Genomic DNA, 72,089 nt, shown 5'->3' with positions numbered 1-72,089 from the left:
ACATGAGAAATATTTATTTGCAATTGCTAAATTTCCTAAAATGAATTCATGTTGAACAATTTAAAATTGTATTAATGGCTCTATAGAATTACACAATCTCTTGGTGGTTTTCCCTAAACGAGAATTGTAATTATTAGCATTTGCTCTATATATAAATAGGAATCTGTTTATGCTTGAAAAATGTAGTTATTAGCATTTGCTATTTTTCCCCAAAATGATTTGACGAAAAGAAGTGATTGAACAACGAATTTTTTATGCTAATTTGGTATCTGGGCCCACACCAAAGTTAAGGTAAATGACATTAGTTATTCACAATTATGCATACTATTGGCAATTAAAAAAGGAAACCGATTTTCACACCTCATTATTATTATTTTTTTTGGGTAAAGAAGAGTGGCCCCTAAGCCAGCTTGCGTGCACTCCATTTTTTGGCTTGATTCATGTACAATTATAAAATTACATTTCATACATTTTTTTCTTCACACATAAAAATGATAGTTATGTAATTTTACATCATTACAAACAAAAATTGAAATGTAATTGGACAAAAGGAGGGTGTGAAAATCGATTCCCTTAAAAAAAAGGTCATAAGAAACTCAAAACTTGTGAGTGAATCCACAAATATATATCTATATGGGACCCAGTCAAAAGCTCTTCATTGTTTTTGTGCTATTTTGTGAGGCACATTATCTGTAACTGGGCATGGGGTGGGTTACGTAACTGCCGAAACTCAGGTTTGAGTTATTGAGCAATGCCGTGGGTACATCGCCCTGCAAGGCACATTTGGACCATTGCAAGGCGCATCCAGATCATCCATCTTGGCAATCAATATTTCCGGTTGAAAACAAAATCTTCTAGAAAAGAGTTAGAGAAAAGCCGACTTTTTCTGAAAGAATTCGTTTTTAATCCGGACCGCTGAAAACATTTTTGGACAATCCGGATCGATGCGCCCTATAGCGCTCTACCGGGAGCTGCTTAGCGGCATTCCCGGATCCTGGCTAACCATCACAAACTCACAGCAATATAATAGCCAATGCTTGTTAGTACTAGTTTAATATGCACCCAACAAAGAACAAAAACAGAGTTGAAACAAATTACGAAACAGACAATACCATGGAGCTATGAGCATTACTCAATTTGGCGTTAGATTACTCGGTACAGACTACAGATTTATATGGCAACATACAGAGCTCGGAAAGGAACGGACACCAGGTTTTGGCCGTTCTAAACCACATGCGGCTAAGATGGAGTGCGTTGAAAGTCTTGCAATTTCCTTAAATGCATCCACTAGTATAGTCCTGCACAATCACGAATTCGCTTGCTTAATATGACTGATGCATAGAACTGGACACAATCAAGGTTGTTTAAAACTTGTATTTTCCTTGAATTAGCATCAAGATCCAGTAACTCTTTTAAGACAACTCGCCCTTGTAGGAGACAAACAAAATACGATTTTGTCAATATGTGTGTTATCCATTTTATTTCCGTGGTAAAACTTTTTGAAAGCAGACACTTTGTACATATATTGTTAAACTACCGAGAGTTGCAAGAAGTAAACCTACTTTTAGCTACTTTTGCAGCAAGTTTGCTCATAAATTTGGACTTCCCATTCGTTTCACCGGACATGGTTTCTGCAGTATTTTGGTGATAGCAAGTTTTGAATACCGAACTGGACATGGTACCATTTTTGTTACCGGTACACTACATATTGGTACCGGTGTAATACCGGGTACGTATTACGATTCTTCATCACTAGTAAATATGTATTACAAAAATTAAATGTCTAGCTATAAAATTAACAGGATCCCAATATGCAATCCTGATCTTCCCCTTTGTGCAAATGTCCATTGGAGCCGGTGGGATTAGATCGTGTTCCTTAGCTTTTGGAGCAGATCAATTGGACCAAAGAAACAATCCCAACAAGAAACAAGTGTTGTATCACTTTTTGTTTGCATTCAGGTTATCGTTTATATTCAAGATCACTCCGGATGGAAAGCAGGGTTTCTAGTTCCAGTGATCGTCGTCCGCTCTTCTGTTTTTCATCGCCTTTTCGTATTTTATAAAGCAGGAATCACTGAAAACTGTAAAACAAGCATCTTGGGGGGAAGATGGAATATACAACAATATGGCATTTGCAGAAGAACTCGGAGGAAAATAAAATGTGACCTTACTTACACTCGTTCAAACTATAGGCTTTTACAGCAATTTGCTTACACTGATTCACACTATACTGGGCATCTGTTTATACACCATTGAGGGATCAACTTAACACCAAAAGACTGGCTCTCTTTTTTTACAAACATCTTCACAACTTGGAACATCAAGTAAACGTACGTTTGCGTAGACACATGATGATTTCTTCCACCGTTTTGACAATTTCTTTCTTCGTTTTGTGAAAGACCAAGGTACGCCTTGATTCGGACATAGAGGATACTGCCTGCTGCATCATCCTCCTATTTTGGATCTGCTGAAGCTGAAGATCTACTTCTTCCCTCAAGTTGCTGTAGAAACAACACAAGGCTGATTTCTCCAATATGCAATTGTACGGAACGTATCGTAGCGAATTAAAATGGGTAGCAACTAAGATATAATTGTTTTCTTCATTGATGCTTCTTTCTAAAGTGGTGGAAATGATACTCAAAGACAATGAAACAAATTTTTATTTGAATGGCTAAGAAAATTTCATGAATCATAAATGATCAAAAGATGATAACAATGCAGTAGAAAAAGAAAATTGAGTTGTTTGGGCTTACGTTAAATTTTTGCAAGTACCAGCAGTGGAAGAGTTTTTTTTACAAGTTAATGATGAGAAAACCCATGATCTATGAAAAGTTATTGGCTGCACTTGGTGCCCTCAACGTGGTGCTCTGTCGAGGGATGTTGGGCACCACTTTGTAATAAATATTTGAGCCGTGCGGTTTAAATTCAATGAGTTGAAACATCGTGTTTCATATTTGGGAATTTAACTTGTAGTTAATAGTACATGACTTGATCACGTCATTTAACAACTCGTCTCCAGCTAGTTGCCTCAATCTATATATCAACTGGGCTCGTGAGATCTTTCCTTTCTGTTAGAACATAAATTGAGTTCTTATGATCTGTTTTTTTTTTTTTATTGCATATAACAAGAAGGATAAACAAAAGAAATAAATGAAAATCTTAACGTCCATGCGGGGTTAAGAACATGTGGTGTTACCTCGAGATAGCAATTTCTTAACGTCCATGCGAGTAAGACTCGGGGATGTATACGAATCCACCTATACATGAGAAATATTTATTTGCAATTGCTAAATTTCCTAAAATGAATTCAGATTTAGCAATTTGAAATTGTATTAATGGCTCTGTACGTAGGATTACACATCATCTTTACGTGGATAATATTGAATCATTATTTGTTTGGTTCCACCAAATGACAGTGATAATAAACAAATAATGCCAACTCGAGAAATTAACTTCTAATGTACAAAAAATATCCAAATCCACTTGTATTTGGAAAGATATTTATTCACATTTGTTAAACTCCCTTAAAATATGTGGGGCTCGAGACAGTAATATCTTAACATTCATGCGAGTAAGGCTCGGGGATGTATACGAATCTACCTGTACATGAGAAATATTTATTTGCATTTGCTAAATTTTCTAAAATGAATTTGGGCTGAGCAATTTGAAATTGTATTAATGGCTCTGTAAGATTACACGATCTCTTGATAGCTTTCCCCAAACGAGAATTGTAATAAACTGAAGCAAATAGATATGGCAAACCTCCACACATTAATTTTGACACTAATTTGGTATCTGGGTCCACACCAAAGTTAAGGTAAATTAATGACATTAATGATTCACAATTATGCATGTTATTGGCAATTAAAAAAGGAAATTGATTTTCACACTCTCATTTTGTCCAAGCACATTTCATTTTTTGTCTTCATTCATATATAATTACAAATCTATCTTTCATACATTTTTTCCTTCACACATAAAATGGGTAGTCATGTAATTTCACATCACTACAAAACAAAAAATAGAGTGCACTTGGACAAAAGGAAGTGTGAAAATCAATTTCCTTAAAACAATAGCCATAGGAAACTCAAAACTTGTGAGTGAATCCAAAAATATATATGGGACCAAGTCAAAAGCTCTACATTGTTTTTGTGCAATTTTGTGAGGCACATTAGCTATAACTAGGCGCAGGGTGGGTTGCGTCACTACCCAAACTCAAGTTTGAGTAGGGGTGAGCAAAAAATCCGTCAAACCGCGAATCCAATCCAGACCAATCCAAACCGAAAGGTTTTGTTTGGTTTTTTAGAAGTATGGTTTGGTCATGGTTTAAAAAAATTAAAAACCGCATTATATGGTTTGGTTTGTGGATTCACGTTCACGGTTATGGTTTCAAACCGATCCGAACCGTATAATACACACACATATATATATTTATAGTGTTATATATATATAATTTAATTATGATTGACCAAATAAATATGAGAGCCTTAGTCAACTACTTTTCTAATTTATTGATCCTATTAAATTCACCGGAATATATAGTTTTCCTTCCCTTCCAAGATAATTTGGACTAAACTTCTATATATCACAACAAGTTGGTTGCTGTCATGTTGCTGCTGCTACCCTTTTGCTGCCTCATTTCAATTCAATAGTTTAAGAATTTGCTTTGGCCTTTTTTTTTGGCTAAATTATCTTAAGATGTGTTTAGTAGTTGGTATTTTTAGTTGGTTCATTTTAGTAACTTACCATTATTCATTTTTTTTAGTTAAGACTTGAGGCAATGGTTGGTATTCTACCCTTAATTAGTTGGTTGATATTAGTAATTTAGTATGTTTTGATAATTTGTTAGTGTGTTTTGGTAATTTGAATAGAATTGGTTTTAATATGACGTTTTCTTTAGTTTATCTTCATAATTTTAAGTACTTAAATATTTTTTTTGAAGATAATAGATTAGTTCAAAGTAAACCGTGGTTTAAAACCGAAACCGAACCGTATTTAATGGTTTGGATTGGTTTGGTTCTATACTTTTTGTGGGTTGGTTTGGTTCTCCAAATTCATGATCCGTAGGTATTGGTTTGGTTTGTGGTTTACTATAAAACCGAACCAATCCGGACCATGCTCACCCGTAGGTTTGAGTTATTGAGCAATGCCATGGGTACATCGCCTTGCAAGGCTCATCTCATCTGGACCGTCGCAAGGCATACTTTTGGTTTATTTCAATTCATTAATGTGTAAATTGCGTGTTGTAAAATTTAAGGGGGGGGTTTTTCATCGGTCCTTGGCCTAACGGCTTGTGAGGTGACAGCGGGAGTCGGTGGTTCTCTATTGTCATCGGGTTTTCTGATGGTGGTGGTGGATTTGGGATGGCCTCTTCGTGGTGTTGGTTGGCAGTGCTAGGGTGTTTTTTGGACTATGCTGTTGTTGTTAGAGTTAGGTGTTTTTTGGGCTTTATTTGTTGGACTTGTCCCATTCTATTTGGGTTTTCAGGTCTGTTAGAAGCTTTGGGCTACGTCCCATTGTTAATTGATTCATCTGGGCCAATCTAAGGATTGGGTCTCAGACTAGGCATTTTGGTGCCTTTCTCTTTGCTCCTGTTGATCTTTGTAATTTTTCGAAGATTAATAAAAAAATTTGCCGTTCTAAAAAAAAAAAATTAACAAACCATCTTCAAACATAGTATAAAACAAGATGAGAATAATACAGGACTTGATCGATTGGGGAAAATATTTTCAAAACATTCTCTCTACTAAATTTCTTGGTCCGTCATTGGTCAAGCCACGCTTAACATGAACCTTTAAATAAAAAGTAAGGATTGGTAGAGCAGTATCATTTCATGAGTTGAGTCAGTTTTAATTTTAAGGAGTTCAGTTGCATTGAAGATGAATTTTGTTTCCCGCAAAATTAACTGTCGATTTTTTTCCCCTTGTTGACTTCCCATTTTTTATGGGCGTGACGGTTCTTTATAAGGCCCGTGGTCCATGACCTTAATGTGCAACCTACACTGCATGCACTTGGCAATTCATCACATGTAAATGATGCATGAGTTTTGTTTCTTTTAAGTGTATCGGCACACGAACATTGAGTTTAACACAATCACAAACAGGATACGGACTGCACATATTTTGCTTAATTAAATGGTGAGAACTGCAGATTGCAAGCTAACCAAGTAAAAATCATAGAAAGAGATGCCATTGTTTTCCATCGGTAGGTCCACGAAAAGTTTCGAGATATGTATCTCCAGGCTTATAGTTGGTTACAACAAATAGAGGCTCTCATCGTTTTAGTAAGCGAGCTATATATGGTGCTCCCTTTGTTGGGGGTGCTTAGTTAGATTTTGAAGTAACTTAGACAAGAGAGTGGAATTTTGTAAAGAAAGATTGGGTGAGAGATGTTACAAGAACAAGTTGTGAAAGGCTTGGATTTTTTCATTACACAAAATGAGTACAAGAAAGCTCTATTTATAGAGGACATCCAATTCTCTAGAATTTTCTAGCTAGAGATAAGCACATGTGCATTACAAAGATCTCCTAACTTCTAAATTTTTCTAGTTTTAATCCATGTGCTTAATTACAAACATCTTTCAAGCTTCTTCTAGAACTATCTAGTCCTACCCATACAAATATCTTTTAATAATTATTACTTTTACACACTTCTAATTATTTTAAACTTAAATATTTAAATACTCATTCTACATTATTCTAGAAGATTACAAATTACTTATTCTAACACCCTTTACCTTAGCGAGTAAATATGCACACCAACAATAGAAAGTACTAACAAAGTTCTTCTTGATTTGATACCATTTTCTCCACTTTGACCAATTTAAAATTTAACTAAAAAGTAGTAACTAGAATCACTGTAAACTGTAAAACAAGCAACTTGGGGCGAAGATGGAATATACAACAATATGGCACTGCAGAAGAACTCAGGAGGAAAATAAAATGTGACCTTACACTCGTTCAAACTATAGGGCTTTTACAGCTTTTCTTACACTGATTCACGTACACTAGCTATCTTGGGCATCTGTTTGTACATAATTGAGGGATCAACTTAACAACGAAAGACTGGCGCTTTTTTTACGAACATCTTCACAACTGCAGTACCCAAGCTTCACAAATTCTTACAGGTAAAGAAACTATACATTCCACTACTGCCTAATCCTCAACCAGACAACAGATATTTTTGTCACAGACCAAGAGCTAAGGCAAGCTCTTACATCCCTCATGTTATGCAGCACCAGTACCATCGGACTCCCTCGTTTTGATCACATCATTTAATAGCTCGTCTCCAGCTAGTTGCCTCAATCTATGGATCAATTGGGCTCGTGAGATCTTTTTTCTCTGTTAGCACAGCACAATCAATTTCTTATGATCTCTTTTTCGGTTACATATGTAACATAAATGAAAAACAAAAGAAAGCCGACTTAGACGGCCAAAGTTGCTCATACTACAATTTCCATACAGGGTGGACAAGAAAAAAAATACTTAAGGGAAAGAGAGAAAAGATGAACTTACCCGGAACTCGCTTTGATATTGACAGATCAACGCCATTTTTGAAGGAGGTAAGACGTTTGCCAACTTGGGAATCAGAACAGAAAATTCTACACATTGTGTAGTGGGCTTGTATACAGGAGTTTGATCCCTTCCAAAACCTTGTCAAATACCATCAAAATCCAAATGAATGAAGCTAGCTTGAAAACACACAAGAGGAAAATCCCAAATGAATTTACGTATTTTTTATCAACAAAACAAATCTACGTAACAATGATATATATTGAAAAAAGGAACACTAATTTGGCCCTTTACCTAGGACATGCGCCCTGAAACTGACAACGTAACTGGGAAAAATTCGGGAGTTCATGTAAGCCTCCCAAATTACCATCCTGGTTGGTTTTGAAAGATCATCGACTCCGGAATCAAATTTGTTCGAACTTGGTTTGAACTGTTTTGAACTAGGCCGAACTACTTCCGTTTTTCCCAATATCACATTACACAGCAATAGATGCCGGAGCCCATATTCATCCTCAGCTGATGTCAATAACCTGCACAGTATTCAGAAAGAAAATAATCAAGCCGTGTCAAATGAATTATGCCCCAAGTGGGAAAAAAAAAAAGTGAGAAAATGGTTAATTACATTTGATTTACATTTCACTCCCTGGGTTTGACATTTGAGAATTGGGTCAAATCTTTTCGGATTGCCGATCTGTATTTGACGTGAAAAATCTCAAAAGTTGATTTTTCTTACCAAAACTAACAAAAACTTGATTAGACACATGCGAATTTGTAGGTTTAATTTTTTTAGATTTAGTCAGCATCTTTTGACTGATCTCTAAAATTTCTGAGAAAAAGAAAGGAAGAATTGAAAGATCATTTTGTCCAAATTCTAGTAGCAGTGGTTGTTTCATGCTTACCCATCCATGACAAAATCCAGTGGATACAAATGTACCCCAAAACCATCTTCACCATGGTCCGACTGCCTACATCTTCGGAATCCATGGGATATGATTCCACAGATTTCGTCCCTAGATCCGCCATACCACGCATGCTTTATGTTACCATTCCCTCCACATTTCTTCACCATCTCAGCCAAGGAAATGCGGAAAGCTTCCAATCGCCCGTTGGGACCCAACCATGGAATTTTATGGACGGCAGCAACATTTTTGTCCTTTCCCATACCCTGAGCAACGCATCCATTGATGACTTTGTAACATGTGTTTCTTTCTTCTACTCTAGTCAATCCATTGCCTTTGAAAATCCCAAATTCCTCGAAAACCGAAGAAGAAAATGAATCATCTTCAGAATCTGGAATTGGGATTTCATTTTCGTCGATGCTGATGGAGACTTGTTCCTCTAGTTCACCAAAATGCTCCATCTATTCATCCACCAAACAATTCAACTGAGTTAGAATCAAAATCATTTGAAGTTGATGAAAAAGTTGAAATGAGAGTGCCGGTAATAGAACTTACTTTCTCGACTAGATATACGAAAGACAGAAAAACAAAAAGATGAAACAGAGAGAAAAGGCCTTACCTCTTGAAATATTTCTACCGAATTCTCGAGAGCAAAGAGGGAGACAAATGGAGTTGCAAGAATTCTCAAGAGCAAAGAGGGAGACAGATGGAGTTGGAAGAATGCTTCTAGTGGAAGGTGAGCACCCCGGTATACATATATATACTGGTGACCGGAATATTTTGTCCCCAGAATCTCCAACCCCCACCGTGCTCTTTTCTCGCCGCATGCCGTCGCGCATTTCCATGTTTTGCAACAAGCAAATGTCATTGAATAGGAAACTAAACTCTGTTTCTCATCTATTTGGGGTCCACTACGTGAATCTATTATCAAACTCTTTGTCCTAACTATTTTATCTAGCTTTCTAGTTTGTACGGTGACAAGTGAAAACACAAGCGATGACATTGCAGTATCACAAACAAATATGCAAGAAAAAGAAGAGAAAACAATTGACGATAATGTTTTAATCGTCTTTCACGACCTGACAGCCTATCTTCACTCGGCATAAAATTCTAAGATTGCAAAAGAAAACGGGCTATTTATACTTTTGCTGCTAGAGGATCCAAACTAGTATTTTGGTAATTTTTAGTGCAATACGACATGTGGGGTCCATTATATACGTCCTAGGGCATAGAAATCATCACAATTATTTTCCATAAGGGCTTCTAGAAAAATCTTCAAATGTTCTTTAAATGCTTATTTCTTTTTATCATGTATCACGAAAATTGTGCTCAATGTTAGTGTAAAGAGAATTTTTGGAGGTGTATTTAATTTAGAAGCACCATTTCCTTTAATTTGGCTTCAGGTTGAGCAATTTAAAACTATGTAACGCCCCGGTGTGATTCTCTGTCTCTTTTAATTTTACCAGTGTTAGCTTTCCGAACAGGGTAGTGATAATGCCAAAACTGTTTTTGTTGGTGCCAAAAACTCCTTTAGCGCATAAAAGTCTTGTACACTGCACATGGTACAAACATTTTCTACACTAGAGTTTTTGGCACCAACAAAAACAGTTTTGGCATTATCAATTGACAAACATAATCAACATACAAATAATGATTTTGGCAATCAAATTTTTTATGATGAAACTCTAAAATTTGTCTTTTAGTGTACCTTACTATGTATAATTTTCACACGAAAAGACAAGTTTTAGAGTGCCATCATAAAAAATTGGAGTGCCAAAATCTATGACTAGACAATGATAGTGTAACGTTCATGTGCCTTAGGCCCCGTTCCGCTTTCTCCAAAAACCTTCTTTTTCAAAAAAAATGTAATTTTAAACTCAAATATAACGAAAATAAAAAATAAATTTTTCATTTTTTTTTTGCACCGTTTAAAAGATCTCAATGAGATCTATCAAATATAATCCATATTGATAGGAAAATTATTTGCGTAAATACATAATTTTTGACCTTGAAATTAAAAGTCAAACTTTGAAAAAAGTGGAACGACCCCTAATACTCTTGTCACTTGTGTGTATATACGAATCCACTTGTACATGAGAAATCTTTATTTGCAATTGCTAAATTTCCTAAAATGAATTTGGGTTGAGCAATTTGAAATTGTATTAATGGCTCTGTAAGATTACACATCATCTTTACGTGGATAATATTGAATCATTATTTATTTGGTTCCACCAAATGATAGTGATAATAAACTGATAATGCCAACTCAAGAAATTAACTTTAATGTCCAAAAAATGTCCAAATCCACTTGTATTTAGAAAGATATTTATTCGTATTTGTTAATCTCTCTTAAAAATATGTGGGCCTAACTCGAGACAGCAATTTCTTAATGTTCATGTGAGTAAGACTTGGGGATATATACGAATCCACATCTACATGAGAAATGTTTATTTGCATTTGCTAAATTTCCTAAAATGAATTTGGGTTGAGCAATTTGAAATTGTATTAATGGCTCTGTAGGATTACACATCATCTTTACGTGGATAATTTTGAATCATTATTTGTTTGGTTCCACAAAATGATAGTAATAATAAACATATAATGCCAACTCGAGAAATTAACTTTTAATGTCCAAAAAATGTCCAAATCCACCTGTATTTGCAAAGATATTTATTTGCATTTGTTAATCTCCCTTTAAAATATGTGAGCCTAACTCGTGACAGCAATTTCTTAACATCCATGTGACTCGAGGATGTATACGAAACTACCTGAACATGAGTAATATTTATTTGTAATTGCTAAATTTCCTAAAATGAATTTGTGTTTAGCAATTTGAAATTGTATTAATGGCTCTGTAAGATTACACAATCTCTTGGTAGCTTTACCAAAACGAGAATTGTAGTAATAAATAGAAGCAAATAGATATGACAAACTCCACACATTAATTTTGCACCTATAAGGTCCACACCAAAGTTAAGGTAAATGACATTAATGATTCACAATTATGCATACTATTGGCAATTAAAAAGAAAATTTATTTTCACACTCCCATTTTGTTCAAGTACACTTCATTTTTTGTCTTTATTCATGTATAATTATAAAACTACCTTTCATATTTTTTTTCCTTCACACAAAAAAAGGGTAGTCATGTAATTTTACATCATTACAAAACAAAAAATAGAGTGCACTTAGACAAAAGGAGGTGTGAAAATCAATTCCCTTAAAAAAAAAGTCATAAGAAACTCAAAAATTGTGAGTGAATCCACAAATATATATGGGACCCAATCAAAAGCTCTTCATTGTTGTGCAATTTTGTGAGGCACATTATCTGTAACAAAAATGCTACTCGCATAATAGAAAGTCTGCACACACAGACAATCTATGCACATATTTTATTGTGGGGTTTAGTACGGATCCCACACATATGATTCGAGCCGTTCATTAAATGTAAAATATTTTTTCAAGGGTTCCTGTAAAAAATAACTCAATCCGATACCTACAGATGCTTGATCGAACCATCTAACTTTTCATTTGGATTTTAGAATAATGAAGCCCCTAAGTTTATTTGCTTCACAGTTTTATTTCTCTAAAAAAATCACCTCTCCTCTTATTTTTTGATTCTACTAGTCAATCTGTTTATATTCTCATATATATTTCATAATTAGATATCCGCCATTTCCCGAATATTCATGTTGAATTTTTTGCTTATATTATGTCCTTTACAGATATGACTTTTGATTCCTAATTTAATCCTGGGATGCTGTTAATGCCACGGGCAAAAAGTTTAATGCCACGCCAAAATATTCCAAATGTCATATTTGCCCTTTATTCTATTCATCTCTCGCACATATTATCCCTTGCATGGCTTCTTAATCACTGCTCACTCTCCTCCTGGTATGAGGAGCAATGGCCTCTCCCGCTCTCTACCTCTCCCTCGTTGTAACCAAATTAATTGCAAATTAAACAAGCTACATCATCGGCTAATGGCAATAAATTACTCGTGGATTTTCTCATAACAACAGTAGATTACTCTTCAATTTTTCCATCCTTTGTTTCTTAATCTTCATTTTTATGATCAAGTAATTAACAACCCAATCCGCTCAATTTTTTTGAAGTTTCGCACACGTCCGTTTAGGAAAATGATCAATTCAAGCCCCTGTTTGTATACTCGTACACTCGTCGGCAGACTCAGCACTACTTTGTTGCCCACAAATATCTTACCTTCAAAGGAGATAAAAGTTGGCACCTGAAATTGGATCGATGGTGATTGCGATAGGTGACTACGAAATTGATTTTTACTTCATCTGAATCTATTTCTCATATCCCAAAGCCTTTTTTCGAAAAAACCTCGTCACAAACTCGAGGAATTTGAGAAAGAAACACCAAGGAGGACTTCGACTCACTTTGGTAGAGATTCAATCCAGTCATTAAGGGCGGGTTGCAAGTGCTTGTTCTGGGTTAGTAAAAGGAGAAGGAGAGAGAGAGAGAGAGAGAGAGAGAGAGAGAGAGTGAGAGAGGGAGAGAGAGAGAGAGAGAGAGAGAGAGAGAGAGAGAGAGAGAGAGAGAAAATAATGGATTGGGAAGAGGGAGAAAGAGAGGCGTCAGGGCATTGGGTCTTCATCTTGGGATCCCGAGTCAAAAAGGGCAAATAAGGCACTTCAAATATTTTTTCGTGGCATTAAACTTTTTGCTCGTGGCATTAACAGCATCCTTAATCCTGGGGTGTTTCATTTCGAATAACAAACCATCTTCAAACATAGGACTTGACTAGATCAGTCACGAGCCACGGTTAATATGAACCTTTAAACAAAAGCAAGGAATGGTAGAGCAGTATCATTTCATGAGTTGAGTCAGTTTTTTAAGGAGTTCAGTTGCATTGAAGATGAACTTAATTTGTTTCCCACAAAATTAACTGTTGATTTTTTTCCCTTGTTGACATCCCATTTTTTATGGGCGTGACGGTTCTTAATTTATAAGGCCTGTGGTCCATGACCTAAATCTGATGCATGAGTTTTGTTTCTTTAATTGTCGGCGCATGAACATTGAGTCTAATGCAATCGCAAACAGGATATGGACTATACATATTTTGCTTAATTAAAAGGTGAGAACTGCAGATTGCTAACCAAGTAATCATAAAAAGAGATGCCATTGTTTCCCATCAGTAGGTCCGCAAAAAGTTTCGAGTTGTATTTCTTCAAGCTTAAAGTTGGTTACAACAAATAGAGGCTTTATTGTTCTAATCGCACTTTGCATGCTGTGTGCGATTGTTAATTTGTTTCTGGTTCTCAATGGTACAAAATATACTTGGATCATCAACAAAGTTACAGAAGATACATAGGTTTTTATCTAGCCAAATTTTGGCTTAAATGTGATCATAAATGTCTCCAAATGCTACATGAAGTGATGGAGGAAAAACATATACAACCAACAAGGGCTTCTATCATCAAGAATAGTTATACAATGTATTAACGGTCCATTTTTACATTTCGCTTTGCGCTCCCGACAAGTGACTAAAAGCAAATCTTGATTCGGATCTGCTGAAGCTGAAGATCTATACTGCCTGCTGCATCCTCCTCCTATTTTGGATCTGCTGAAGCTGAAGATCTACTGCTTCCCTCAAGTTGCTGCAGAAACAACACAAGGCTGATTTCTCCAATATGCAATTGTACAGAACGTATCGTAGCGAATTAAAATGGGTAACAACTAAGATATGCTTGTATTCTTCATTGATGCTTCTTTCTATAGTGGTGGAAATGATACTCTAAGGCAATGAAACAAGTTTTTTTTTTGAATGGCAAAGAAAACTTCATGAATCATAAATGATCAAAAGATGATAACAATGCAATAGGAAAAGAAAATTGAGTTGTTTGGGCTTAGGTTAAATTTTTGCAAGTACCAGCAGCGGAAGAGTTTTTTTTACGAGTTAATGATGAGAAAACCCATGATCTATGAAAAGTTATTGGTTGTACTTGGTGCCCACCACGTGGTGCTCTGTTGAGGGATGCTGGGCACCACTTTGCGATAAATATTTAAGCCGTGAGGTTTAAATTCAATGCGTTGTCAAACATCGTGTTCCATATTTGGTAATTTAACTTGTAAAGACTTCATGAAGCAAGCAAATGCTTTGTGAATTACTAAAACCATTTGGAAGAATTCAAAACTTTGGGAAAAAAGAAAAAAAAAAAAGATTTCATCGAGAAATACTAGTAAGAATAATACGAATAGAGACGACATACTTTGTTAGTAGTACATGACTTGATCACGTCATTTAACAACTCATCTCCAGCTAGTTGCCTCAATCTATATATCAACTGGGCTCGTGAGATCTTTCTTTTCTGTTAGAACATAAAAATCGAGTTCTTATGATCTGTTTTTTTATTGCATATAACAAGAAGGATAAACAAAAGAAATAAATGAAAATCTTTTTTGAGATTAATAAAACTTGTCTTTTTGGTGTTTAAAAAAAGATAAATGAAAAACAAAAGAAAGCCAACTTAGACGAGGAAAATTGCTCATACTACAATTTACATACATCCTATAGGGTGAACAAATTAATACGAAAAAATAATGGTAAGAAAGAAATGATGAACTTACACGGAATTCGCTTTGATATTTACTGATCAACGTCATTTTTGATGGAGGTAAGACTTTTGCCAGATTAGGAATCAGTACAGAAAACTCTACACATTGTGTAGTTGGCTTATACACCGGAGTTCGATCCCTTCCTAAACCTTATCAGAATAAAAAATAATGAAGCTTAAAGACACAATAGGAAAGTCCAAATGAATTTACATTTATTTCATCATCAAAACAAATCAATGCGACAACAAAATATATATATATATATATTCAAAAAAGAAACAGTAATTTGGCTGTCTACATCTGAGATTGAGAGTCCTGAAACTAACGACGTAGCTAGGAAAGATGCGGGAGTTCATGTAAGCCTCCCAAATTATGAACCTCGTTGGTCTCGAAAGATCATCAACTCCGGAATCAAATTCGTTAGAGCTCGGTTCGAATTGTTTCGAACCAGGACGTACTTCCTCCATTTTCCCCAATACTACGTTACACAGCAATATATGCTGGAGCCCACATTCATCCTCAGCTGACGACAATAACCTGCACAGTATTCATAAGGAAAATAATCAAGCCCTGGAAAATAATTTTTTCTCCAAGTGGGGGAAAAAAAGTCAAGTTCAACCAAACTTTCAATTAAAATCAAACAAGCCCAGGAAGGAGCACAAAGAAAAAAGAAGAGTTAAAATTTGATTTTGTCCAAATTCAATAACTAGAGATGTAGACAACTGGAAATGAAAAACAATGGTTATTTTATGCTTACCCATCCATTACGAACTCCAATGGATGCAAATAAACCCCATAACCATCCTCATTGTTGTCAGATTGTCTGCATCTATGTAAGCCATGGGATATGATTCCACAGAGCTCGTCCCTCGATCCTCCATACCATGCGTGCTTTACATTTCCATTTCCACCCCCGCATTTATTCACCATTTCAGCAGAGGAAGCCCGAAAAGCTTCCAACCGCTCATTGGGACCAGACCATGGTACTTTATGGACAGCCGCAACTTTTTTGTCTTGTCCACTACTGTGAGCAACGCATCCATTGATGATCTTGTAGCATTTACTTCTTTCTTCTATTCTATTAAATCCATTTCTTTTGAAAATTCCAAATTCTTCGAAAACGGGAGAAGAAAATGAATCATCTTCTGAATCGGGAAGTGGGATTTCGTTTTGTCGATGGTAATGGAGGTTTGCTCTTCTTGATGCTCCATCTATCACCCACCCCAATTCAACTGAGTCAGAATTAAAACCCAAATTGATGAAAAAGCTGTAATTAGAGTTCTAAAGGTAATAGAACTTCGTAGATATACAAAAGGCACAGAAAAACAAAAAAGATGAAACATAGAGAAAGGCTTTACCTTTAAAAAATTTTGCTTCTTCCTTGCTAATTGGAGATAGCAGAGAGGGAGACTGGTGGAGGTGGAAGATTGGATTTGTTGGAAGGTGAGCACCCCTGTATACGTATATATACAGGTGACCGAAATATTTTTTGCCCAGAATCTCCATCCCCATCGTGCTCTTTTCCCGCCGCATGCCGTCGTGTGTTTCCATGTTTTACAACAAGAAAATGTCATTGAATAGGAAACTAAACTTTGTTTCTCATCTATTTGGGGTCCGATACGTGAATCTATTTTCAAACTTTTTGTCCTAATTATTTTATCTAGCTTTCTGGTTTCTACGGTGACAACACAAGCGATGGCATTGCGGTATCACAAACAAATGGGCAAGAAAAAGAAAAAGAAAGAGAAAAACAATTGATGATGATCGATGTTCTAATCGCCTTTCACGACGTGACATTCTATCTTCATCCGACATAAAATTCTAAGACTACGAAAGAAAACAGGCTATTTATACTTTAATTTTGCGGCTAGAGGATCCAAACTAGTCTTTTGGTAGTAATTTTTAATGCAATACAACATGTGGGGCCCATTATATACATCCTATGACACATTTAACGGCTTCTAGAAAAATCTTCAAATGTTCTTTAAATGCTTATTCCTTTTTATCATGTATTACAAAATTGCAAGAATCTTTTGTGTGACCAATTTAAAATTACGTAACGCCAAAAATTACATAACGGCCAGGTGTGATTCCCTGTCACTTTTAAGTTTTAACCTGAATAGGACATGATAAAATGTTGTATGACTAGACAACGATTTTGTAACGTTCATGTGATAATAATCTTTTCTAGTTTCAAATCCCCCCAATTAGCAAAAAAAAAAAAAAATTACTATATACAAATCCACCTGTATTATTTTTATTCACATTTATTAATCCCCCGTAAACGAATTTGGATTAATTAAGGACTTGAAATTGCCTGGCCGCCTCTGTGCAAATTTATAACCCTTTTTACTTGGATAATCTTAAATTACTATTTAGCTTTCCCAAAATGATAGTTATAGAATAGAGACAAAATAATGTATATGACAGCCTTTGGATGTATATGTAAGTACAAATCCACCTGTATTTGGAAAGATATTTATTCACATTTTTTAACGTTCACCTATACATGAGAAATATTTATTTGCAATTGCTAAATTTCTTAAAATGAATTTGGGTTGAGCAATTTGAAATTGTATTAATGACTCTGTACATAGGATTACACATCATCTTTACGTGGATAATCAAGAATCATGATAATAAAGAGATGAGGCCAACTCGAAAAATTAACTTTTAATTAATGTCCAAAAAATGTCCATGGGAGCAACACTTGGACAACCTTTAGCAATTTTGTATATGAAAGTACAAATCCACCTGTATTTGGAATGATATTTATTCATATATGTGGGGCTAACTCAAGACATCAATTTTTTAATGTTCATGCGAGAAAAACTCGGGATGTATACGAATCTACCTATACATGAGAAATATTTATTTGCAATTGCTAAAATTTCCTAAAATGAATTCGGGTTGGGCAATTTGAAATTGTATTAACGCATGGCTCTTTACATAGGATTACACATCATCTTTACGTGGATAATCTTGAATCATTATTTGTTAGGTTCCAGCTGTAAATGATAGTGATAATAAACAGATAATGCCAACTCGAGAAATTAAATTTTAATGTCCAAAAAATGTCCATGTGAGTAACACTTGGACAACCCTTTATTGGCATTTGTAAAATTTTCTAAAACGGTCGAATTGAGTGGGACATTAATCTTAAATGATACTCCTATCTTGATAGCTTTCCCCAAACAAGAATTGTAATAAACAGAAGCAGATAGATATGACAAACTCCACGCATTAATTTTGCACCTATAACTATAAGGTGAGTAATTTCCACGTAAATAAAAAATTGAAATTTATTTATATGCTTGAAAAATAGTTATTAGCATTTGTTATTTTTCCCAAAATGAATGACGAAAAGTAATTAAACAACGAATCCTTGACACTAATGCCGTTCAAAAAAAAGAATCCTTGACACTAATTTTGGTGTCTGGGTCCACACCCAATTTAAGGCAAATGATATTAATCATTCAGGAGATGCTAAGTACAAAAAAAATTTATTAGAAAATAACTCGAAATACACTGTAGAGACCCGCAATTTCGTTTAATAAGTTTAAAATGTGTTATGTGGAATAAATGAAGGAATTGGTGGAGGATATTGGTTTTGGGGCTAATGTAGGAAGATTGTTAGTAGAGGGGTGTTAGTGTAATTTACGTGTGTGCTAGCATATATAGGTGTGTGTGAGTGTAGGGGATTAAAAATCCCAAGTCTCACTCTCTCTCATCTCTCCCGACCTCTCATCTCCCTCTCGGCTCTTTCTCTATATCCCTCACTCTCACTCAAACTCCTCCAAACCAACACAAAACCCATATAATACACCTTCCAATCTTCCATCCTTCCGCGTATTTGAGCTCGAATCGCGTTCGTAAGAGCTCGGTGGTTCGTATTCGGCTTGGTTAAGGAGTTTGAAGTTCTAGGGCTAGGGTGATCTTCTGATTTCGGCTTTAACCCTCGAGGTAGGGATTTCTCTCACTCTTTATATGTTCTTGAGTTGGTCTTGTGCATGAAATCGTGCTTTTGATCGTTGTTGTGGTTGTTGATGTGTTTGTTGTTGAAAACCCCATGAAAATCTGCTGAGAATTTGCTCGAACAACAATGTTATCGATACCTTTTGTAATTGTCATCGATACCTTCGTGTTCCAAAGCCCAGAAATCCCATTGTTATCGATATCCATAGCACTGTTATCGATACCTCTGTGTTCCAAAAGCCAGAAAACCATTTGTTATCGATACCTTCAGCCTTTATTATCGATACCCTTGCGTCTGGAAGATTTTTAGTCAAAAGGTATCGATACCTTGTCCCTTGGTATCGATACCTGTTGCTCATCTCCAGCTTTTCCTGTTTGCTATATTTTTACCGTTTGGGTTTTCGATCACTTGTAGCCATTCTAAATGACTTCTAAACATAGTTATTCGCACTCCAATTATTCCTTGGTCATCTTCGTTCGTAGGCTCTCGTTGCGTTGAACACAAGTGTCATATGGAGTGGGTTACCGTCCTAATGCTTTATTGGTGTGCCCGTTTAACTACTAGCTGTATTGTAAGATGTTCAGATAGACGGAGTGAACTCGTTAAAACTAAAGGTGTGTTTTGAAATAGAGTTGATTGTTAGATAGGAGGATGGATAGATCATAAACGCACGCAAGAACTTGACACTTGATGTCGTGTAGTATGAGAAGTGAGTTAAGATAACAAGTTTGGAAACAAAATGGAAATATGAATTGGCATGTGGACTGTCACTTAAAATCAATCTCCCTTTATCTACAGTCGTGAAATCAGAGTATAAGAAACACATATGACGAAAGGTAATATAGATGAGTGGTAATTGGCATACGGGGTCTTGATACCCGGAATTTGAATTGGCATACGGGGTCTTGATACCCGGAACTTGAATTGGCGTACGGGGTCATGAGTACCCGGAATGTAGAACGGATGTACGGGGTCTCAAGCACCCGGAAAGGTATTATGGGTATATGGGGCCCTAAGACCCAGAAGAGTTCTTAAGCTCACTATTCGGTATGTTAATTGAAGAAGAACTACTTGAGCTCATATTGGAAGTCCATAAGAGATGTACGGGGTCCTTAAGACCCGGAATGTAAGCTAATAACCGCAGAAGTGTGCAAAATGAAATTGGTCAATAAGAACACGAAAAAGATGGCTAATAGATCGATGAATGACCAATGAAGTGTCCCTTGAATCCTAAATTCCTTTCATGAAGTTACGTTGGTTGCATTCTCTATCGTAGTCTCCGACTTCATTCTTTTATGTTCAAATCTCCTCATTTGCATATAAAGTGTGTAGAGATTTTCCTACTGGGCATGTGTTTTGCTCAAACCTATCATTCTTTCAGGTACAACTCAAGAGTATTAGCATGGAGTATTTGGCGTGCATATCATCTCATCATTTAGAAAGTGACATCAAGAAAACAACTCAGATATCTTTGTAAACTCTTTTGAGAAGTCATAAATTGTAATTTTCATTTAAATCCTTGGTTTAAAAGTATTGTAATTATTTAACTTATCTTTGTCTAAACTTTGGAACTTTGGGGCCGGAGTGCCATTGTTGTAATCTTTCGAACTGGATCGTACTCAAGAAATGAATATGAAAAAGTCTTTTGGGTTATTATAAGTATACCGCGGTGGTTTTTCTTTTTAAAGTTATTATTATTATGTTAAAAATCGAGGGCGTGACATACACCATTTATGACCGATCATAAATAGTGTATTCCGGGTCATTTTCGGGTGACATTTCTTTGTAAATAGCACATTTGTTCACTATTATGCATACTATTTGCAATTGGAAAAATGTCAATTCAAAGGGCAAAATCCACTTTGACCCCTTGTGGTTTGGATCATATGCGGATAGACCCCTATAGTTCAAAAATGTGCACATAACCCCTGTGATTTAAAAAATATACGAATAGAGATCCTTTGCCGTCATGTTTTTCATCCATACTAACAGACACAACATTAAAAGACCGATATGCCCTCACCCTCTCTCTTGATTCTTCTTCTTTCTTAAATTTAACCAATCCATCCCCTATACCAAAAATTGGATCCGAACCGTTGATATTGTAAAGTTCTATGAGTATTACATCCATGCCAAAATTCAAGTCGATCAAAAAATGAAAACCTCATGGTCGAATCAAAATTTTTATGAAATTCAAATTTCAAATTTGAATTTGTCAAAAATTAGATCACAGGGTTATTGATAGGGGTGTCAAAAGGGCGGGTATGAGCCAAATTGGATAAGTTGTAAGTGGGTTGGGTCGTTAATAAGTCATGACCCATTTAAAACTCAATTAGTTATGAGCCTAATTACCCATACCCAACCCAACCCATTTATTTAACATCAAATCCAACAAGCCAATTAACCCAATTACATATATATAAATAAAATCTAAAATGACTTAACTACCCATGTACACTGAAATGACCATGTTACCCTGTAATGACCAAATTACCCATGTAAACTAAAATTACCAATTAGAGTCCCTGGTTGGCAACCAAATGTCCCTTTTTCCATCACACAAATATCTGCTAAAAATGAAATCGTCGCTGATGGGAAGGTGCTACCAACCGAATCGCAGCATATCTACTGAAATCTAAGCTTTCCATTCATAAATTGAATTTTCTCTCACTAAACCCATTTCGGAGAAAAATTTGGGACTTTGGACTTATTCAAAAGAAGCAAAACTGAGAGCCAGCCGTTTTACGGGAAAAAAATGAACAAAACAGCCCTAGCTTCAATTAAGTTGCTGAGAAAACCTCATTTAATGGTGAGAGAGGGGAGATCGAGAGATGACGAGGAGTTCTCTGTCATCCTTTTTCTTGTTTATGAGGTGGGTTAGTTTATGACTTGTTGGGTCATTTAATTTGGCCCAATTGAGATCCAATTAAAACCCACTAATAAATGGGTTAGGTAGGTTTAGGCTCATTCTAACCCAACTAACAAATGGGTTGGGTTGGGTCAATTTGTTAGTAGATGGGTTTGAGTTGATTAATAGGTTTGGGTTCAATTTGTCACCCCTAGTTATTGATATCTAATTGAGATAATTTTTACAGAGATACTCTATTCTTTATTTAATACATTATGAATAGCTCATATTAGATTCTAGAGATATGTAAGATACACTTCCGTTAATATAAATGGAAAACATGACAATGGGAGATCTATCCGCATATTTTTAAAACAACAGGGAGATATGTGCTGACTTTTGAACCATAGGGGTTGAATTCTCCCAAACCGCAGGGGGTGAAAGTGGACTTTGCCCTAACTCAAACTTGTGAGTGAATCCACAAGTTATCTATGGGATCCAGTCAACAGCTCTTTTGTGCAATTTTGTGAGGCACATATTATCTGTAACTGGGCATAGGCTGGGCTACGTCACTACCCTGAATCGGGCTCGAGTTATTGAGCAAGAGATGCAGCCATGCATGGCCCATGGGAAACCATCACAAAGTCACAGCAATATATAATAGAGCCAATTCTTTCTAGTTTACTATATGCACCCTACACAGAACAAAAGCAGAGTTGAAACAAACAAACAATACCATGGAGCTATGAGCATTGCTCATGAGGGCCTGTTAATTGGGAGCTGGATTGTAGATTCAAATTATGCATATTTTGGGGGTTTTCCTGTTTTGGGAGCCAAGTTTTGAGAATGTATTATCGATCTCACAACACACTCTCAAAACTACACTTTCGAGACACAATTGGGGAATCAGTCTTTGGGGGTGCTTTTCTGAAATTGTGCAGAGTAGCTACAAACTACACGATTAATTATGCAGGAAGGGATAAGTCACAAATCTTTTTTAGTACTGCATTGGTTTATTAGTACCATAAAGGGCTTGAATCTCCTTAAAAAGAATGAGATTTTTGTGCCTTAGCCTGATTAATTTGTCCATTGTAATTTTATTTCTTAGTTTTTGTTGTTGCAATAATGATATCACCAACACTTTGCGATATGTGGTATTGTTTGCTTCTGGTCATTTTTGGAAAAGTCTACAATACACATCTCTTATTTGGGTGTGTATCATATGCATCCCCGAAATGTTATGAATTATAGAGAAAATGTTACGAATCGTATTATTAGAAAGTTACGAATCGTATAAAGATTACGAGATACACCAAAATGTTATGAATCATAATGAAAATATTACGAATCGTACTGCTGAAAGGTTATGAATTCTAGAACAAAAGTTACGAAACACACTAAAATGTTATGAATGAACCATAAAATAGGTGCATATGGTATATCCTTTTAAGGGATGTGTATTGTAGTCTTTTCCATTTTGTAAAGCATACTCTCTCTCTCTCTCTCTCTCTCTCTCTCTCTCTCTCTCTCTCTCTCTCTCTCTCTCTCTCTCTCTCTCTCTCTCTCATACTTTGATCATCAAATAATAAAGTTAAAGAAGATATACGGGATTCTATCAAACAAAATTTTGGCTTAAATGTCATAAAAAGTCTCCAAATGCTACATGAAGTGATGGAGTAAAGACATATACAACCAACAAGGGCTTCTATCGAGATTTTTTTTTTTTTATCTGTTCTATCGAGAAATATTCGATGCTACAAAATATATAAACAGCCCAATTGAATGTGCTTGTTTTACTTGTTTATTTACATCAATATTTCTTGACGTGTTGAATGTGTTGGTGTGCTTGTTTTTACAAATAATGTATTCTTACTCTCTCACGGTATTTCTTGGTTCTGGAGTACTATTTTCTTGTCTCCTCTCTTCTCGGCGTAAATCTGGTGGGTGGTTGTTTTTGATTGTTGAGAGGGATTCTTGTGCTGTACAAAAAAGTGGAGATCTTTGTCGCACTGTCACTAAGACGGCACCGTATCCCTGTTCACGAGCTGCACGCCAGCGAAAACCGTGGCTCCAATCTTCTGCTTTTCCCTATTTTCCTTGTAAATAGTCGCTGTGTTCATGATTTTTTTTTTTTTTTGCAAGGTTTTTTGATTTCACAATTTGTTTTGTATGTAGGTGCTTGAAATTTGAATGAGTGCTTCAGCAGTATGGATCGGCTACTCGAACAAGCAATCCATGAAACAATTTTTGAAGTTGTATGAGTTGGTGAAGCCTTTCCGGTGTTGAACAGGCGACAAGAGCCGAGGGGACCGTATCGGGTGGAAATACAGGGCATTTTGGCTTAGTGGAGGAGGAAGACTATGAGCTGGATTTTGGTTCCCCGCAGCCCGTGTTTGGAGTTGCTGATTTTGGTTCCCCGCAGCCCGTGTTTGGAGTTGCTGACTATTGACATAAACAGTATGTTGGCCCAAGAAAATAAAGCCTAAGTCAAGCCCAAGTCAATAAGTCCTAAATAGAAGATATTTTGGAGTTTCTAAAAGACTTATAGAATATCTAGATTCTAGAAGATGTGTAGAAAAACTTTAAAAAATATCCTAGATATTTGTTGTAATTACTCCATTTCTCACATGGGTAAAATCTAGAACTTAATCATGTATAAAAATATGGATGGATTCTAGTCATTTTCTACTAAGCCAAAAAATTGTGTTCAAGTGTAATACAAAGTGCTTCCTCCCTACTCTAGTCTCAAGCACCCTCCCCTCTTCCCTCTTCTGAAAAAAAAAAAATCTTTCCAACACAAACTCTCAAATAATCCACTTCTTTCCAACAAATTGACCAACCAGGTTCTCCATCACCCGTTCGAGCTCCAAATTCAATAACTAGAAGTCAACTAAAAATGAAAAGTCAATTGACTTGTCTGGCAGATTACGTCCTGAATAAGACATGGAAGACCTGAAAGAACATACGATACAAAAACAATGAATTGCATCTAAAATTTTGCTTACCAGTGATACATCTGACCGAGAGAGTTAAACAGCTGCCACAAGAGCATCCTTCTAAATTGTAACACCATGATCTCTCTCATAAACTTCTTTTTGTCCTCTAAGAATATAAATACTATCCTAATGCTTGGCGGAGCCACATAAACTTGTTGGAATCGCCTCTCAAGAGCAACGTCTTTCTCAATATATTTGTTGTTGTATTCCTTAAGTGTTGTAGCACCAATACATCTATTTTTTTTCCTTGCAAGTATTGGCATGAAGAGGTTGGATGCTTTCATGGCCCCACCTTCAACCCGACCAGCATCAAGGAGGTGTATCACATCAATGAACAGGATAAAACGGCCTCTATCCTTGCTTCAAAATCTCCCCTATACTTGGACCTAGCAACCAACTCACTCTTATGCCGGCGAATCTACTTGGGACATCTCCCTTATAAATTTTCTACTTGAAACCCTCAACAATTGTTGTTTACCCGACCCCAGGCTCTCCAATAAGAACAACATTGTTCTTCGCCTGTAGCGACAAAATCATCATGATGCTGGAAATCTCTTTGTCCCTATCGATAATTGGGTCTAGGTACGGCCCCCTACAAGGTTGCACCTATATGTGTTCAACATGACCAAGTTTATATTCGGCAAACTTGTTCACCTCTTTCTCCACTGATTTCGTACTCAAACAAGCTTCAAGAAGATGACGTCTAACTTGAGCAACCCGTAGGATCACGAGGTCTACGACCAAACGTGCATCGCCTCGGGAATTTTGCAACTTTTTCGCTTGCTCAATCACTTGTACGAGTGCCACACTTGCTCGATACTCGTTTATTGTAAGTGTTCTATATTTCATTGGGAACTTCAAATTGTGGCAGACTCTAAACCTGTGTGGCATGTCAACCTCGGATGGGAGTTCTTCAAAAGCCTGATTGAAGACCCTCCAAATTGCTTGTAGAGCTTCTTTCCCACCATCAGCGTTGACAATTGCTTTCTTGAATAGGTCTTCGTGACTTAAAGCCATGGCACTGTATGCTGTGATTTCTCAGCCAGTTTATAAGCTTTGACAAGGGTTTTGTTGGTTTTGTAGGTGAATTGTTTGGAATCTGTCTCTAAAATAGCAACCAAAAACCTGTAATGAAAGCAAACAGTGAGAGAAAAATGTATGACAGCGGGACAACGTCAAAAAAATACCACTTTCAACATTCAAAAGTAGCACAAAACATCATATACCCAATTCAAATCAGAACCACTAAGGTTGTGCGTACATGGGTTTGTGTACAGAGCAAATAACACCATCAGCAATTCCCTGACTTAATTACCTTTCTTTGGGACTTGGTATACACTGTCCCAGCTCCAAGGGGAAACGGAAGGGGCTGCGCGCCGGGTATTGGACCCTGGCACATGAGCTTGGAGCGTAAGACCTCTACCACGTTAGCTAATCTGCTGCTCTTGACTAGGTTAAAACTTAACATCGACCCACCTCATACAAAGAAATTCTAATATCATGAAGCGCAACTATCCAGACCATGCAAAAATACTAACTTGAAAGTACAAACAACTCAAAATAAAACACGAGCTCTGATATAAAGAAATTACATCCATAGACAAATCATAAGCTGTGTCATTGCATTAAGGGCAATATGAAGGCTATTTGAACCGATCAAATTGAAGAAACAGACAGATTTCAATCAATGAGTACCAAAAATGAAACTGTTTCTAGAAAATTGAAACCTTTCAAGACCTCAAACATCTTAGAGATGATATCACATTTAGTCACGTAGTTGCAGGACACATTAAGGAAAGGTGAAGACCTTTTATCAATTTACCAAAAAAAAGGGACCTTTTATCAGCTTCAATGTGGACAGAAGGTCCAACATACTTAACCCGATCCCTGGAAACATACAATTAGACGACACAGATAAGTAAATGAACCAGAAATTTGCATTCATGGATCCGGGATCAGGAACAAAGAGAAGGTATCGCATTTAGTCATGTAGTTACAGGATACATTAAGGAAAGGTGAAGACCTTTTATCAGCTTCAATGTGGACAGAAGGACCAACTTATTTGACCCGATCCCTAGAAACATACAATTAAACGACACAGATAAATAAATGAACCAGAAATTTGCAGTCATAGACAGGGATCAGCAATTAAAATAATAGACATAATCAACTACATGTAATGCAAATTCGGATATTATAAGTTGAACACAGCTACAACCCACACGCAAAACAGGAAGGAAAAACACCGCCGAAGCCATCTATCTGTCAAGCTTCACGAAATCAGGAGTACAGAACAATAAGTGCCAAAAAACCACACACACAGCAGCGCGTGTTCGCCAGAACCTTCATGGAGGTTATGCACTTACCTATAACTGCAACGAGCAAAGCTCGCTAACACCTTATTTCACCAGAGAAGCACTCCAAAATCGGTACATAAACACACACTGCAAGACCTGAGGTCAGTCCAACTATTCGCCAAAACAAGTCATGCTCAACTACTCTTTTTTTTAAATTACACCTTCACAACTGAAGTCCAGCTTCACAAATTCTTACTTGGAAACTTTAATTTTGGCTTCCAAAAGCAAACATTGAAGATAAACTACCTTCTGGAGATTCCCTCAATTTGGAACATCAAGTAAACGTTTGGGTAGACATGATTTCTTCCACCGTTTTGATACGACTTTCTTCGTTTTGTGAAAGAACAGTTTTTTTGTTTTTTTTTTGGTAAGTAATTTCTATTATACAAACACACCCAAAAAAGAAAGGCAAGGGGATAGCCTTGAACCCCACAACAACTACAAGCAGGAGGCAAACACAAGAAACCTATATCTGTACATTCTCAGACATAACCACAACAGGTAAAGAAACTATACATTCCACTCCTGCCTAATCCTCAACAAGCCGGCAGAAATTTTGGTCACAGACCAAGAGCTAAGGCAAGCTCTTACGTCCCTCAAAATGTTACGCAGCAGCATTACCATCGGACTCCCTTGTTTTGATCACGTCATTTAATAGCTCGTCTCCAGCTAGTTGCCTCAATCTATGGATCAATTGGGCTCCTGAGATCTTTTTTCTCTGTTAACACAGCACAATCAATTTGTTATGATCTCTTTTTTTGGTTACATATGTAACATAAATGAAAAATGAAAGAAAGCCGACTTAGAAAGAAAAAATAAGAGAGAAAGAAAAGATGAACTTACACGAAACTCGCTTTGATATTTACGAAGCAACGCCATTTTTGAAGGAGGTAAGACGTTTGCTAGCTTGGGAATCAGAACAGAAAACCCGACACATGGTGTAGTGGGCTTGTATACAATAGTTCGATCCCTTTCGAAACCTTTTCAAATAACATCAGAATCCAAATGAACGAAGCTTGAAAACAAAATAGGAAGGCCCAAATGAATTTACAATTTTTGCTCTAAAAAACAATTTAATCCACGTAACGACGATATATTCAAGAAAGAAACAATAATTTGTGTCTTTACCTCGGACATTGTGAGCCCTGAAACTAACAACATAGCTGGGAAAGATACGGAAGTTCATGTAAGCCTCCCAAATTACAATCCTTGATGGTTTCGAAAGATCATCGACTCCGGAATCAAATTCGTTCGAACTTGGTTTGAACTGTTTCGAAGCAGGACGTACTTCCTCCATGTTCCCCAATATCACATTACAGAGCAAAAGATGCCGGAGCCCATTTTCATCCTGAATTGATGACACTAATCTGCACAGTATTCAGAAAGAAAATAATCAAGCCGAGCCAAATAAATTATTCCCCAAGTGGGAAAAAAAGTGAGAAATGGTTAATCGCATTGATTTACATTTCTGGTGGCTACTTTCAGTTGTTATTATTACTTTATTATTTTTTTGTTAATTTCTCAACCGTTTCAAATCTTTTAGGATCGCCGATCAGTCTTTGGCGTGAAAAATCTCAAAAGTTGAATGTTTGTGACCAAGGCTAACATAAAGTTGATTAGAGACACTCAAACATGTACTTGTTTTTTAGATTTAGTCAGTATTTTTTTTTTTTACTGATTTCTAAAATCCTCATAAAAAAGGTTCAATTAAAATCAAACAAGCCTTGGAAGGAAGAAAAGAAAAGTTAAAAGTTGATTTTGTACGTCCAAATTCAATAACTAGAATTGTAGTCAACAGAAAATGGCAAACGATAGTTGTTTCATGCTTACCCATCCATGACGAACTCGAGTGGATACAAATATACGCCATAACCATCCTCACCATTAGTATATGATTGTCTGCATCTTCGGAACCCATGGGATATGATTTCACATATTTCGTCCCTTGATCCCCCATACCATGCGTGCTTTACGTTACCAATACCTCCACATTTCTTCACCATCTCAGCCGAGGAAATGCGGAAAGCTTCCAACCGTCCGTTGGGACCGGACCATGGGATTTTATGGATGGCCGCAACATTTGTGTCCTTTCCCACGCCCTGAGCAACGCATCCGTTGATGACTTTGTAACATTTGTTTCCTCCTTCTATTACCGTCAACCTGTTTCTTTTGAAAACCTCAAATTCATCGAATACCGAAGATGCAAATGAATCATCTTCGGGATCTGGGAGTGGGACTTCATTTTCGTTAATGCTAATGGAGGTTTGGTCCTCTAGATCACCAACATGCTCCATCTATTCATCAAACACCAAACAATTCAACTGAGTTAGAATCAAAACCATTTGAAGTTGAAAAAGTTGATATATACACAAAAGTCAGAAAAACATGCAAAAATATGAAAGAAAGCATAAGCCTTACCTCTGAAAATTCTTGTTTTCTCCTGGAGATTCCAGAAAGCAAATAGAGAGATAGGGTATAGAGGATTGATTTTAGGGGAATGGTGGGTACGTATATATAATGTTGGCGGGAATCTTTTGTCCCCATAATCGATCTCCCCCCAACCGTGCTCTTTTTTGCCCCCATGCCGTCGTGTATTTCCATGTTTTGCAACAAGAAAGATCATTCGATCATCTATTTGGGATCTGCTACATGAATCTAATTCCAAATTCTTTGTCGTGATTTATTAGCTAGCTTTCTACTTTCTATGATGACAACACAAGTAATGGCTCTGCGGTATCACAAACAAATATGCAAGAAAAAGAAGAGAAAAACAATTGATGACAATGCTTTGATCGTCTTTCACAAACTGACATTCTCCCTTCACTCGACATGAAATTCCAAGACTACGAAAGGAACAGGCTATATTTATACTTTTGCGGCTAGAGGATACAAACTAGTCTTTTGATAATTTTTAGTGCAATACGTCATAATTTTTTTTAGTGCAATACGTCATGTGGGGCCCCATGATATAAATCCTACGACAAAGAAATCATCACATTTATTTTCGGTAAATGTTCTTTAAACGCTTATTCCTTTTTATCATGTATTACAAAATTGCACTCAATGTTAGTGCAGAGAGAATTTTTGGAGGTGCATTTAGAATTAAGCACCATTCCTTTAATTTCGCGTGAACAATTTAAAATTACGTCCCGGTGTGATTCCCTGTCACTAAGTTTTACAAATCCACCTGTACGAGGAAAATATTTATTCACATTTATTAAGCCCCCGTAAACGAATGCAGATTAAGGAATTGAAATTGGCTGGCCCTGTTTAATTCATATCCCTTGTACATGGACAAACTTAAATTACTATTCGTTAGCTTTCTCAAAATGATAATTATAGAATAGAGACAAAATAATGTATATGACAGCCTTTAGAGGGCAATTTTGTATATGCAGGTACAAATCCACCTGTATTTGAAAAGATATTTATTCGCATTTGTTAATCTCCCTTAAACATCTGTGGGGCTAACTCGAGACAGCAATTTCTTAACGTTTGTATTTGAAAATATATTTATTAGCATTTGTTAATCTCCCTTAAACATCTTTGGGGCTAATTCGAGACACCAATTTCTTAACATCCATGTGAGTTTAGGTGTATATACGAATCCACATGTACATGAGAAAATATTTATTTGCAATTGCTAAATTTCCTAAAATGAATTCGGGTTGAACAATTTGAAAATTGTATTAATGGCTCCGTAGGATTACATATCATCCTTACGTGGATAATATTGAATCATTATTTGTTTGGTTCCATTAAATGATAGTGATAATAAAGAGATAATGCCGGCCAATTCGAGAAATTAACTTTTAATGTCCCAAAAAATGTCCAAATTCACCTATATTTGGGAAGATATTTATCCGCATTTGTTAATCTCCCTTAAAAATATGTGGGCCTAACTCAAGACAGCAATTTCTTAACGTCCATGCGGGTAAGACTCGGGGATGTAAACAAAGAGATAATGCCAACTCGAGAAATTAACTTTTAATGTCCCAAAAAATGTCCAAATCCACCTATATTTGGAAAGATATTTATCCGCATCTGTTAATCTCCCTTAAAAATATGTGGGCCTAATTCGAGACAACAATTTCTTAACATGCATGCGGGTAAGACTCGGGGATGTAAACAAATATCCACTTGTACATGAGAAATATTTAGTTGCATTTGCAAAATTTCGTAAAATGAATTCTGGTTGAGCAATTTGAAATTGTATTAATGGCTCTGTAGGATTACACAATCTCTTGGTAGCTTTTCCCAAACGAAAATTGTAATAAACAAAAGCAAATAGATATGACAAACTCGACCAACTGGGGTTAGCTCAGTTGGCCAAGATTCTTGAGATCAGGTGTTCGAGTCTCTTCACTTTCGTGTGGGTGTTGAGTGATTAGGTTTAGTTATCTCGTTGACTCTCACAATTGATGTAGTGTCCCGAGTTTGTACTCTATATTTCATAGCTTATGTAAAAATGATATCTTCTATCAATTGACAAAAAAATATATATGACAAACTCCAAACATTAATTTTGCACCTATAATTATAAAATTACCTTTCATACATTTTTTTTCTTCACTCACAAAAAAGGTAGTCATATAATTTTACATCACTACAAAACAAAAAATGAAGTGCACTTGAACAAAAGGGATTGTGAAAATCAATTCTCAAAAAAAAAGTCAAAAAACTCAAAACACTCAAAACTTGTGAGTGAATCCACAAATATATATGGGACCCAGTCAAAAGCTCTTCATTGTTTTCGTGCAATTTTGTGAGGCACATTATCCGTAACTGGACATGGGGTGGGTTACGTCACTACCCAAACTCAGGTTTGAGTCATTGAGCAATGCCATGGGTACATCACCCTATAAGGCGCATTTGAACCATTGCAAGGCACATCCAAAACGTCTATCTCAGCAATCAATAGTTCGGATTAAAAACAAAAATCTTTCAACAAATAGTTAGAGAAGAGTTAACTTTTCCATGGAAGAGTTTGTTTTTAATCTAGATCGCTGAAAATATTTTTGGGTGGTCCAAATGTGCCCTATAGCGATCTACAAGGAGTTGCTTTGCGACAACCCCGGATTCTGGTTAACCATCACAAACTCACAACAATATAATAGCCAGTGCTTGTAGGGCTGGCGCAATGGTTTTTAGTATTTAAGGCCTAATAAAAAAAGTGTGTCATTAAAGAGTTAATACTTAACAATTTTTACAGCAACAATCATAAAACGAGAAAAGCCAAACCAATATAAAGTTCTACGAATCATTACATACGAATACAAAATACAAAATCTCCAAATAGGCAAATACATATTATCTCAAGAACGCATGAGTATCACTTGAATATTACTCGTGTTGCATTTCTAGAAACAAAAGTATCAATTAAATTTGTATAATGCACCTCTTTCATGAAATCATTTTCAATTGATAACATAGATAACCCATTTAGTCTTTCTTGTGACATGGTTGATTGAATGTAATTTTTGATCAATCTCAACTTTGAAAAGTTTCTTTCTTCTGTGGCAACACTAACCGGTATAGTCAAAAGCACTCTATATGCATTCCATGCATTTGGGAAAGAGTTATGGGATGGTGGGTTGAGTACTTGGGCTTATGGGATAGTGGATTAGGCTAACTCATTACCTCTAATTGGGCTTCTTTTTTTGAGAAAATGCCAGGCCGGTCTTACTTTTCACTTTCATAGCCGGCCAAGTCCTATACACGATATGTGTGTTATCTTACAGATCATGTAGGTGTAATTTTACAAATTTACCCCGATCCTCATCTGTGTAAATACCTACACCTAAACCCAAACCTAAATATTTTTCTCCTTTCTTCCCAAAGCTACCTCCTCCCCCTGTCGCCACCGCCCTCCTTCCCTCCTACGGTCGCCGCCCTTCGCTCCTGCCCCTCCCACCCGCACCAGCGACACCACCATCGCCTCTTCCTCCCCCCTCCCCCCTGCCACCCCATTCTCCTCTCGCCCCTGCCGCCGGATCGCCCTCGCCGCCTGTCACCAACGAAGGCCAAAATCTCATCCGCCGCCGCCACCCAGATCTCATTCGCCCAATGACGCCACCATCCTTTCCAACGACAAAAGGAGAAAACGGCCTCGCCACCATCCACCCAATGTCCCCCCCCATCTGTGAAAGCGGCTGCCTGTAGAGACCCGTATATTTTTAATTATTGAAATATTTATTAAATGTCAAGTTAGGAAAGTATGGTTTAATTGGTGATTATTTGAATTGTGGTTTGAAGTGGAAGAATGAAAACTAGAGGGAGTAAATATGTGATTTGCCTTTGAGGTAGTATATAAGTGGGTGTGAGGGTGTAAGAGATAAAATATCTCCTTGTATCTCTCTCAATCTCCCGTTACTCTCTCCTCCTGCCGCATCTCTCTCTTCTCCTCTAGCTCAAAACTCTACCAAAAACCTCAAAAACCTTAGGGATCCATCTCTATTTCACCTCTAGAACACAACCTCGGGCTAGTATCGTGTCGGGTGAGGCTTGGGGAGAAGATCTCGATTGATTTCAAAGAGTTTGGAGCTAGGGCTTATTCGAATCTCTTGGGTTTCGCTCCTTGTTGCGAGGTAGGGACTTCTTTGCCTCTTTTATGTGTTTATATGTTGATTATGTAATACCCGTCCCGAATATTTAATATTTTAAACTCATATTTTAATTGAATTATGTGTTTACAAGGTTAATTATTATTTGATGGGAATTTAACTAAATGCTATTGGTCGGTTGCATAAGTGGATGGGTGGTGTGGTTACACCACATAATTTTTCAAAAGGAGATATTTCTTAAATATCTCATTCCTCCCCCTTTCCCTGATATTTTTCGTGGAGAGAGAGAGAGAGAGAGACGCTGGGAGAAAGAAGAGGAGAAGGAGAAGAAGAGAAGAAAAGAAGAAGAGAAGAGAAGGGGATTTGCTTGTGGATGATCATTCTTTCTTAGAATTGAAGTCCTAACATGGTAATTCATGTTTTCTTGTGTTTGATTTCATATTTAATTTGTTGAGTTCATATGTTTGGGGGTTGAAATCGTGCCTAGAATAGATGGGCTTGGGTTAATTTGGATGTGGGTTGGAGTTCTTGGAGAAATTAAGAACCTAGTCTTAAATCCCTTGAATTTGGTGTTTAGAACTTGATTGGATTCGTGGGTTTTGATGTTCTTGAGTAGCTCTTTGTTATGTATGAGTTTGAGCATGATTTTGTGAAGTTTTGGTGAGTTTTAGATGAAATTTAAGTTGAGAAAATGTTGGGAATCGGAGGATGAACAAGCTGAATTTTCGCTGAAAACCCAGTCGGTACCCGTACCACTTTTTGGTGGTACCTGTACCGGCAGATCAGAATTGAAACATTTTGGTCGATTTTGGGTGGGTACCCGTACTGAGTTTTTGTGGTACCCGTACCTCTCTGGTAACTTTTCAGCAATTGTTGTGGAACTTCGGACGATCATATCTTTTTCATCCGAACTCCTTTTTGGGCAAATTATATATCGAAATTGATGTACTCAAAATGTACTCTCTAATGGTGGAGGTTTCAAAATCCAATTCTAATCCTAAAAGAAGTTATGGTCAAAATATGGTGAAATGGTTATAAGTTTCCATATAGATTTTGGAGATTAAGTGCTACTCTAACTTTATGTATGCTTTGGTACACATATAGGTCTTTGAGATGGACATGTTTGTATTTGTTGGGTATTGTTTAATACCTAGTTAGCTCTACAACTCGATATTAAACATTCGTTTGAATGCCTTAGGGATGTTTGGTGACTTGGTTAACTTTTTGGCATGTGTTAGCTTGGTAAAATGTTATGAGGTGTTATCATATATTTGTTTGAGCATTTCAATGGAGTCGTATGCTAATATGGTTAGCTTGTGATTAGGTAGCGAGTTGGTCAAGTGGGAGGTGTCGAAACCGTAAGTTTGGCATACTCCAGTCGAATCGAAGGTGAGTGTGTCTGATATGGTTCTTCTCAATAAGATATTGCTATGGTGGTATGTATATATCTTGCTAATGGTATTTTAACTTTCGATATGATTATCGTTATATGGATAATGCGGTGGAGGTGATTGTATATCAAGATATCATGCTAATCGAGGTTTAGCTATTGATATGGATATATATGGTCGAAATTGTATATCATGCTATATGTTATTTTAGCCAATGGTATGCATGCTTGTTGTATGTTGATTGTACCCGCGAAAGGATTGTGGAGTGAGTCACGCCATGTCGTATGCCATTCCGTCTAATTAACGGAGGTTGGGAGCATGGTTTGCGGGACACAATGCCTTGGGTACATGGGAATGTGGCAGACGTGTCACTGCATGCTTGTGTGATTTACGTTCATGCTGTCGTTAATTCAGTTATTGTTACGTGGTTGTTATTGGATAATATTGCTATGTTTGGCAGATGTGGTGGTTATAACTAATATACACATGCGGGTATTGCAGTTATGTTGGTGGTGAATATTCCTGTTGATATTCTTATGGGTATTGTGATATTTTATTGAGCATTTCTATATCTCACACACTCTGGCTTTTCTTTTTGGACTGCCAGGTAGCAGGTGGCTTAGAGTGGGTCCACTATTGGTCAATGCCTTGGAGAGTGCTAAGACTCGTGTCGGGTGATGTCTTTGGTTAGATTGTTGTGTAGCTGATTCGTCTAGAAGTTAACCTACATGTTTTGTAACTAATTGAAGAGAGGGATATTTATTATGACTTGTGAGTCGAGTTTTTGGCATTGACTTGGTTGTATTTTATGTGAGAAGTCTTCCGCTAAGTTGTATTCTGATTGGTTGTAGAGTGTGGTGTGGTCTTTTGTGTGGAATGCCACGTGGCCGTGCCGACTCGGGCCCACTTTGGGTGTCGTTTGCGGGGCGGGGCGTGACAGCTTGGTATCAAAGCTAGTACGTTCTAGTCTCTGCGTTGAGAGTCGATTGGGGATTTTGGTAGTGGACCATAGGTTGTTGTTACTGTCAAGGAGGAGTTAGTGGGTGACTAATGTGAGAGTATTTAATACTTTGCACTATGTTTGTTGTTGGTGGTTTGAGTTGTTAAAGCAGGTTATTGATATGGCTCAGTTCAAGGAGCAACAAATGGTAATTATTCCATGGCAGATTGCGTTGGCACTGGTGGTGTTTTATGTGGGTCGTGTTATGTGTGTTAAAAGTAAAGGGACTGATGGTATTATGGAGGGTATGTGCTTATGCATGTCAAGGAACTCAGACTTTGTCGGATATGGTTATGAGGTATTTTCAATATTGAATGACGTCGGGTGTAAGTAACAGTAGATGTGGTGTTAAACTTATTTACTGTATTATCAATGGTTAGTGTGCACTTGGAGTAATTTTGTGCTTTTGTAAGATAAGGTTTATGTTGTAATGAGATGGTTGTATTGTCATGTGGTATGACAACCTTGTTATGGTGTAAGTTGGCGGTGGAAATATTCTTGAGAGTTGGAAAGGTACGCGCCAGAGATGTTTCATTTTGAATTTGGAAAGTTAGTGTCAAAGTTGTGAGTTTTGTGGTGAATTTTGGGAGATATAGAAAAAAGGGGTGTGTGTGTGTGGGGGGGGGGAAGTAGCATGGCTTCATTGGTGTGTGATTGAGTACGTGTATGATTTGTGCATGCTAAGAAGATGATACTCACATAGAGATATATGTATTGCTAGAAGGTTTAAAATGATTGTTATTCGTTCGTGGTGTGGAAAGGGTTAAAGGTTGTAAAAAGTTGAAAATCTTACAGATAATGGTTTAGTGTTACGTGAAGATGGTTTTATTGGTTCTATATGAACTAGTATATGATTGTGGATATCTTTGGGGAGATAGGTGTTGGTGAGTATTTCTATGTCTTATTTCATGTACAGATGAGTTGGGAAACTTTAGTGAGTTAGTTGTCAATGTAGCGTTAATGGATGAGATGAGAGAAATTAGGGTATTAGTTGTTGGAGGTGGAGTAGGTAAGGGCGATAATGTGTTTAATGGTTGATTTGTGAGTTGAAAATCGCATGTTGGGCGAATGAGATCAAACAGAAGGGGAAATCAGCTACAAATGGTAACTGTGAATGTTGGGATGCTACAAGGGTGAGCTATGGTTGGGATTGTTCGGTTAACAAGTTGAAATGATACAAGTCTGGGGAAATACAAATCAGGTCGGGATTGAATTGTGTTGAGAGAATGGGCAATGCCTATAAGCAGTTGCAGTGGTCAGATGGGAAATGGGATAACTTCGCAGAAGTGAAACTGGGGCAGAGTGTTAGTGTTATTGAACACCATTCTGAGAGAATGGAACAGGTATAACTTTATTGTTGTTTAATTTGATAATATGTTCATGCATTGTGGCTTCGTGTCAGAGTCAGTCCAGTCGACTGGAGTATCAGTGGTGTTGTGATGAAATAGGCAACGTGCCTATCAAATCACGACACGTCTTGCATATTGTCATATTCGCATGCCATCAATGATATATATGTTGTGGACTAACCTTGTTTTGAAGGGACACGTTACAACAGAACTGAGTTTGGATTTCTGGAACAGAATTCGGGAGTGGTGCTGGGTTGATAATGAGACGTGGAACAGTGTTGAAATTTTGGTTGTGATGGAATGATGGAAAGGGCGTTGGGATTTATGAGAGAATGCATAGAGGAAGTGGATTAAGTGAAGCATAGGTGATTGTTAAGGTCAGATATGAAATTTTAAGTGATAGTTGAGCTACGATGGTAGTAAGTTTTGTGGTGAGTTGAGGGTTAGGAAGATTAGGTGGGTTGTTGATTCTTGTTAGTATGTGTTGGGATGGATCGTATACTAGTATATACAAATTTCTTGAGGTGTTGTTTGTGTGTGATGGATGTGCTTGTTTGGTGTACCTAAGTGATAAAAAGGTTAGTGGAGCATGATCATATAATATGCATATAATGTTGTTTTAAGGTTGATGTTCGTTGGTGTATCAAGTAGTGTTAATATGTTGATCGATAGTACGAGGCTAAAACTTAGTTTTCGTAAAAGGTCATACTCATGTTTTGAGAGTGTGTGGTGGTATGGGAGTCATGATAGTTCATTAAGTTGGTACTGATGATGAGATCAAATTTTATAACGAAACCTGTTGAGATTGCGTTATATTGTTTTTAACGAGAGTTTGGGAGTTTTGGTTGGAATTTACCCTATTAAAGGATAAGCTTATAAATTTCCTACGGTGGAATTGTGTGAAATGATGAAAGTGGTTTTAGCATGTAGGTGTGTTGGGTGCCGTGATGTAAGTTGAGGGTTATGAGTCCTATTTGAGAGGCCGAATTGGTATTGAGTTAGTATTTGCAAGACTCTTTTAATTGGATTCGTCGCGAGTTGATGTGAAATAAGGAAGTTTTAAAATGAGAATCATAATGATGTAATTTTCTATATGTTTTGTTTGCTTAAAGGCATGATTAGGAAAAAGGAGAGTTTTGGCTAGGAGGTGAAGGTGAATGAAAGTGGATTGCACGATGGTGTATTTGAACGAGTAGCTAATTTATGGTTTCGTGTGCTGTATATATCAAGATGTTGTGAGGTTGTGTAGTTCAGCGGTTTATTCATTCCTGGTGGTGTTGTTGCTAGGTTTAGTCATGTGGCAAGGTTGCTTGAATAATCTAATAGTTGTGGTTGTCGTTGGTGTGGGGTGGTTGGTTCTAATTTCGGGGACGAAATTTTCTAAGGGGGGGAGAGTTGTAATACCCGTCCCGAATATTTAATATTTTAAACTCATATTTTAATTGAATTATGTGTTTACAAGGTTAATTATTATTTGATGGGAATTTAACTAAATGCTATTGGTCGGTTGCATAAGTGGATGGGTGGTGTGGTTACACCACATAATTTTTTAAAAGGAGATATTTCTTAAATATCTCATTCCTCCCCCTTTCCCTGATATTTTTCGTGGAGAGAGAGAGAGAGAGAGAGACGCTGGGAGAAAGAAGAGGAGAAGGAGAAGAAGAGAAGAAAAGAAGAAGAGAAGAGAAGGGGATTTGCTTGTGGATGATCATTCTTTCTTAGAATTGAAGTCCTAACATGGTAATTCATGTTTTCTTGTGTTTGATTTCATATTTAATTTGTTGAGTTCATATGTTTGGGGGTTGAAATCGTGCCTAGAATAGATGGGCTTGGGTTAATTTGGATGTGGGTTGGAGTTCTTGGAGAAATTAAGAACCTAGTCTTAAATCCCTTGAATTTGGTGTTTAGAACTTGATTGGATTCGTGGGTTTTGATGTTCTTGAGTAGCTCTTTGTTATGTATGAGTTTGAGCATGATTTTGTGAAGTTTTGGTGAGTTTTAGATGAAATTTAAGTTGAGAAAATGTTGGGAATCGGAGGATGAACAAGCTGAATTTTCGCTGAAAACCCAGTCGGTACCCGTACCACTTTTTGGTGGTACCTGTACCGGCAGATCAGAATTGAAACATTTTGGTCGATTTTGGGTGGGTACCCGTACTGAGTTTTTGTGGTACCCGTACCTCTCTGGTAACTTTTCAGCAATTGTTGTGGAACTTCGGACGATCATATCTTTTTCATCCGAACTCCTTTTTGGGCAAATTATATATCGAAATTGATGTACTCAAAATGTACTCTCTAATGGTGGAGGTTTCAAAATCCAATTCTAATCCTAAAAGAAGTTATGGTCAAAATATGGTGAAATGGTTATAAGTTTCCATATAGATTTTGGAGATTAAGTGCTACTCTAACTTTATGTATGCTTTGGTACACATATAGGTCTTTGAGATGGACATGTTTGTATTTGTTGGGTATTGTTTAATACCTAGTTAGCTCTACAACTCGATATTAAACATTCGTTTGAATGCCTTAGGGATGTTTGGTGACTTGGTTAACTTTTTGGCATGTGTTAGCTTGGTAAAATGTTATGAGGTGTTATCATATATTTGTTTGAGCATTTCAATGGAGTCGTATGCTAATATGGTTAGCTTGTGATTAGGTAGCGAGTTGGTCAAGTGGGAGGTGTCGAAACCGTAAGTTTGGCATACTCCAGTCGAATCGAAGGTGAGTGTGTCTGATATGGTTCTTCTCAATAAGATATTGCTATGGTGGTATGTATATATCTTGCTAATGGTATTTTAACTTTCGATATGATTATCGTTATATGGATAATGCGGTGGAGGTGATTGTATATCAAGATATCATGCTAATCGAGGTTTAGCTATTGATATGGATATATATGGTCGAAATTGTATATCATGCTATATGTTATTTTAGCCAATGGTATGCATGCTTGTTGTATGTTGATTGTACCCGCGAAAGGATTGTGGAGTGAGTCACGCCATGTCGTATGCCATTCCGTCTAATTAACGGAGGTTGGGAGCATGGTTTGCGGGACACAATGCCTTGGGTACATGGGAATGTGGCAGACGTGTCACTGCATGCTTGTGTGATTTACGTTCATGCTGTCGTTAATTCAGTTATTGTTACGTGGTTGTTATTGGATAATATTGCTATGTTTGGCAGATGTGGTGGTTATAACTAATATACACATGCGGGTATTGCAGTTATGTTGGTGGTGAATATTCCTGTTGATATTCTTATGGGTATTGTGATATTTTATTGAGCATTTCTATATCTCACACACTCTGGCTTTTCTTTTTGGACTGCCAGGTAGCAGGTGGCTTAGAGTGGGTCCACTATTGGTCAATGCCTTGGAGAGTGCTAAGACTCGTGTCGGGTGATGTCTTTGGTTAGATTGTTGTGTAGCTGATTCGTCTAGAAGTTAACCTACATGTTTTGTAACTAATTGAAGAGAGGGATATTTATTATGACTTGTGAGTCGAGTTTTTGGCATTGACTTGGTTGTATTTTATGTGAGAAGTCTTCCGCTAAGTTGTATTCTGATTGGTTGTAGAGTGTGGTGTGGTCTTTTGTGTAGAACGCCACGTGGCCGCGCCGACTCGGGCCCACTTTGGGTGTCGTTTGCGGGGCGGGGCGTGACAGATTAGGTGTGGAGATCGTGCTTTAAATCGTTGGTTATTGTGTTATGCTTGCCCTTGAGTTTTCTGCACAAAATCGATGCTCGTATTGTCCCCGTATCGATACAAGTGTTGGTGTATCGATACGCTGAAGGAATCTGCATTCCAGTAGCTTTAAAATCTGTTGTAGTGTTCCTGTATCAATATAATTATTTTTGTATCGATACTCCAAACTTTCCCGTTTCGATACAATTATTTTTGTATCGATACTCCTTGGCTTTCTGGGCAGTTTTGCCCATGTTGCTCCAATTCGACTGTTTTGAACCCCGGACACTTCTAGTACCTTTTTGACACCTACTAACCTAGCTCAAACAAGTTCAATTGACTTCCCTTGATAAATCGATGTTATCATTGATCTGTTAGCCTTCTGTTAATAAGGAACGTGTAAAGAATTACTAGGTTAAAACCATGTCGAAATGCATCTTAATGATTGATTGACTACTTGAGAGTACTTATGGCATAATGTTAGCATTGTTGGCATAACGTACGATGATTTATGAATGAACGTGATCATAAGAAAGTCTTCGTTAACGTATTAAGAAAGGAAATAGTTGTTAGGGGTCAAAAGTTGGGATAGGGAGTCTCATAACGCAAGGGGTGGTAATACGAAGACTCATTTGGGTCTCGTAACACAAGGGGGTGGTAATACGGTGATCCAAGTTGTTAAGGTTCTTTGTAACGCAAGGGGTGGCAATAGGGTAATCCTCATGGTGTTATACTATAAAGCAAGGGGTGAAAATACAGACGGTGGAGATTGGTGATAGTGAGTCGTGTCGAGATTGTTAGAGTTATTGATGTCTTGTGAATCTTATGGCTGGTTGTGCTAATAGCATGTCTTAGAACTATCGTAGCGAATGTTGGCATACCTAAGTGTTGATTGCTATCCACCGATTGAGCTATTCAACTTGTCTACTTCTCTTGCACTTATCTCCATATTTGTATATAGAATTGGTAAAGATTTTCCTACTGGGCTAGTGTAGCTCAATCTATCATTCTTTTCAGGTTCAAATACCAGACAACAGCATGCATGCTTCATGTGTTGGGATGTGAAGAATTTTGAAAGCTAACTCCATTTAGTTACTTAATCATCCTTGTAATGACATTCATTTAAGATGGGTTTGTAACCTAAGAACTTGTCTGTACATTTACTTAAAGCTTAATTTGGACTGGAGTGCCAATGTTGTGTATATTTAAACTTTGGGACCTACTTTGTAAAATTAAATAGGTGGGAACGCTTTTGGGTATTATTTATCTTATGCGATAGTCTTTTATCGAAATGGTTAATTTATTTATGTTGAAAATCGAGGGCGTAACACTATCTCCGTCGGATCTCATGTTCGTCGCGATGAGTTTGTTATGGTTAATTTCGAGTTTTAATGGCGAAGAACCGATTTAGATCTGTTTATTTTTTGTTTTGGTTCAGATCTGGAAGTCTGTGTAATATGTAGGTTTTTTTGTATTGTTAGTTTTGTTTTTGGTGTATGGAGTATTGAGTTTTTGGTTCAGATCTGTGTTTTGTGTATGGAGCATGTGGTTTTTGTAAATTGAGCATGTTAACAGTAAAAAAATCAACGTTTAGGGTTTGGGGATTGAAAACACTGGTCATTAACAGTTAAAATTTAGGATTATGGAATAAAAATACAGCTAATTAAAAGTTAAAAATTAGAGTTAAGGGCTAAAAACATAGCTAATTAACAGTTAAAAATTAGGACTCCATGGTTATAGGATTGAAAATGTTGCTAATTAACAATTACAAAATTAGCAGTGTTTTTAAGGAGTTAAATATATAAATTTAAAAACAAAAAACAAAAAACAAAAAAGGGAGGAAAAAAGAGAAGAGAGAGGATAGAGAGAAATGAAAGGGTATTCTTGGAAAAAAAATATATGGCCAGGACCTAGTCAGTTATGCATTCTTTTTTATTTGTGCGCTAGGACTTGAAGGGAAGAAATCCACTCCCATGGACCGGCCGGGAAGAACCCCAAATATGAGAAAATGACGGCTCAGAACGTGTTTTGATAATTAATACCCACCAAGAATATGCTAAGAACATTTGTTAATGCTGAAAATGTCCTTGACAGGTATTAATTATCAAAACACGTCATTGACCGTCATTTTCCCTAAAAATATTGAAGTGCCCCTAAAATTTAAGATTCTTGGAATGCTCTCAAGCCTCTTGGGCCTTGTGCCTGGGCAGAATGCTTGTTAGTAGTAGTTTAATATACGCACTCTACGCAGAATAAAAACAGAGTTCAAACAAATTACGAAACAGACAATTAAATTACTCAATTTGGCGTTAGATTACTCGACACTGATCATGTGCGGATCAAAAAAAAAAACCATTTCTATGGAGCTATGAACAGTATGCAGTTTGGGCCGTTTGGCGTAAGATGGTCTCTTCCCCACCACAACTCGAAACACCAAAATAAATACTAGTTCCAAGAATGATAGTAGTAAAGGTAACCTAAACACTAAAATGGAATTCCATTCCTATGGGGGGGGGGGGGGGGTGTTGAGCGCATAACCGCCTCAATGCGGCGTTTTGACATGGCCTATTTTCTCAATCATAACCACGTTAACGACATCCTTGACAAAGACATAAAAACATTCTCTGCAAGAGCTAGGCATTACTGTGGACATTCTACGGAGTTGTTGAACTTCAACTTGATTACCATGGCAACATACAGAGCTCGGAAAGGAACGAACACCAGGTTTTGGCCATTCTAAACCACATGCGGCTAAGAAGGAGTGAGTAGAAAGTCTTGCCATTCCCTTAAATGCATCCACTCCTGCACTACTGTAGACATTCTACTTGTCTTCTCCACTTTATATAGAGTAAAATTTCACAAATGGTCAATGGAATTTCTATTCAACCCTATAGAAGCTTTTTAAAATTGTAGATTTTCCTTTTAGTTTATTCAACAATCCCCTCAATTGACTTCCAACATCTGATTTTTACCTTCAAGCTGGGATGTGCAGTCCCACAAGGAAACGACCCCAACAGTTCGTACCACATTTCCCAACAGTCTAAGAACAATCGAGTTACTGAAAAGATGCACAAAGAGAAAAGCACAGAAGTACTAAGGGCCCTTTTTTTTTTTGGCCCGCAGCATCGAATTGAGCTATAAATCCACGGGGATCACATATTCTAACTAACTCAAAGAAGATTCAATTTACTCAATGATTGCCTTAGCGTTCCGACCTCCATATGGGGACAGATCGTTGTTCGCTAGGTGCAGATTAGATATCCGTTGGCTACAAAATCCCACAAAAACATGGGATATAGTACCACTAGAAAACGGAATTGCTAACCCCATCATTGTTAATCTGATGAGATTGAATTCCGGAAAAAACGTTCTTTAACTATTTGTGCATGATCCAGTCAAACAAAAGGACCCTAAGTTCAAAAAAAATATCCATACCTATTGGTGTATCTCTGGTCAGAAGCTTCAGATTGAGCTTGACAAGAGACTGAATCGCACTCTTGGCATCATCTTCTTGTATAGACTTGCTTCCAGCACAACTTTTTTCCATTCTAGCCTTTTCATTTGGAAGTCCCATATAGGAGGACGAAGACACTTCCAGTTTGGCAGAAGTTGAGTTAGAACCTGAAGTCATTGGCCCAGCTGGAGAAACCAATCAAACAGATCCGTCAAGCTCATGTAAACCATCCGCTGGTTGTGCGCATAATCTTCCTTCTGCTGGCTTCCCTACATTTCCATGGCAAACATTATCTAGAACTGACACGTGGATATGGTCTCCCGGTGATTGAGAGATTGGAGAAATCTCGTTGAATTTCAAAATCCTCTTCAGAGTAATAATACTGTGCCTCTACATCTATCTGAGGTTTACGACAAACCGTTCCTTGTACAGAAGAATAGCATCAGTTATGCTTTCGTGATCTATTTTTCACAAGATCCTTGGCCCGAAGAGGTTTGCTACTTCATACCAGAAGGCTAGAACTTGGTTTAGCTTTTCCGACTGGGGTAATTTTACTTTGCTTAAATTATCTTTCGAGGACTTAAGAACAATGCTGGTTTTCCCATGAACCTGTTCCATTGACTTGGCTGCATCCAACATTTTCCATGCTTTGACTACATCATCAAGCCCCTCTTTCAGATACATTATTACCAGAACAATGCGGCTGGTTTGATCTGCCCGAAGATGTGGCACCACCTTCCACATTTCTCAGCTTTGTATCGTCAGCTCGATCAGATGATTTGGATTTTCAAGGATCCGTTACGAAAAGCATTCCAACTTTCACGTAACTCATGTATACGACCTTGCACATTTCGGCAAATAGCAAGAATAGAATCATGCTCTTCCACCAACGGTCTTTCACCCAAGCTTCTAAAACACAATGGGGTGTCACTCTTATCATGTTCAGCTTTAGAAACAGTGCAGTCATTGCAAAACCAATCACCTTCTGGGACAGTGGCTCCCAGACGCACACAGAAAGTATGGGATGCGGCGTCACAAAGGTCACAAAGTAGAAGAAAATTTTCATTTCCCTCACTGTTACACGCTGTACATTGAACTTCCAAATATGGATGCGGAGGCCCAACTGTCGTGTTTCCAAAACGATATTAAACCTACATTGCAAAAATAGCACAGAAACTCTACATAAACTAGGCGCGAACAATAATTAATCAGTCTCTATGCCATCAGGAACAGGGATCGTTCTGGTACATGGGACCAGAATTTGGTTTCTTGTGACTTGTATAAACAACACTAGTAGTAGAATTTAATTAAAACTTGAGGTCTTTTCTTTATGCATAAAACTCTACTCGAAAAGCATTGTCACTTCCCTTTGTATACACTTTATCTTACCAAGACTTCACGCCTTAGAAATTTCAAGGAATGCTATTTGAGAACTTTTAAATAACTACTGGAAATCAAAGATCAACTACTACTAAAAAAACTACAAAGAGTTGCAAAAAGTAAACCTACTTCTTAGAGCAAACTGGTACACGCAATCTTCCATTCCCAGCCTGACCGAGCATACCGTATCCTTCTCCTATTCCGTCACCAAAATAAGTTTCTTCAGCTACTCCAAACTGAATCCTATTGGCCATCTTCCTCGTGTCCGTAATAGCGTACCTTTGCTTCGTCCTCCTCAACCGCCGCCCACCCCTCCTCTTCTTGGGCTTACAATCAGGAACCAAAAGCGGTTTAGGACGCTTTGCCGGTGGTGGCTCTTGCCACTTTTCAATTGTTTCATGGATCATATCGCGAAGGGCTCTCCCTAATCCCTATATTACCAGTTGGATGTCCTCTAACGGAATCTATGCGTGCCGCGAGTATTGATTTTCCAGCCAGTAACCGGCAGGCGCGCATCCTTAGAGAAGGGGATGTACTCCGAAAAATGTCTGTTTCTTCAATATAGCCCACACGAAACTGAGATGTTGTCGCGGTAGAAAAACCTGCTAAGTTTGTTTTCTTAGCACCGAGTAGCCGGACAGTGCAAGAAGGCAGGTTAGCCAATGCTGACAAACCACCAGCAGTCACCGTAAGTTTGGCCGCAACTGCGCTTCCGACAAGAGCAGAAAGATTCGGTGAAATATGTCCCATTCTAGTCTCCAGAAAATCAAGCACCTTTTTCCTTGACGAATCAAGAGCAAGAGAACGGTCGCACGCGTCAATGGTGTTTTGAAGGACTTGCTCCGGAAGTCGTTTACCTCTAGTGGTTGAAGCCGTGATGGAAACCACCATGATAGTGGCGGAGGGTAGTAAACCATCCAAGTCGACTAGGGTCAGGTCCGTTTCATTGCCGATCTTTTTAACCAGTCAAGCATAATCGATAGGGTGATAAACAAGTGATTGAAGCTCAGGGAATTTCGACCGGTAGTTGTCTCGGATAGAATTATGGACGATAGAAATCTCATTCTCAATGTCAACTGTCAATGCTGTGCAGTCAACTATTAACTGGTAGTCTTGTAGAACTATGCCACTACTGCTATTCGACATATCAGATCCCTTTTTCTCAAGAGCATCTTCAACTTTCTGCATGATATCGAGGTAGCGCTGTGTTTCCAGCAATTTAGAGACTGTGTCCGAATCATCGTAATTAACATTATCCAGATCAATGTCGTCTTCTTCTTCCAAGTTTTCCAGATCATAGCAAAATCGATCAGCTCACCCATCATCGCCCTCATCGCAGCATAAAGATGATCGCAGCGGCTGCATCGCTGCCTGGAGGCTGCGCCTCCGTCTTCTGTCTTCTTTGACCATCACTTCTCTCTCTCTCTCTCTCTCTCTCTCTCTCTCTCTACGGTGGTGGTAGTGATGGTGGTGGTGTTTGGATCTCTCTTCTCTTCTCTTCCCTCTCTTCTCTCTCTGTTGTTAAGATCGCTGGTCCATCTCTCTCTCTGTTCCAAGTGCAAACCCTTCTCTCGCCTAACCTCATATGTATAGGTAGTACTACTCCGTAATAAAATAGAATTGTAAATAGTAAAACGTTTTCCTAATACCACCCGGATTCTTTTCTTTCTCCTAAACCATTAGGGAAAATTTTGGGAATGGTCCCACCGGTTTGCATGAAATCTCAATTTCGTTCCTATGGTATTAATTGTGTCATCATTGATCATGTGGTTTACATCCCATCTCAATTTTGTCCATCGTTAGTTGTCGAATCCATTAGGCGTCAGGCTTCACTATATATCGTGTGTTCTGTTGTTCTCTACTTACTTTAATTTTATAACTAATCTTATTTTTTATTTATTACTCCCTCCGTCCATTTAGCATTTTGGCAACAATCACAAACTTTTTTTTGTCCGAAAAGCAAATAATTTCTCTCTTTACTCATATGAATTTTAGACGTACATACATATATCTGTAGATTTCACTCCATTTGTTATTTGTAGAAAACCTTTGTTCGTGATAATGTAAAGATGTGTGGAGCAAATAAATAAGTTTTCATGTGGATAGATGTAAAAATATATGCATCCAGGGGCGGACTTACACATAGGCGAGGGGGTCCACTGACCCCACTCAATGCAAAATTTATGTTGGGAGTAATATAGTTTTGGGGGTATTTCTGTAAATTTGCCCCCAGGATATTTCCTTCAAACATTTTGCCTTTATACCTCAACCAAATTAAAGTGTTGCCCTTTCCACTTTCAACCCTCCCCGCCCCCCCCACCACGCCGACGAACTAGAATTGTACTGGGATCAGAGTCACCAGTCTTAGATCTCATTTTTCTTTTGTACAAAGTGGATTTCAACCACAAATACTCAATCTCTCTAAATATTTTTTCTCTCTACATTGACGTGCGCTCTAGTTTCAAGTTTTCAAATTTAAAAGGAATTGGTGATCTTGCTCAAAAGATGGTCGAGACCCGAAGAGATATAGGGATCCATTGGTATACAAACTATTGACATTGGCCTTAGTATTACCTGTTTCGACTGCTACAGTAGAGAGGGCTTTTTCTGCTTTGAAGATTGTGAAGAATCGACTTCATAACCGGATGATAGTTTTTTGATTGGCTATATTTTTATTTTTACTTTCACGGGTTTGATTGGCTATATTGAGAGAGAGATTTTTGATAGCATTTCAAATGAATCTATCATGAATCGATTCCAGGATATGAAAAATCGACGTCGTCAATTGTAGGTGAAATGATATGTAATGGATGGATATGCTTTTTTTGCTTATATATTAGAAATCAGTATTTGTTTTTGGTTATTGTTCTATTATTTTTGTTATCTTCCGGGTCATTGTGTACAAGTGCAAAATTATGTGTTGTAGATGCATGACAACTTGGCTCAAATTGTATTGGAGCCAAATGTTGGTCTTTGTTTTTTGGTGGTTGGTTTATACTTTATACATCTAACTTACGCTCTTTTTTTAGATAATTTGGATATAGAAACAAAAAGGAAAAAAAAAGGGATAGATTAGAGGAGGAGGTTTTGGGGGATTTGCGGTGTCGCCGTAATGAATCTGGGGATCCTGTAGTGCACATTTGAACCGGAGTATTTTTAACAGTCCAAATTTTAATAAAACTCTTCCCCGAAGAGTTTTATTTTAAATCCCGAATCATTTATTGTCGAGACGGACGATCTGAATGTGCACTACAGGATTCTCGGATCCTGCTGTATTGGGACCGAAGGCCCCCTCTACTTCTAGACCAAAGGCCGTGGGAGAGGGTGTAGTGTGAGAGAATGAGAGTAATCCATTATCCACCACTGCACCACAACAAGAACAATAATGCAGCTGCAATTTCACCGCCAAACACCCAAATTGACTCCAATTTCCTTGGTAAACATTCAAATTATGTCGCTGCAAAATTCATTGGCGAATCAAACGGATGTGCTGTGATTTTCTTTTTTCCTACTCTTACTCTCTCTTCCTCAGTGGTTGCCGCCCCCGACAAATGGCGAAAATGACATTAATCATTCACGATTATGCATACCATTTGCCATTGAAAAACGCTCTTAATTGTTTTTATGCAATTTTGCGAGGCATATTATATCGGTAACTGGGCATGGGTTGGGCTACGTCGTCACTACCCTGAATCAGGTTAGAGTTTTTGAGCAAGAGATGCTGCCATGGGTAACCATCACAAAAGTCACAGCAGTAATAATAGTAATAGCCAATGCTAGCTTATGAAACAAGGGAAGTGCTACAATACACACCCCTTATTTGGGTGTGTATCATATGCACCCTTATTAAAATACACCAAAATGTTATGAATCCCAAAATGTTGCGAATCTATTGCTAAAAAGTTACGAATCATATTGTTGAAAAGTTACGAATTTTTAGTATAAAAGTTACGAATTTTTAGTATAAAAGTTACGATACGAAATAAAATGTTATGAATGACCGGTCCTACAAGTAATTTTTTATGAGGTGGCACAATATGAACCACACAATAGGTGCATATGGTACACACCTTAAAGGGGTGTGTATTGAAGACTTTCCCATTAAAAACAAACCATGGAGCTAGCTGTGAGCATTGATCAGGGCCTGTTTGGGAGCTGGATTGTATATTCTCATTATGCATTTTGGGGTTTTTCCTTGTTTTGGGAGCCAAGTTTTGAGAATGCATTATCTCACAATACATTCTCAAAACTACACTGTAGAGACACCATTTGAGAATCAAGTCCAGAGGAGCTTTTCTGAAATTGTGCAGAGTAGGTTTCTGAAATTGTGTGGAGTAGGTACAAATCGCACGATTAATTAGGCTTATGGAGTATCTAGGAAGGGACAAGTCACAAATCTTTTCTAGTATTGCACTAGTTTATTTATTACTGTAAAGGGCTTTAATCTCCTTGAGAATGAGATTTTCGTGCCTCAACCTGATTAATATGTCCATTGTAATTTGATTTCTTAGTGTTTGTTGTTGTAATAATGATATCACCAACACTTTGCGATGTGGGATTGTTTGCTTATGCTTCTCAATTTCATAAAACATACTCTTTTTTTAAATATTAGGGGGTCTTCATGCACTTTTACCATTTTTCTTTCCTTTCCACAACTTCCAAGCAAATTAGGGCTTTTTTGGCTAATAAATAATCTATTTTGATTATTTGTCCTTGTTCAATTTTTTTTTTTGCATTTGTTAGTTTTTCATCAATTTTTTGTGAATTATTACTTTGTTATGATGAGAGGAATCTAAAAAATAAAATATTAACATAGAAATCCAAATAGATTATTTAGCCAAAAAAAAACCTTTGTTTGTATGTTTGAGAGTATTAATTGTATGATCTTTTCAAAAAAAAAAAAAAGAGAGTATTATTTGGACTCTGATCCCATCTAGTCTCTCTTCATCCAGTTTGGTCCAGTTTAGGCTGTTTGTGGGCCCTTTTCGGTTATATCAAACGACATCCAATTAATTTGATTTTAGCGTGATCGATATACTCAGCAAGATCCAAAAAGTGAACGATTCCGATTATTATGAGTCCAGCTATCACACTTTTTCACTTCACCTCTTTATCTACAAAACCCTACAACTTGCCCCCTTAATACATCATTTAGTATCACTTAGCCCATTTTGTCACTCTTATGACCTGATTTAAGCGTTATATACTACGATATGACATGTACGCTTGAATAATTTATTACAGAAATTCCTCCTTTCACCGAGATATAGTATCTGGAAAGGATAAATTCGATAAATTAGGGATGTTGTATATGGAAAGGACAAGTCATAGATCTTTTCTAGTACTGCATTTATTATCGTAACGGGCTCGAATTTTTCTTTAAAAAGAGCAAGAATTCCGTGCTTGGGCCTAATTAATTTGTCCATTGTAATTTTATTTCTAGGTGTTTATGGGAATTGATTTCCACACTCTCCTTTCTACAATTCACACTCATTTTTTTCATTATTCACTTGAATTTACTATCTTGCCCTTTATTCAATACACTTCTTTACACATGCAAGGACAATATTATAAATTTATGTGAATAAAAATAAAAAAGGAAGTGTTAATGACTAAAAGGGGAGTGTAGAAATCATTTTCCCGGCCGGTGTTTATTGTTGTGAATTGTGATATCACCAACTTTGCTGGGTGGGATTAACTGTTTTCTTCTGGTTCTCTATTGTAGAAGTAACAAAAATATACTAGTAGTATATAATAGGATTCTATATAACCAAATTTTGGCTTACATGTCATAAAGTGTCTCCAAATGCTACAAGAAGTAACAGAGTAAGAACATCTACAGCCAACAAGGGCTTCTATCGAGAATATTCTATGCTAAAAAAAATGTATAAACGGTCCCATTTTTACATTTCGCTTTGGGCTCCCAGCACATCTTGAAGCTCGATTGATTACTCAAATCTGCTTGTTGTATCCTCCTCCTCCTCCCTCTATTCTGGATCCTGCTGAAGTTATTGAATAATGGCAAATCGAGAATCTGTGGTTACTATGGATTAACTTCTTTCAGAGGGCGATATTCCTCAAGGTTGCTGCAGAAACACCACAACGATTGATTACTCGAATATGCAATCGCACAGAACATAAATATGTCATCAGAAAATAATACTAAGAAGAATGTGAATAGAGACGACATACCTTGTTAGTATATAACTTGATCACATCATTTAACAACTCGTCTCCAGCTAGTTGCCGCAATCTATGGATCAATTGGGCTCGTGAGATCTTTTTTTCCTGATAGCACAGCACAATGGAGTTCTTACTCATACTACAATTTCCATACAGGGTGAACAAGTAAGAAGAAAATAAGAGTTGGAAAGAAAAGACCAACTTACACGGAATATGCTTTGATATTTACGTATCAACGCCATTTTTGAAGGAGGTAAGACATTTGCCAGCTTGGGAATCAAAACAGAAAACCCTACACATTGTGTATTGGGCTTGTATACAGGAGTTTGATCCCTTCCGAAACCTTATCAAATGACGTTAGAGTCTCAGACTAATCCTATATGAACGAAGCATAAAAACACAATAGGAAGGCCCAAATGAAATTTTATGTCTTTTTTATCAACAAAACAAATCTGCTTAACGTCGTATAGATTCGAAGATGAAACTATAATTTGTCCCTTTACCTCTGCCATTGAAAGCCCTGAAACTAACGACGTAGCTGGGAAAGATGCGGGAGTTCATGTAAGCCTCCCAAAGTATGAACCTTGTTGGTCTCAAAAGACTATCAACTCCGGAATCAAATTCGATAGAGCTTGGTTCGAATTGTTTCGAACCAGGACGTACTTCCTCCATTTTCCCCAATACTACGTTACACAGCAATATATGCTGGAGCCCATATTCATCCTCAACTGACGACAATAACCTGCACAGTATTCATAAGGAAAACAATCAAGCCCTGCAAAATACACAAACAATTATTGTAGTACTTTTTTTTCAATTGTCAGTATTTTTTGGTTGATCTCTAAATATTCTGACAAGAAAATTGTTCAATTAAAATCAAACAAGCCCTGGAAGAAGGAAGAGGCAAAAAGAACATTCAAAAGTTGATTTTGTCCAAATTCAATAACTCGAGATGTAGTCAACTGAAAATGAAAAACAGTAATTGTTTTTTACCAAAAGAAAAAGAAAAACAGTGGTTGTTTCATGCTTACCCATCCATAACAAACTCCAGTGGATACAAATGTACCCCAAAGCCATCCTCACCATTGTCCGATTGTCGACATCTTTGGAATCCATGGAATATAATTCCACATATTTCGTCCCTTAATCCCCCATACCAGGCATGTTTTACGTTACCATTTCCTCCACATTTCTTCACCATCTCAATTGAGGAAATGCGGAAGGCTTCTAAGCGCCCATTGGGATTAGACCATGGGATTTTATGAACAGCCGCCACATTGTTTCCCATACCTTGAGCAACGCATCCAGTGAGGATTTCATAACATTTGCTTCTTTCATGTACTCTAGTCAATCCATTTTCTTTGAAAACCCTAAATTCCTCGAAAATGGGAGAAGAAAACGAATCATCTTCCGAATCAGAAAGTGGAATTTCGTTTTTGTCGATGGTAATGGAGGTTTGATCTCCTAGATCACCAAAATGTTCCATCTATTCATCCACCAAACAATTCAATAGTCAGAATCAAAATCATTGATAGTTGATGAAAAAGCTGAAATTGGAGTAAAGGTAATAGAACTTAGTAGATGTACAAAAGACAGATAATCAAAAGGATGAAACAGAGAGAAAAAAGCCTTACCTTTGAAACTTTTTGTTTATCCTTGCAGATTCCAGAAAGCAGAATATGGAAGATTGAATTATGGGGAAATGTGGGTAACTCGTATATATAATGTTGGCGGGAATCTTTTGTCCCCAGAATCTCCACCCCAACCGTTCCATGTTTTGCAAGAAGAATGGTCATTGGGTCATCTATTTGGGGTCCACTACATGAATCTATTTTCAAATTCATTGTCATGATTTATTATCTAGCTTTCTACTTTCTACGATGACAGCACAAGTAATGGCTCTGTAGTATCGCAAACAATATGCAAGAAAAAGAAGAGAAAAACAATTGATGACAATGCTTTGATCGTCTTTCACGACGTAACATTCTCACTTCAACGTGAAATTCCAAGACTACGAAAGAAAACATGCTATTTATACTTTTGCGGCTTGAGGATACAAACTAGTATTTTGGTAATTTTTAGTGCAATACGACATGTGGGGCCCCATGATATAAATCCTACGACAAAGAAATCATCACATTTATTTTCAGTAAGGGTTTCTAGAAACATCTTCAAATGTTCTTTAAACGCTTATTCCTTTTTATCATGTATTACAAATCCACCTGTATTTGAAAAGATATTTATTCGCATTTGTTAATTTCCCTTAAACATCTGTGGGGCTAACTCAAGACAACCATTTCTTAACGTCTGTGTGAGTAAGATTCAGGTGTATATACGAATCCACCTGTACATGAGAAAATATTTATTTGCAATTGATAAATTTCCTAAAATGAATTCGGATTGAACAATTTGAAAATTGTATTAATGGCTCTGTAGGATTACACATCATCCTTCCGTGGATAATATTAAATCATTATTTGTTTGGTTCCATTAAATGATAGTGATAATAAAGAGATAATGCCAACTCGAGAAATTAACTTTTAATGTCCCAAAAAATGTCCAAATCCACCTGTATTTGGAAAGATATTTATCCGCATTTGTTAATCTCCCTTAAAAATATGTGGGGCTAACTCGAGATAGCAATTTCTTAACGTTCGTGCAGGTAAGACTCGGGGATGTAAACAAAGAGATAATGCCAACTCGAGAAATTAACTTTTAATGTCCCAAAAAATGTCCAAATCCACCTATATTTGGAAAGATATTTATCCGCATCTGTTAATCTCCCTTAAAAATATGTGTGCCTAACTCGAGACAGCAATTTATTAATGTCCATGCGGGTAAGACTTGGGAATGTAAACAAATATCCACCTGTACATGAGAAATATTTATTTGCATTTGCTAAATTTCGTAAAATGAATTCGCGTTGAGCAATTTGAAATTGTATTAATGGCTCTATTGGATTACACAATCTCTTGGTAGCTTTTCCCAGACGAGAATTGAAATAAACAAAAAGCAAATAGATATGACAAACTCGACCAACTGAGGTTAACTCAGTTGGCCAGGACTCTTGAGGTCAGAAGTTTAAGTCTCTTCACATGCGTGTGGGTGTTGAGTGGTTGGACTTGGTTGTGTCGTGGACTCTTACAATTGATGTAGTGTCCCGAATTTGTACTCTTTATTTCATATCTTATGTAAAAATGATATCTTCTATCGACTAACAAAAAAAAAAGAAAAAAGATACGGCAAACTCCTCACTTTAATTTTGCACCTATAATTATAAAACTACCTTTCATACATTTTTTCCTTCACGCATAAAAAAGTTAATTATATAATTTTACATCACTACAAAACAAAAAATAAACTGCACTTAGACAAAAGAGTGTGAAAATCAATTCCAAAAACAAAGTCATAAAAAACTCAAAACTTGTGAGTGAATCCACAAATATATATGGGACCCAGTTAAATCTCTTCATTGTTTTTGTGCAATTTTGTGAGGCCATCTGTAACTGGGCATGGGGTGGGTTACATCACTATATACCCAACCAAACTCAGGTTTGAGTTATTGAGCAATGCCATGGGTACATCGCCCTATAAGGCGCATCTAGACCATTGCAAGGCGCATTCGGACCGTCTATTTTGGCAATCAATAGTCCGGGTTAAAAACAAAATCTTTCAGGAAATAGTTAGAGAAGAGTTGACTTTTCCATGGAAGAGTTCGTTTTTAATCTAGATCACTGGAAATAATTTTGGGCAGTCCGGATGTGCCCTACAACACTAGACCATTTCAAGGCGCATCCGGACCGTCTATTTTGGCAATCAATAGTCCGGGTTAAAAACAAAATCTTTCAGGAAATAGTTAGAGAAGAGTTAACTTTTCCATGGAAGAGTTCGTTTTTAATCTAGATCACTGGAAATAATTTTGGGCAGTCCGGATGTGCCCTACAACACTCTACAGGGAGTTGCTTTGTGACATCCCCGGATTTTGGTTAACCATCACAAAGTCACAACCATATAATAGGTCATGAATGCAAAGCCGGCCCAAGGGTTTTTAGTGTCCAAGACCTAATAAAAAAAAATGTCATTAAAGAGTTAATACTTAACAATTTTTACAGCAACAATCATAATACGAGAAAGCCAAACCAATATAAAATTCTATTAATCATTACATACAAACACAAAATACAAAGTCTCCAAATAGGCAAATACATATTATCTCAAGAACGCATGAGTATCACTTGAATATTACTTGTGTTGCATTTCTAGAAGCAAAAGTATCAATTAAATTTGTATAATGCACCTCTTTCACCAAGTCATTTTCAATTGATAATATGGATAACTCATTTAGTCTTTCTTGTGACATGGTTGATCGAAGGTAATTTTTGATCAATCTCAACTTTGAAAAGTTTTTTTCTTCCGTGACAACACTAACCGGTATAGTCAAAAGCACTTTATACGCATTCCATGCATTTGGAAAAGAGTTATGGGATGGTGGGTTGAGCACTTGGGCTTATGAGATGATGGGTTGGGCTATAATCCAACTAACAATCTATCTAGGGGTTAGTGGCTAGCTGGTGGTAAGCTATGAAGCTATCCGTCTCTGGGTTATGAGGTAGTAAGCGTCCAACCGGCTTCAGATTCATACTCGAAGCGAGGTCATGGCCATAGAGGGAAAGCAAATTCCAGGAGTTGAAGCTCCTAGAGGTTATCTCAATCATTGATCTGTCCTTGGGGCCAATGAGGCTAAAGAGTTCGAAATCTTATCTTATCCTCTACCTTCTTTTAGGCAATCCAATCTATCTTTCTTACTTGACTGTTGAACGACTCCGATCTGTAGATGTTTTCCTTCCAAATTTCTTTTCCTATTTCAAAGAGGACGTCTGTCTTATGAATCGATTGAAGAAGAAAGAAACTTAGCAAAGAAGAGAGGCAAGGCTCGAGAGTGAGGAGGAATTTAATGCTTTTTTTCAAGTGCGCGACCCAGGGCTAGGGTGGGGTAGGCCTACGAGGCCAGTAACCTGTCGGCAAAGATCCTTTCTTGCACTTGACGAGCAACTCTTTCGAAATAGGTCAGTCCAGTCGTGGACAGAGTAGTCCCCTGGTCATCAGTTAGTAGAACAATAATCCCAGTAGTGGTCCTCTTGCCTAGCGGAGTCAGCCCTTGAAAAAGAAATGGTTATTATCTCCAATTGGGCTTCTTCTTTTTCATTCTATTGAGCTTAAAAAAGAGTTCTACTCAAACGAGTCAAACCCAAGTAATAAAAATATTGGAAAATGACAGCTCATGACGCGTTTTGATAATTAATACCCGCTAAGAACATGCTAAGAACATTTGTTAATGCTGAAAATATCCTTGACGGGTATTAATTATCAAAACACGTCATTTGCCGTCATTTTCCCTAAAAATATTGACAAGCCCCTAAAATTTAAGATTCTTGAAATGCTCAAGGCCAAGCCTCTTGGAGCTTGTGTCTGGGCCAGCCCTGAATGCTTGTTAGCAGTTTAATATATGCACTCTGCGCAGAATAAAAACTGAGTTGAAACAAATTACGAAACAGACAATTAAATTACTCAATTTACCAAACCATTTCCATGGAGCTATGAACAGTATGCAGTTTGGACCGTTTGGCGTAAGATGATCTGTTCCCCTCCGCAACTCGAAACACCTAAATAATTACTAGTTCCAAGAATGACAGTAGTAAAAGAAAGTAACCTAAACACTACAATGGAATTCCATTCCTCTCTGGGGGGCTACAATAACATCCACCACAAACCATTATGCCAGCATAACCGCCTCAATGCGGCGTTTTGACATCGCCTATTTTCTTAACCATAACAGGGTTAACGATCAACATCCTTGACAAAGACATAAAAACATTGTCTGCAAGAGCTAGGCATTAATGTAGACATTCTTTGGAGTTGTTGAACTTCAACTTGATTACCATGGCAACCTACAGAGCTCGGAAAGGAACAGACCCCAGGTTTTAGCCCTTCTAAACCACATGTGGCTACGACTACAACAAATTATACCATTCCCGACTAACGTTTTAGTCGCCGAATGTCTACTTTTTAGTCGCCAAAGGATTTTCCCGACTAAATAATTTAGTCGGCAATTTAGTCGGAGAATGTGAGTCGGCAAATGTATTTGCCAACTAAATAGGGTTTAGTCGGCAAATGTAATCTTTTAGCGACTAACGGTTTAGTCGCCAAATGTCCTTTTCCCCCATTAAAAAACATTAGTCGCTAAATCCTGTTAGTCGGTGAATATACATCATTAGCGACCAAATACTTTAGTCACTAATAGTAATTTCCATGTGACGTCAGCACCAGAAAAAGAATGTTCCACATTGGCATGATGTGGCACCTCGAACGGCCACGTGGAATTCCGTATTGTCCCTTTTAATTCGGGAAGTGACATTGCCAAGTTTCGAAACCCCGACCTCCTGTCCGCATGCCCAGCCACTTACCAATCAGCTAGCCATGTACTTGTTTTCAAAGTATGCAATTTTAATTTATATACTTTATCAACTGTGCTACTTGCATAGATAATTTTACACATATTTTGCACATATATTTTTGTGAGGCTCATATTGGGGTCCCACAAAAATGATCCGAACCGCTCATCTTTTTTAAAATATTTTTTTGGAGAATTCCTATAAAAAATCTGCTCCAACAGGTAAAGGCTTCCTCAGAATTCGTAGGGAAAAATAGAATGATTCGCCCTACGATTTCTGAGAAAGCTCTTACCGATATCCGTTGGAGCTGATTTTTGCAGGAACCCTCCAAAAAATATTTTTAAAAAGATGAGTGGTTCGGATTATTTTGTGGGATCTCTCGATATGGACCCCACAAAAATGTATGTGTAAGATATGTGCAAAATTCTCTGTGTGAGAATCATTTCTGATACTTTATACTCCTTAAGTGAATGAATCAACATTATTTTTGAAATTAAACTTGAAGTAATTCATTTTTTATTTTAATTTCTAAATTTTATTTTTCTAATCATATTATTTCTAAAGAGTCATATTTAATTTTTGTTTCAAGTATCTGCTTTTCATTTATAATGATCAGAAAAATAAGATCTTTATACCGGTTCAAACAGAATAAAAAAGGGGCAAAGATTTTTTTTTTTATTTAAATTGTGAAGATCTTATTTTTAAAAAAGAGTCATAATTAATATTTGTCTCTAGGACTCTCATAATTAAATACTTGCTCTTTCATTTTGTTCTATGGCTCTCACATTTGTCTTTGGAAGCAAAAATTAATTATGACCCTTTAGGATAAAATAATCAAAAAAATATAATCTTCGTACCGATTCAAACGGATTAATCATATTTTTTTAATATATAAATAGGCTAATAAGTGCTCCAAGTTTAAAGTCGTGCAGATAAAAAAAATGGTTAAAGCCCCTATAGTGCACAGCTCAAGGGCGGCCTAAGTTATTATTTTTTTAAATCAGAACCATCTATCTTTTACGTAAGAGGGAATAAATCATTCCTACCAAAAATGAAGTAAATCTCTTATCCTGAAATACATTATCAGACGTAAAATATCATATTCTAATAATGAATCTGCGTCTCGATAAAGGGGGTTTCAAAACCCAATAAACCCAAAATTTTACGAGAATGATTAAAACACGAAGTACAACAAAATGAACGGAATCGATCATTGTGATTATGTTACGATCATCTGGCTACTATACATTGGACTATAACCCAAAATCTTTGATTCAGAAACAAGTAAAATCAATGTATAGATTTTAAAGGTAGTTGCCGGCTCATTTTTTTTAATGCTCGATCTAAACCGTTAGGATTTTACGTCTTACCGATTACAGCATTGTCACAAAAAATTGGAGATCATTAGATATCGGCGACCACACTGATCGAAAGACATTTAATGCCTTCAGAGATGTTTAAGTGTACTAACCGAGCCTTACTTGAGGCCTTTTTTGGCAATCAAAATCATCTACATTGGACGTAATACAAATTAGATCATTCGTACCAAGAATGAAGTTACCCACATATGGATAGACACTTGATTGGACAGTAAAATTCTTTTTATGAAAGAATTTATGTGCTGATAAAGGCGGAACTTGTTTTTCCGATCGAGCCAAAATTTTACGAGAATGTTATGATTAAGAAGAAAAAAAAAATGAATGGTTTCGATCGGGAAGGTTGCATTGTGATCAATGTAGTCGAACAATTACCGTCTTTCTTGAAAGTTTTAAAAAAGGGAAAAAACATATATTCCCCGACTAAATTATAATTTAGTCGGCAAAAAAGTACATTTTCCGACCAAATGATTTAGTCGGCATATTTATTTCATTTATTGGTTTTTTTAATTTCGGGAAATTCCCCGACTAAATATAGACTTAGTCGGCCTTTATTTACATTTACCGACTAAAATATTTAGTCGGCATATTTATTTCATTTATTAGTTTTTTTAATTTCGGGAAATTCCCCGACTAAATATAGACTTAGTCGGCCTTTATTTACATTTACCGACTAAAATATTTAGTCGGCATATTTATTTCATTTATTGGTTTCTTAATTTGGGGAAGAATAGATATTCCCCGACTAAATATAGTTTTAGTCGGCATTTATTCACTTTTACCGACTAAAATATTTAGTCGGCATATTTATTTCATTTATTGTTTTTTAAATTTCGGGAAACAATTGATATTCCCCGACTAAATATAGTTTTAGTCTGGATTTATTTACATTTACCGACTAAAATTCATTTAGTCGGTAATGGTTCAACAATTGGCGACTAAATTTTATTTAGTCGGAAATTTTAGTCGGCAATTGTTTAATTTCTTGTAGTAGCTCCTTTCCAAAAGGAGCTATAATACTTATAAATCTGACTTGGACTCTTTACCACGTAAGAAACCTAACGCATTTTGAAAAGGAGCGATAACATATTTTTACAAAACGTTTAGAAAGATGGGTATTCTTCCAATTTGATTACAATTTATGGCCATTTCGGCCAAAAACTCTCTTTTCTCTTCCTTCTCTTCTCTCTCTGTTGTTAAGATCTCTGGTCCGTCTCTCTCTCTCTCTGTTCTAAGTGCAAACCCTACTCTCGCCTAATCACATATTTATAGGTAGTACTACTCTGTAATAAAATAGAATTATACTAATAGTAAAACGTTTCCTAATCTGTTGGTGGGGTATTTCCTACCCCCACCCGGATACTTCTCTTTTCCCTAAACCATTCATAACTGTTCACTTAATATAAAATCTAGGGAAAATTTTGAGAATTGTAACGCCCCGATTTTTCAAATAATTTCAGGCGCATTATTCTTAAAATATGATGAATTTTACAAACTTTTAGGCCCCCATTTATCCTTATACAAAAATTTCAATTTCAAAATAATACAAAAATCTATGTACATTTATTTAACAAAAGTAACTCCAGAGCAACTCGAGTTTTGACACGAATTCCAAGCAACATTGATCCAGACTTCGTTCCAGGGGTCCCACCTTTATCAACAGCTCTACTGTAGAATCCTGCACGCTCTGGCAAATTGAACGCCGAAGCAAACGATTTGCCAGGATACAAACGTATCCTAAGTGATAATTCACCAAGTAGAAATTCTAAAACCCAATACCACAATATGCATGTAGATCAATAATATAATAACTCATAATACACGGAAGGTACAGAATAATAACACATCGTCTTTTCTTTACTATCCATCATCTTACATGTAATCTAAGGATCCTCTCCACGAGATCCTTTCCTCCCACATCCACTAATTACAACCGTCTCATGGGTCCACCCTTCCTCTTGCTTATCCTGTACCAGGGTCCCAGGTGAGCGCAACTAAATTATGTATCTAGTATGTTCTCACTTAAGACCATAACAGGAGGATCGAGTCATCCCATGACGCATCGTACATTAGGGTCGGACTTCCACTACCCCACGCTAACTATAACCGTCTCATGGGACCCATTCTCTTTCCCAAGAGAAACTTTTCATGACGTATCATACATTAACGTCACGACATTTCTCAACACTGGGCCCCATTGGTTACCCATTTCAACACAGGGCCCCATTGGTTACCCTTGCCATCGTCATGGCTCAAAACACAATCCACAACTCACACTTAATTTCAATACTTTACCATTTTTCATTTACTTATCATCGTCTACATGATTCACTACTCGTAACCACCCCGTGAACCTATTTGTCCAATCTACAACCACAATAAAATATCACACAGTTCAACATTTCAACGAAAAGTGCTAACAACACATAACCATGCGATAAAATTTATTATGCGAGAAAATTAATCCTGTCATAGAATTAATCATGCGAGTAACAAAATAAATATTCAGTCAAACAATTAATTACTACACTTAAAATTAAGTCTATTTCTCTCATTTTAGAAATTTTATAAAACATTTCCACTATTTAAACATTATCTTTAACTCTCATATTATTCATAGATTTTACAAACTAATTTTTTTATTGGAAAATACTTATTGGTAAATTCAGTATTTACTAACTATATTAAATATTAATATGAGATTTTCATAACAACAAAATTATGCGAGGCTATTCTAGTGAATATTTATTAGGGTTAAAGATTAACTAATATATAATCTAAAATATTTCTTGTTTACAATCTAAATAAATTTTTACTAGTAAAATATTCTTGTTAATATTTCATAAACATTTATCTACCCCAATAATTTATTAAGCACGTAAACGTTCACTCAAATACAAATCAACAATCCATCATCAATAGTAATTTCACAATCAAATACTTGTTAAACGATCATAAATTTTCACAGGGTATAACACTAATCATTCCAGCACAACCGGACTGAATTTTAATATAAACAAGACTAAAAATAAATTGACAATTTAACAGTAGGTTATCATCTTCAATAAACTTTAAATTTAAGTCCTAACTCCATTAAAATGGAGATTAAGATTTCGGATTTCCGAAAAACTACCTCAATTGCAATTCTAAATCCGGATAAGTATTGTACGGTGTCCGTAGATCGCCGTGGTGGTTCCGAAATCTCAAGGCGGCGTCCGGCAATACTCCGTCGGGGCCCGCGGTGCGGCGTACACAAGAAACAATTTGCGTGTGCACTGTGCACACACCCACGGCTGAAATGGCGGGTCACGGAAGGCGGGGTGGTGGTGGGTGCGGGCCGGAGAGGGTGGAGGAGTCCGATGGTGGGGAGAGGAGGTGGCTGCCGGAGTGGGTTAACCAAATGATGGTGGGGGCCGAGAGGTGGCTCGGTGCATGGTGACGGGCCGGAAGAGTTGTCCGAAAGAGGAGGTGCTGCGGGGCTGGCTGTCCTCTCTCTTTATCCTACTAATTTACAGTGGTGACGGTGTAAATGTTTTGTGAATTTCGGAGGTTAGGAAGGCTTGTATAGGAGGGAGTGGAGAATGAGGAGAGAGTGGTGTGGTGGGCAGTTATTGGAGTAAATGGGAAGGGAGGAGATAGAGGTGGTTCGGCCAAAGGGGAGAGAGAGAGAGAGAGAGAGAGAGGGAGGGGAGAAACATGGTTCCTAAAATTTTGGGATGGGTACGTAGTGTTAGGTTTGGGTAGGGAAAAGAATTATTTATATGTATGTGTATGTATATATATTGAACAAAAAGAAATCACTGATTTTTATGAAATTTAAATAAATAATGAAACTAATTATAGAATAAATAATCGAGTAAACTTGTTAGTTTAATTAATTAATAATTTTTTTATTAAAAAAAATTAGGGCCAAAATTAGGGTCGTTACAACATGATCCCACCGGTTTGTATGAAATCTCAATTTCGTCCATATAGTATTAATTTTGTCACCATTAATCATATACTATACCGAAACCATTTTTTTTTTTTTAAAAGACGGAAAAAATTGGCTTATTGGCTTATTTTGTCTTTTATTCAAAAAAATTGGCTGAACATGAATTTTCTTTTCCATTCACCGTAGTGGCTGTCTTTTTCTTTCTTTTATCCGCGACGGTTCCCTTTTGTTTTTCTTTAAGCATTACTTCAGCCTTTCGTTTATGCTTTCCGACAAAAAGAGTAAAATCCATAGTTATGCAACGGAATTCTCTGTGCATGAAATTGAGAACTAGAATAATCTATGCCTAGGAAAGACAAGTCGTGCCTAGATTCATCAGTTGTAGAATCGAAGACGATTCATTCATATCAATAGATTATGTCCGATTTTCAATCACATCCGATTTTCTTGGCAGTATCACTAGGCCTTGTAGCTTTTAGTGAATCAAGGGAAAGTCTACAATACACACCCCTTATTTGGGTGTGTATCATATGCACCCCCGAAATGTTATGAATTATAGAGAAATTGTTACGAATTATATTGTTAGAAAGTTACGAATCGTATAAAGGTTACGAGATACACCAAAATGTTATGAATCATAATGAAAATGTTACGAATCGTACTGCTGAAAGTTTATGAATTCTAAAACAAAATTACGAAACACAATAAAATGTTATGAATGAACCATAAAATAGGTGCATATGGTACACCCGTTTAAGGGGTGTGTATTGTAGTATTTCCCGTGAATTCAATGTCATTTTGGTAATCGGTTTCTTAAGACCTTTTCAATATATCAATTCAACATCTCTCTTGCTTTTGATTATTTAGATAATTTTATTTAACCAAACTCCAATCACTTTTTCTTGAATTGAATTAGGAATTGACTTTAAAAATAAATAACTTTTAGCCTTTTGTTTTTCGTGGTACGATACCTGGATTTAAACCACTATTCTATTTGAGTTGAGGTTTAGCTCAGTTTTAATTATTTATTTTTGTATGAAAAACGACCAATACATAATTAAAAGTTGTCACATCACCTTTTGGTTATATATTTAGTGCATGACTAAAATTAGCAACTCTAAGCTCCACAATGGCCTAATCAAAATGAGTTGGCAAAAATTTCAAATCCAACAAGCGGTTCTTTTTTTTCTCAATCTAATGATCTTACATATTAATGACATCATCGGCGGAGGCATATGGGGACTAGTGGGGGCACAGACCCCTCACTGGATGCTTTTGGTTTTTTTTTTATTTGTAAAAAAATATCTTAGAACTTTTAGTGTATTACATTCGAACAAGAAAAATTCATTGAGTGCTCTTGGGGTACCACCACATGTTGTCCCAATGCTCCTCTCCAACACATGTTAATGTGAGATTTATAAGACTAAATGTATGAATTCCGCAAAAATATGTGATAGGGTATTAGGGCACCACCTGCAATGTCCCAAAATCACTAAATGATTCATTACTCAGCAAGCCTCCATTCACTGAACTTCGCTTCCAAACCACCACATGTTTATGGAATTATAATTATGGAGTACTATCTTATCATAAAATGCAAATCAAGCAAGGCTCCTTTTCACCTTCTCCCTTATTTCTTTAATTTTTTTAAATATATTAATAAGACCTCTCTCTTTTGTGTTGAAGACGATTTGTTTAGACCTAGAAAATGAAATATGTTGCTTAATGAACCTATGCATTTATCTGCAACATAAAATTGTTTTCAATTTTTTTCTTTGTACCTATCTTAAAATTTTTTGGTAGTTAAACAATTTTTAAATAGGAACATGTATAGAAAAAATAGTTCAAAAAAATTGAAGGTGTGTCAAGTTCGTAAAAAAGATTGAGATAATTTTGTGTTTTTCACAACAAAATCGTGTGCATGAATTGTGTCCTCATTGTTGCGAATTTCTGGCTATGCCATTGGTATTAGATATATAACCCACGTAATACCGCATGCTCTTTTGGTGTATTACGCAAAAGAATACACAATATTCTTATTGTACTAGCTTTTACTCTCTTACACTCTCTTATCATAAGTTGAATATTATAATAATAATAATAAAGCATGATTGGCGAATGAGGGAATAGTACCTGAATTCCCATCTAGCTCACGAGTTTTGCATTCCAACTGAATGAGAATCTTATGCTCTTTCTATTCATCTACGATACATAGAGTGACCTCAAGTTATTTATGCATGAAGAAGACCGTCAATAGGTTTTCACGTTTGCACCCCCACTCTTGCAAAACTTAAAAAAATCTCTTTTGATTGTCAATGACAATCTTCTGGAAAAAATAAAATATTGGAGGAAACTAAAAATACATCATATACTGTGGTTTACATCCCGTCTCAATTTCGTACATCGTCACGTTGTCGGATTCGGAGTCCCTATAGTGAGGCAAGGCATGCACTATATGATCGATTGTAGCCCCCCAAAACAGCGTAGTTTTGCTAAATGATTGCTTGTGGCTCCAGCATATTGTGAGTGCATCTCATGTGTGGGGAAACTATTCATTCTCACAAAGTGGTAGAGATACAAGGATCCGGGCTCATTTAGCAAAACTACATGTTTTGTCGTAGCCAATAACGAGAGAGTGAAATGAAACTAGCTTGTAGGATAATTAGAATCATTTTTTGATCAACTCAGGAGTTTCAATCTTCATCCCCGTTCAATATATTAATTTTGTGCTAAACTCTAATTTGTAAGACAACTCACAAAAAATAAGGGTGTTCTTCTGATGGAACTTTGGCTCCTACTTGTGCAGAGTAGGTACAAACACACACGATAAATTCAATAAATTAGGGAGGGATGTTGTATCTGGAAAGGGACAAATCATAGATCTTTTCTAGTACTGCATTGATTTATTATCGTAAAGTGCTTGAATCTCTTTACAGAGAGCGAGAATTCTGTGTCACAGCCTTAATAATTTGTCCATTATAATCTATTCTAATATATAAAGGGAGAGCACCATTTGGTGTCTCCTTCCTTTGTCATGTATTTTTCTTTTCTAAAATACCCTCTAAAGAGAAAAACCACACAAAACAAAATAGTTAGTTTTGGGGATATATTAGACATTTTACCACACAAAAAAAACTCCCAAAAACAGTTACCACCCTTTTCCCTTCAACTGCTCCGTCTCCAGCAGTTCCCTCTCATTTGTTTCACCACTCTTTCGGCTGTTCCAATGCAAAACCTGCTCTGTTCCAATTAAGGTAGTCTCTCTCTCTCTCTCTCTCTCTCTCTCTCTCTCTCTCTCTCTCTCTCTCACACACACACACACACACACACAAAAGCAGTAGTCAAATGCTATGTGGCAACTAACATGGTTCAGCAAAAAGTCTTCTATTATATGGGTTTTGTTTCTTTAGAAAGTGAATCCGTGGGTTTTGTTTGATAGTGCAGAGGGAGAGAGAGAGAGCATGTGTGGCGTGTGCATGTGCATGTGCTGTGAGAAGTGGTGGTGCTGTGTGCGCGTGGGTGATGGGCTTGGTAGGGTCATGAATTATTGGGAGGTAGACTTATAAAGTACATAATTGTTATTAGACATATTAGTAGTAGCTGTACAGTAGCATTTTATCTGATAGTCTTTAATGTAAGTACTTATACTTGCGCATTTTACCTTCATTGTGATTCAGATTAGTAGAGTACGTGAGCATTGCATTTTGGTGATCTATTCGTTGTGATCCCTTTTTTTGAAATCCTCTTGAGCCAATCTATCATTGACAATTCGATATTCGTTGCAATCCGATAATTGAGAATATTCGTGATTGATCGATTGCCCTTACTTTTATTGTTGTCGATTCGTTGATTCCGTGATATTATTGTGACTATGCAGTGAAGAATGAGAAACTTTTTCTGCATCAGCATGAGAAACTTGCATCTAATTTCAATGTTTCATAGCAAACTGTTTTGTATTATAGCAAACTGTTTTTGGGGAAGATTAGTTGGAAAAAATAAGTGATTTCAATTTTGTTGGACAAGTGCAAAGAGTGGTCGACGGAGTCAATGGTGATGGTGGTCAGCGGCATCAACAGTGGGAGGTGAAAGTGAGTTAACTCGAGAGTGTGTTTGATTTGGAACTGAGTTAGTGAAGTTGGGTCAAAATTTCGGACAACATGGTGAAATTTTGAATTGAAAAATAAAAGAGACTAGAGGCTGAGGCACACGCGATGCGTGTGCAAGTCGGATTTTCACAACGTTTTGTAAAAAATGCTTTTCACTTATTGTTTGATCAAATTTTCACAAATATTGTAAAAATCCGACTTGCACACGCATCGCGTGTGCCCCAGCCTCTAGTTTTATTTATGGGTGTTCATTGTTGTGAATTCTGATATCACCAACACTTGCTAGGTGGAATTGTTTTCTTCTGGTTCTCTATTGTACTACTGGATCATCGAATAATAAAGTTTCAAAATTATATATAGGATTCTAGCTTACATTTCATAAATGTCTCTGTAACCCCCATAGACCAAGCTTCCTTTTGGTTGGCAATTTCATGACAAAACACACATTTATGTGTAGCCTTATTTTATCGAGTTGTATTTTCGTTTATATCTTTTTAGAGAATCTGTTTAGGATTGTGGAAAAAAATCTTGTTAGATATGTAATGTGTGCGAGCGCGGTAATTTATAGTGAAGAGTTTTCGGAAAGTATTGGAATGGGTTGGAAGCTACCTGTGAGCCCATGAGTTTTTTGTGTACCTTGAAGAGTTAAAAGAAGATTTATGGATTCTTTGTGCTAAAAAGTTCAACTTCAAGGGGTTTTCTACCTCAAAAACAATCAATCTTCAAAGAAAAGCCCTAGATGGATTTCTAGGCAAGTTTAAGTCTTCGGTAGATTTCGGAAGACAAACAAAAGGCTTGTGGATTCAAGACAGCAGCAATCAAAGCACTGAGTGTGGTGAACGAGGATTCAGCAAGTAAAACTTAGGACGATTGATGAGAATTCATAATTGCAGGTATGTTTGGTTGTAACTACACATTGAGTACAGTGTTTTGATTCAATCCTGTGATTTTTTTCCTTTTAGGATTTTACACGTATATCCTGGCGTTCTCTGTTCATTGATTCCGTTCATGCGATTAATTTAGTCATCACTTAATGGATTGATTAATTAAAGGATTCATACATAGCAAATATTTATTATATACCTAGACAAGTTACGATTTTTCGTCTCCAAATGCTACAAAAAGTAACATAGGGAAAGTCTACAATACACATCCCTTATTTGAGTGTGTACCATATGCACCCCCAAAATGTTATGAATTGTAAAGAAAATGTTACGAATCGTATTGCTAAAAAGTTACGAATCGTATAAAGGTTACGGAATACACCAAAATGTTATGAATCATAATGAAAATGTTACGAATTATACTGCTGGAAGGTTATAAATTATAGAACAAAAGTTATGAAACACACTAAAATGTTATGAACAAACCATAAAATATGTGCATATGGTACACCCTTTTAAGAGATGTGTATTGTAGACTTTCCCACATAAGTAAATTAGATAATTAACATCTACCACCGACAAGGGCTTCCATGGAGAATATTCTATGCTAAAAAATGTATAAACGGATCCATTTTTACATTTGGCTTTGGGCTCCCAACTCATCTTGAAACTCGATTGATCACTCAAATCTGCTGTTGCATCCTCCTCCTCCTCCCTATTCTGGATCTGCTGAAGCTGAATATCTAGCTACTTCTTCCCTCAGGTTGCTGTAGAAACACCACAACGATTGATTATGCAATTGTACAGAACATACCGTAGCAAACATCTCGTCGGAAAATAATACTACTAAGAAGAATGCGAATAGAGACGACATACCTTGTTGGTATATAATTTGATCACATCATTTATCAACTCGTCTCCAACTAGTTGCCTCAATCTATGGATCAATTGGGCTCGTGAGATCTTTTTTTCCTGTTAGCACAGCACAATCGAGTTCTTACTATCTCTTTTTTCGGTTACATAAGCATAAATGAAAAGGCAAAAAAAAAAGGCCAACTTAGATGAGGAAAATTGCACATACTGCAATTTCCAAACAGGGTGAACAAGTAAGAAAAAAATAAAAGTGAGAAAGAAAAGATGAACTTACACGGAACATGCTTTGATATTTATGTATCAACGCCATTTTTGAAGGAGGTAAGAAGTTTGTCAGCTCGGGAATTAGAACAAAAAACCCTACACATTGTGTACTGTGCTTGTATATAGGAGTTCGATCCCTTCCGAAACCTTATCAAATGACATCAGAGTCAGACTAATCCAAATGAATGAAGCTTAAAAACACAATAGGAAAGCCCAAATGAAATTTTACGTTTCTTTTTCATCAACAAAACAAATATGCTTATACGTAAATATCCCTTCACCTCTAGAATATGCATAACAATCACATATATATTCAAAGAAGAAACAGTAATGGTTTCATGTCCCTTTACCTCTAGAATTGAGAGTCCTGAAACTGACCACGTAGCTGGAAAAAATGCGGGAGTTCATGTAAGCCTCCCATGTTATGAACCTTGTCGGTGTTGAAAGATTATCAACTCCAGAATCAAATTCGCTTGAACTTGGTTTGAACTGTTTCGAACCAGACCTTACTTCTTCCATTTTTCCCAATATTACGCTACACAGCAATATATGCTGGAGCCCGTATTCATCCACAGGTGATGACAATAGCCTGTACAAGTGTACAGTGCCCAAAATTAAAGAAAAGAAAAAAAGAATTTAGTCGCACAAAATAAATAATTCCCAAATTAGGGGGAACAAACGAGTAATGCTTAATTGAATATTTGAATTCATTTGCATTTCACTCCCTTTTTTTTTTTTTTTGAACGGCTGCATTTCGCTCCTTGTGTTAGGCATTTGGGCAAGAGTGGTCATTCAAAATTCGGTGAAATTCTTTTTTTTTTGGGATTTCTCCTCTGTTCTTTGAAATAAGAAATTCGAAGAATAAATTATTTGACCAATTAAAAGCTAACAAAAAATTAAAGTTGGTTAGAGAGAAAATTTTCTAGCTTTTTTTTTTTGCTTTAATAGTAATGACAAAAGAGATTCAAACAAAATCATGCAAACAAGCCCTGAAAAAGAAAAAGGACAGCTAAAAGTTGATTTCTCTCCAAATTTAATAAAGAGATTTTGTAGAAAAATAATGCGAATTCGATCTGTTGTTTCACGCTTACCCATCCATGACAAATTCTAGAGGAGACAATTATACTCCAAAACTATCCTCATCATTGTCTGCATCTATGGAAGCCATGGGATATGATTCCACGGAGCTCGTCCCTTGATCCTCCGTACCATGCGTGCTTTATATTTCCATTTCCTCCGCGTTTATTCACCATTTCAGCAGGGGAAATGCGAAAAGCTTCCAACCGCCCATTGGGACCAGACCATGGTATTTTATGGACAGCCGCGACTTTTTTGTCCTTTGATCCACCACCGTGAGCAACGCATCCATTGATGATTTTATAGCATTTACTTTCTTCTATCCTAGTCAATCCATTGCTTTTGAAAATTCCGAATTCTTCAAAAACGGAAGAAGAAAATGAATAATCATCTTCCGAATCAGAAATCGGGATTTCGTTTTCATCGATGCTTATGGAGGTTCGCTCTTCTAGATCACCAAAATGTTCCATCTATCCATACATGCAAAAAAACACCTCAAATGTGTCAGAATTTAAAAACCAGTTATAGTCTAGGACTTTGCAGATATACACAAAAGGCAGAAAAACCAACAGGAGGAGAGAAAGGAAGGCCTTACCTCAGATAATCTCGGTTTGTCCTTGGATAGTCTAAGCATTGGCTTTACACTTCTGTCTTTATAAGCGAGTGACCAAGTCATATATATATTGGTGGTCCGAATGTTTTGTCCCCACCTTGTTCTTTTCCCGTCGCATGGCATCGTGTATTCTCGTATTTTGCAACAAGAAAAGGCCATCGAATAGGAAAAATGGGAATATGTAAAGGATTCCGTGCGACCAACTAATCGGGATGAAGAAACAGAAACGGTCGAAGTTTCTGATTAGCCAAACGGAAACTAAACTTTGTTTCTGATCAATTAATTGAGACCCGCCACGTGAATCTTTTTTTTTTACTTCGACTTTGCGCTCATTTTTCT

At 36.9% G+C, this 72,089-nt stretch overlaps 5 protein-coding genes, 1 long non-coding RNA gene and 1 pseudogene across 6 annotated transcripts; 1 reads left to right on the top strand and 6 right to left on the bottom strand.

Annotated features, from left to right (window-relative positions):
- Positions 1-7,226: 7,226 nt before the first annotated feature.
- LOC131309610 (probable inactive poly [ADP-ribose] polymerase SRO2) lies at positions 7,227-9,255 on the bottom strand. Its single transcript, XM_058336218.1, has 6 exons — positions 9,030-9,255; positions 8,966-8,973; positions 8,411-8,871; positions 7,806-8,041; positions 7,515-7,651; positions 7,227-7,340 (listed from the first exon to the last, which is right to left on the bottom strand). The coding sequence occupies exons 1-6, from the start codon at positions 9,253-9,255 to the stop codon at positions 7,227-7,229; spliced, it is 1,182 nt and encodes a 393-aa protein (XP_058192201.1).
- A 16,662-nt stretch (positions 9,256-25,917) lies between these two features.
- LOC131309609 (probable inactive poly [ADP-ribose] polymerase SRO2) lies at positions 25,918-29,770 on the bottom strand. The gene is made up of 9 exons (XM_058336217.1): positions 29,588-29,770; positions 29,000-29,463; positions 28,298-28,536; positions 28,013-28,149; positions 27,791-27,887; positions 27,179-27,184; positions 26,836-26,886; positions 26,649-26,699; positions 25,918-25,937 (listed from the first exon to the last, which is right to left on the bottom strand). The coding sequence occupies exons 1-9, from the start codon at positions 29,768-29,770 to the stop codon at positions 25,918-25,920; spliced, it is 1,248 nt and encodes a 415-aa protein (XP_058192200.1).
- Positions 29,771-40,210: 10,440 nt separating this feature from the next.
- On the top strand, positions 40,211-40,982 carry LOC131311908 (uncharacterized). Its single transcript, XR_009195632.1, has 2 exons — positions 40,211-40,577; positions 40,802-40,982. It is a non-coding gene; the product is annotated as an uncharacterized LOC131311908 (long non-coding RNA).
- A 2,710-nt stretch (positions 40,983-43,692) lies between these two features.
- Positions 43,693-45,462, bottom strand: LOC131311907 (uncharacterized). The gene is made up of 2 exons (XM_058339544.1): positions 44,590-45,462; positions 43,693-43,956 (listed from the first exon to the last, which is right to left on the bottom strand). Exons 1-2 carry the CDS (start codon positions 44,783-44,785, stop codon positions 43,697-43,699), a joined length of 456 nt encoding a protein of 151 aa, XP_058195527.1. The 5' UTR covers positions 44,786-45,462; the 3' UTR covers positions 43,693-43,696.
- Positions 45,396-49,588, bottom strand: LOC131309608 (U4/U6 small nuclear ribonucleoprotein Prp31 homolog; annotated as a pseudogene).
- A 2,182-nt stretch (positions 49,589-51,770) lies between these two features.
- Positions 51,771-54,015, bottom strand: LOC131309607 (probable inactive poly [ADP-ribose] polymerase SRO2). The gene is made up of 6 exons (XM_058336216.1): positions 53,806-54,015; positions 53,203-53,657; positions 52,675-52,913; positions 52,378-52,514; positions 52,181-52,276; positions 51,771-51,797 (listed from the first exon to the last, which is right to left on the bottom strand). The coding sequence occupies exons 1-6, from the start codon at positions 54,013-54,015 to the stop codon at positions 51,771-51,773; spliced, it is 1,164 nt and encodes a 387-aa protein (XP_058192199.1).
- Positions 54,016-69,666: 15,651 nt separating this feature from the next.
- LOC131309606 (probable inactive poly [ADP-ribose] polymerase SRO2) lies at positions 69,667-71,873 on the bottom strand. Its single transcript, XM_058336215.1, has 6 exons — positions 71,733-71,873; positions 71,270-71,607; positions 70,411-70,649; positions 70,172-70,251; positions 69,800-69,895; positions 69,667-69,690 (listed from the first exon to the last, which is right to left on the bottom strand). The coding sequence occupies exons 1-6, from the start codon at positions 71,871-71,873 to the stop codon at positions 69,667-69,669; spliced, it is 918 nt and encodes a 305-aa protein (XP_058192198.1).
- Positions 71,874-72,089: the final 216 nt, after the last annotated feature.

The sequence above is a fragment of the Rhododendron vialii genome, chromosome 12a, assembly GCF_030253575.1.
Source record: "Rhododendron vialii isolate Sample 1 chromosome 12a, ASM3025357v1".
NCBI classification, from domain to species: Eukaryota; Viridiplantae; Streptophyta; class Magnoliopsida; order Ericales; family Ericaceae; genus Rhododendron; species Rhododendron vialii.
This window is presented reverse-complemented; position numbering and strand designations above follow the sequence as displayed.

Bases quoted from the DNA above. Each gene is read 5' to 3' on its own strand.
- LOC131309610 (XM_058336218.1), bottom strand. From the start codon at position 9,255: ATGGAAATGCGCGACGGCATGCGGCGAGAAAAGAGCACGGTGGGGGTT. The intron at 7,652-7,805 runs GTAAAGGGCCAA...GTATTTGACAAG, and splicing joins TTTCAGGGCGCATGTCCTAG to GTTTTGGAAGGGATCAAACT. The intron at 7,341-7,514 runs GTAAGTTCATCT...CTGTGCTAACAG, and splicing joins AATATCAAAGCGAGTTCCGG to AGAAAAAAGATCTCACGAGC.
- LOC131309609 (XM_058336217.1), bottom strand. From the start codon at position 29,770: ATGGAAATACACGACGGCATGGGGGCAAAAAAGAGCACGGTTGGGGGG. The intron at 28,150-28,297 runs GTAAAGACACAA...TTATTTGAAAAG, and splicing joins CAGGGCTCACAATGTCCGAG to GTTTCGAAAGGGATCGAACT. The intron at 25,938-26,648 runs GTCCCTTTTTTT...CTTTCATTACAG, and splicing joins CACATTGAAGCTGATAAAAG to GTTTTTGGTTGCTATTTTAG.
- LOC131311907 (XM_058339544.1), bottom strand. From the start codon at position 44,785: ATGACTTCAGGTTCTAACTCAACTTCTGCCAAACTGGAAGTGTCTTCG. The intron at 43,957-44,589 runs GTATGGATATTT...ACAGTAGTGCAG, and splicing joins GACCAGAGATACACCAATAG to GAGTGGATGCATTTAAGGGA.
- LOC131309607 (XM_058336216.1), bottom strand. From the start codon at position 54,015: ATGAATTTGAAAATAGATTCATGTAGTGGACCCCAAATAGATGACCCA. The intron at 53,658-53,805 runs GTAAGGCTTTTT...GTGGATGAATAG, and splicing joins ATAAACAAAAAGTTTCAAAG to ATGGAACATTTTGGTGATCT. The intron at 52,515-52,674 runs GTAAAGGGACAA...TCATTTGATAAG, and splicing joins CAGGGCTTTCAATGGCAGAG to GTTTCGGAAGGGATCAAACT.
- LOC131309606 (XM_058336215.1), bottom strand. From the start codon at position 71,873: ATGCCATGCGACGGGAAAAGAACAAGGTGGGGACAAAACATTCGGACC. The intron at 71,608-71,732 runs GTAAGGCCTTCC...ATGTATGGATAG, and splicing joins ACAAACCGAGATTATCTGAG to ATGGAACATTTTGGTGATCT. The intron at 69,896-70,171 runs GTACACAATGTG...CTGTGCTAACAG, and splicing joins AACTCCTATATACAAGCACA to GAAAAAAAGATCTCACGAGC.